Source organism: Notothenia rossii (assembly GCF_949606895.1).
Source record: "Notothenia rossii genome assembly, chromosome: 7".
NCBI lineage: Eukaryota > Metazoa > Chordata > Actinopteri > Perciformes > Nototheniidae > Notothenia > Notothenia rossii.
In genome coordinates, this window is record NC_136905.1 from 82,875,017 (window position 1) to 82,947,105 (window position 72,089).

Sequence of the window (72,089 nt, forward strand, 5' to 3'; positions counted from 1 at the left end):
TTTAGTTACTTTATCCAGCACTGATTTTGAGTCATTAGGTCACATGAAGGTATTAAAGAAATATGCTAATTTCCCCATAAAACATATTAATAAAACTTATTTAAATTATTAAAATGCAATAAAAAGAGGTGTGTTCAACAAATGTATGTTGTCCAGGGTGTGCCACATCCTGGACAACAGCATTAAACCCGGTGTGGTCCGTTTGCATTAGTCAACAATACACAGAAGGATTGTGGGCACTTTTGTTTCACCCGGTTATTTTCCAGTACCTCTTCAATCAAATAACACACAAAGGAAAAACCCAAGAAGTTTGACTTTCTTTTGAAAATGAGGATCAATCAACCAAAGGTTTTTGTTTGAATCATTTACATTGTTTTTGTTTCCCAACAAAAACCAAGAATCATTCATTTTATATGAATTGCATTGAAATCTGAGACGCAGGTGATGATAAACATGTCTGTAACCATGCTGCCACTTTTTGAGTTTCACGCCATGTCTGCCTGAATATACTCGGTAACACTTTATGGTAAGGGTACATGGATCATCATGAATTCATTTATGTAGTACTTCATGAACTATCAGTAATGCACAAGGATTAATAGTATCTCATGCATGACTTAATGCAGGAACAATACCTTAATTAAAGCATCAACTAAGGTATCTCAATCATCATGACTTCTGAGTTATTAACGATGTTCATGTCTTCTTCATATAGATCTGCAGTTAAAGTGACAGGCCAACAAACTGACACAGCAATTCCAAGTGTTGTAATGATGAGTAACTAAGCATCATTTTGTCATTACTTCCTGTTTGTGCCCCTTCAAATAAAGTGGTGACCCGGTCCGTCGGTCACAGCAGTGCATGTGTTCTGTTGAATTCAAAGTGTTGTAATCATGATTAACTACAAATCAATAATTTGGCGGCTTAGGGGAAACCGAAGAGAGAAACTTTTGAAAGAACATCTCGCAGTTCTAGAATGGACGGCTAGGAAACAGACACAAGAAAGGACCTCTCGGTCGATGACTGAAGGACATTCGGGTCATGTTTCTCTGATTGAACCACCAAGAGCTCACTGACTTCAGATATGAAGAAGATGGACGTTTCAAGATAGCCCCTGTTCGTGCCTCACATCTATTATCATTACATATGAGTCAGGAGGTTTTCTCTGAAATATAAATCCCTGATGATCTATACACAAGTCATTTCAGTGCATTTGATCTGTTGTGGTCGAGTTCAAATCACAAATAATTCAACAATATAAACATGGTATGATTTACTATTAACTTACTATTGCCATGTATCTTGTGTCTTTGCCCAAAAACCTTATTGCTTTCTTATGTGACATGTGTGAAAATGTGATCTTGTTGGCTTTGGATTATAAATTAAAGTGTGTTAATATTATGAATGAGTTATCTGAAATGGTTTGTGAGCTTTAAGGTAAGACTCTATGACACATAAAAAAAAGTCTTAACTAAATCATTGATAATTGAAATTAAGTCCAAAATGATGATCTAATTTGAATTTGTAATATTGCCAAATACATGATGCCTAAATAGACATAAGGGCTGACATTATTTGAGGGATCACAAAGATGGCTGATGTATGAGCACCAAATGGTTAATAAAGGTGATTTCACACAGGCCATTAATCACATGTTATTTATCAGTGTAGACGACGGAACAGCCGGGTCACCACTTTATTTGAAGGGGCACAAACATGAAGTAATGACAAAATGATGCTTAGTTACTCATCATTACAACACTTGGAATTGCTGTGACTGGTCAGTTTGTTGGCCTGTCACTTTAACTGCAGATCTATATGAAGAAGACATGAACATCGTTAATAACTCAGAAGTCATGATGATTGAGATACCTTAGTTGATGCTTTAATTAAGGTATTGTTCCTGCAGTCATGCAGATACTATTAATCCTTGTGCATTACTGATAGTTCATGAAGTACTACATGAATGACTTCACACTTTTTTATGCATTAAGTCATGCATGAATTCATGATGATCCATGTACCCTTACCATAAAGTGTTACCTGTACGTTTACGTCCATGTGAAAGAGAAACATGAGAAGTAGTGTCCCTCTCCATTAAACACTAGTTGTTCCCATAACCAGAAAAAGAGTGATGGTACTTTTCCCAATAAAGTCAAGTCACTAGAGGCCAAGACTACGCTCATCACTTTGAAGCATTCCTAAATCAAATCTGTGCAAAAGTGAATTGAACAAAATAACAAACAATAACCAAAGCAGGACTATAGGGTCAACAGGAAAGAGCAGGTTCAGCCCGTTGGTCATCCACACACCAGGTGCCGTAAATACCTGACCACATCCATGTGATCATTGAATGATATTCAACTGTGTGTGGTTCAAACAAATAAGTAGAATACCAGGAATAATACGCAACGACTCAAATCTGTGGATCAAAATGTAACTAGAGAATGCAATTCCTGAAGAAATTGCTAGTGGGAATGCTTTATGCTGAAAAGCTGACGCTAAACTGCTATGCTGAAATGTAATGTGTAAGAAGAAAGTGAAGCATTTAGATTGAAATGATACATGAACACTGGGGGCTTGAATACGTGATGAGAAAAGAAAAGAAAGTAAAAAGGCTTGGAAAAGCAGCAGAATATTTGAACTGTAAACTTCTGAACTAACTTGATGGCGAATGATCTGTCGCCATGGCAACGCATTTGATGACACACCATAATACGCTTAGATGCGTTGATGGCTGCATCGTTACCAAACCTGTCAAGTTTTGGGGCGTTTGGAGCATTTTCACTGAATTTATGAGAAAACCGTGTTTCATGGCGAGCATTGTGTTGCCATGGCAACGGCATTTGAACAAATCTCAAAACTGTCCCGTAGATGTCTTCACGGCTGGACTGTTGGCACACATGTGAAGTTTTAGCACTTTTTGACAATTTTCATGAGTTATATAGCAACATCATGTTTTATGGTGAGGGATGCGTTTCAATGGCATAGGTGAGATCTCAGATTTGACGTAGAGCTGTTGAGGCATGGACCGGTGATATACAAGTGAAGATTGGGGGACGATTGGACCCTGTCGATTGGACTTACAGCCACATCGTGTTTCATGGCGAGTGGTCTGTCGCCATGGCAATGGCATTTGATGACACCTCATACTACGCTTAGATGCGTTGATGGCTGCATCGTTACCAAACCTGTGAAGTTCAGGGCTGTGTGGAGTACTATTTTCACTGAAGTTATGAGAAAACCGTGTTTCAAGGCGAGCATTGTGTTGCCATGGCAACGGCATTTGAAGAAATCTCAAAACAGTCCCGTAGATGTCTTCACGGCTGGACTGTTAGCACACTGCTATCTGAAGTCTGCTGCTCTGAGCATGTCAGTTTGAGCGATGACATCATCGTGTTCCATTACACAGGTGTTTATAGTTGAGCTAACGAGGTATAAAGAGATCACAGGTTTCCATTGTTCTGAATGAGAGATAAACCTCTTACATGTGAACGTTTTGTGGAAGAAGCGTAACAGATATCTGTGAAATTTCAAAACGTGAAGCATGTCAAGGAAGTTGATGAATGATGGGATGTATCTCTGGAATTATGAAAGTTATGCATGAGAAAAGTAATAGCCATCGATTCCCGACAGAGCTGAACGTTTTGATGTTTGAACGGAGTGTCTGCGATGTTCAATGGAGGAGGAGGAGAGGTGCAAAATTCCGGCGGAATAATACACTTTTCGTAAAACAACATTTAGTGACAACATTTAAATAAAGCATCCTCAATATTATTTACTAAATGTATTGATATTTTTAAAAAGGTGTAGAAATAATTCCTTTGATTAACCCCTGGAGCGACCAGTGTGGATATGTAAAATTCATGAAAATAAAGGTTAGACAAAAGGACTTCTGTTCACACACATATACAAGTGTACATCTGTGTCTTTATTGTTGTCATGTTAACAAAACAGGTGAACACGTAACATCTCTGCTGCTAAGGACAAGTTGTGCGAGATGCACAAACTGAGGGATAAGTTCTTGAACATGGCCCATCATTCCACTTCCCCCTCCAGTTGTTGTGTACACAGTCTTCACCTCGTCCGCTGTTGTTTGGTTCTCCTCTATACCAAAATAAATACTTGGCTGCACACCCATCAGACCACATCCATCTTCTTTCTTTGGCCATGTCATGGAGTCCGATCCATGTTACTCCCTCAGCAGGGTCAGAGCTTTTGATCAGGAATTTGACAAAATCCTCTTCCTCTGTGCTGTGGATAGACACCAGGTTGCCTCCCTGGGACACACAGTAGAGCTCTGCATCAGCCCAGGTCCTCTCTGTGTTGAAGTACTTGTAGCAGCGGCCGTTGAAGGAGAACCAGAAGGAGGGACAGGTGTCTTGTTGTAGCTCCATTGGAGGGTCATCTGAAGAAGACACAGCACCCAGAGCCAGGCCCAACAGGAAGAGGAAAACCAGCATGATGATGTCTCTGTCTGTTAAAGTTGCACTGAACCGTTGGAAAGGGGGGATGGCGATTGTGAAGCTTCAAGTGACGGGCTGCTTCTTTATATATGTGTGGGAATGTGACGTCATTGTCACGTGACGTGATCACATGACTGGTGATCGGTAGAATGTAAGTTATAGGCAGTTTATTGGCAGTTTCAGAAAACCTTTCTCTTTGCTACACGCGCACCGTTATCTCCCTCAAGGTAGGACTCGCGGGTTTAAGGTGGTTTTATGGTCTTTTCAATGAGCCTATGGAAGTGTCTCAGTTCAGTTTGGATTAGATACGTTTTTCCATCATGGAGGGAAACTCTTCAGACATTCAAATCACGAGACCAGGTCTGTTACAAGCAATGTGTTTTTAATATGGTGTTTTACTCAAAGTTGTTATCGTTTTTAAGCAGCTTGTACGTGTTTTGCAGAGTGTAGAAGTGCTCATAACCAGCCGAGCAACCCGGGAAACTGGCTATGGACATTTGTTAACTTTCTTCTATCTTTTATTATTATTTATAACATCTGTTTTTGTGTTTAATCCATAGAGCTGAGTATGAGCGTTTCCCCTCCTGGATGGAGCCAGGAGGATCTATTACTCTGTCAAAGAAAGCCTGGTTTTTAACCTTCTTTTAATGTTATATCGAATTGGTGTTTGAGCTGGCAACTATTATGTTGCGGTTTTTTTCAAAAATACACGTTTAAAACTTTTTTCTGTATTTGGATTTTATTTACATGTATATGAAAAGGAACACATTTGTGTGTGCATTGAAAAACACAAGTGTGGATCCTTCTGTGTGCATGTGTGTCTTATGAGACTGTTCTGAGCCCATAATGCTTTTGTACTTTTACTTTTAACAGAGTATTTTTACCCCGTAGTATTTCTACTTTTGCTTTAGTAGAATATCTGAGTACTTCTTACATCACTGCTACCATGAGTGTGGAGCTGTGTGCTACGAAAGCCTGAATTTAAAACAAATACTTTGCAGCTGAAGACTGTTTTCAAATGTAGAGCAAGTTGTAAGCGAGGCTCCGTTTGTAAATGAGGAAACAGTTCAGAGTGTCCGCTCGTCCTCCTGGAACGAGTCAGAGTTTGATGAGCCCTCCCTCTTCTTCCTGCTCAGACACAGCCAGCTCCACTCTGTATTTCCTGGCTCCTCCCCTTCAGATCCACACCGAGGAGGAGGGGTGTGTAACCAACACGTGGGTAAAGCACAAGAGCTGATAGGCCACATTCACTGCTCACAAACACACACATGCTGTTCAGATCACAGCTCACATAGTTTCAGTTCTCAGGAAGTGAAACTCAGACACTCCCTGCTACTGAGAGGAGAAATGGCGCAGAAAGGAGTTCAGCTGGACCGGGAAACCTTCTCTTGTTCCATCTGTCTGGATCTACTGAAGGATCCGGTGGCTATTCCCTGTGGACACAGCTACTGCATGAAGTGTATTAAAGGCTTCTGGGACGGAGAGGATGAGAAGGAGATCCACAGCTGCCCTCAGTGCAGGCAGAGCTTCACACCGAGGCCTGTCCTGCTGAAGAACACCATGTTAGCAGCTTTAGTGGAGCAGCTGAAGAAGACTGGACTCCAAGCTGCTCCTGCTGATCTCTGCTATGCTGGAGCTGGAGACGTGACCTGTGATGTCTGCACTGGGAGGAAGCTGAGAGCCTGTAAGTCCTGCCTCGTGTGTCTTATATCTTACTGTGACCAACACCTCCAGCCTCATTATGAATCACCTGCCTTTGAGAAACACAAGCTAGTGGAGCCCTCCAAGAAGCTCCAGGAGAACATCTGCTCTCGTCACGACGAGGTGATGAAGCTGTTCTGCCGCACTGATCAGCAGAGTATCTGTTATATCTGCTCTGTGGACGAACACAAAGGACACGACACGGTGTCTGCTGCAGCAGAGAGGACTGAGAGGCAGAGAGAGCTGGAGGGGAGTCGACTAAACATCCAGCAGAGAATCCAGGACGGAGAGAAGGAGGTGAAGCTGCTTCAGCAGGAGGTGGAGGCCGTCAATGGCTCTGCTGAGAAAGCAGTGGAGGACAGTGAGAAGATGTTCACTGAGCTGATCCGTCTCATGGAGAAAAGAAGCTCTGATGTGAAGCAGCAGCTCAGATCCCAGCAGGAGAGAGAAGTGAGTGGAGTCAGAGAGCTCCAGGAGAAGCTGGAGCAGGAGATCTCTGAGCTGAAGAGGAGAGACGCTGAGCTGAAGCTGCTGTCTCACACAGAGGATCACAACCACTTTCTGCTCAGCTACCCCTCCTCACTGCCAGCCCTCAGTGAAGCTACACACTCCTCCAGCATCAACATCCGTCCTCTGAGATACTTTGAGGACGTGACGGAGGCCCTGTCAGCAGTCAGAGACAAACTACAGGACGTCCTGAGAGAGGAATGGACAAACGTCTCACCGACTGAAGTGGATGTTTTACTGCCAGCAGCAGAGCCCACCACCAGAGCTGGGTTCTTCACATATTCACAGGAGATCACTCTGGATCCAAACACAGCACACACACAGCTGGTATTATCTGAGGGGGGCAGAAAAGCAACACGCATGGGACAACATCAGTCTCATTCCAGTCATCCAGACAGATTCACTAATTATCCTCAGGTCCTGAGTAGAGAGAGTCTGACTGGACGTTGTTACTGGGAGGTGGAGTGGAGCGGGAGAACAGTTCGTGTTGCAGTCGCATACAAGAATATCAGCAGAACAGGGAGTGGGACAGAATGTGCATTTGGATACAATGACAAATCTTGGTCCTTAGAGTGTAAACAAAGCAGTTATTCATTTTGTTACAACAGAATCATCACTCCCGTCTCAGGTCCTCCGTCCTCCAGAGTAGGAGTGTACCTGGATCACAGAGCAGGTGTTCTGTCCTTCTACAGCATCGTCTCTGAAACCATGACTCTCCTCCACAGAGTGCAGACCACATTCACTCAGCCGCTACATGCTGGAGTTTGGCTTTATTATCCTCATGGAGACACAGCTGAGTTTTGTAAACTGAAATAGCCTGAAGTCATTTGAGGAAATGTTCCACTTCTTAAACTCACTGTGTGTCCATCAGAGCTGATTGTTCATGTCTTCACTGCACAGAGATCAGCTGTCAATCAAACATTATGGGATGTGCTTTAACATCTTCTCACGAGTTGTTCTGTAGATGTTGGAGTTTCTTGAGGCGGCGCTCCTTCCCGTGTCGGTTTAGCCATGGAGGCTAATTGAAGAAGGAAATAAAACACATTCAAAGAAAAGTGATAAAAAAAGAAAAGCTAACGGGTTGAGTTTGTCATAAATGATGTTTCTATTTTCAAGATGTGAGACGAGTGCCACATTAACACATGTCTGTACAAAATAATATGTTGGGGTTTTACTTAATAAAGAAATAAGAGGACAAAAGTGAAAATCTCAGTCTTTTGTTTTTTAATTATAAAAATATCTCTTGTACATTTAAAACTTAAACATCGAATGTAAAGTAATAAAAGGTCAAATATATGTTCTTCTTGTTCTTCAGAGAGTGATGAAAACTGCTGCAACACTTTGTAGACCGTAAAACCGGGAGGATGTTGAAACCAGAGCTGAAAAAGGTGTACTTGAACAAGATGAAAAAGGCATCTCTTGCTAAGATGTAGCAGAAAAGGAATTGAAAGTATTAAAATGCAACAAAAAGAGGTGTGTCCTATGCAGCAAGTTTAGTTATTTTATCCAGCACTGATTTTGAGTCATTAGGTCACATGAAGGTATTAAAGAAATATGCTAATTTCCCCATAAAACATATTAATAAAACTTATTTAAATTATTAAAATGCAATAAAAAGAGGTGTGTTCAACAAATGTATGTTAAACCCGGTGTGATCCGTTTGCATTAGTCAACAATACACAGAAGGATTGTGGGCACTTTTGTTTCACCCGGTTATTTTCCAGTACCTCTTCAATCAAATAACACACAAAGGAAAAACCCAAGAAGTTTGACTTTCTTTTGAAAATGATGATCAATCAACCAAAGGTTTATGTTTGAATCATTTACATTGTTTTTGTTTCCCAACAAAAACCAAGAATCATTCATTTTATAGGAATTGCATTGAAATCTGAGACGCAGGTGATGATAAACATGTCTGTAACCATGCTGCCACTTTTTGAGTTTCACGCCATGTCTGCCTGAATATACTCGGTAACACTTTATGGTAAGGGTACATGGATCATCATGAATTCATTCGTGTAGTACTTCATGAACTATCAGCAATGCACAAGGATTAGTAGTATCTCATGCATGACTTAATGCAGGAACAATACCTTAATTAAAGCATCAACTAAGGTATCTCAATCATCATGACTTCTGAGTTATTAATGATGTTCATGTCTTCTTCATATAGATCTGCAGTTAAAGTGACAGGCCAACAAACTGACACAGCAACTCCAAGTGTTGTAATGATGAGTAACTAAGCATCATTTTGTCATTACTTCCTGTTTGTGCCCCTTCAAATAAAGTGGTGACCCGGTCTGTCGGTCACAGCAGTGCATGTATTCTGTTGAATTCAAAGTGTTGTAATCATGATTAATAACTACAAATCAATAATGTGGCGGCTTAGGGGAAACCGAAGAGAGAAACTTTTGAAAGAACATCTCGCAGTTCTAGAATGGACGGCTAGGAAACAGACACAAGAAAGGACCTTTCGGTCGTTGACTGAAGGACATTCGGGTCATGTTTCTCTGATTGAACCACCAAGAGCTCACTGACTTCAGATATGAAGAAGATGGACGTTTCAAGATAGCCCCTGTTCGTGCCTCACATCTATTATCATTACATATGAGTCAGGAGGTTTTCTCTGAAAGATAAATCCCTGATGATCTATACACAAGTCATTTCAGTGCATTTGATCTGTTGTGGTCGAGTTCAAATCACAAATAATTCAACAATATAAACATGGTATGATTTACTATTAACTTACGATTGCCATGTATCTTGTGTCTTTGCCCAAAAACCTTATTGCTTTCTTATGTGACATGTGTGAAAATGTGATCTTGTTGGCTTTGGATTATAAATTAAAGTGTGTTAATATTATGAATGAGTTATCTGAAATGGTTTGTGAGCTTTAAGGTAATACTCTATGATACAAAAAAAAAAGTCTTAACTAAATCATTGATAATTGAAATTAAGTCCAAAATGATAATCTAATTTGAATTTGTAATATTGCCAAATACATGATGCCTAAATAGACATAAGGGCTGACATTATTTGAGGGATCACAAAGATGGTTGATGTATGAGCACCAAATGGTTAATAAAGGTGATTTCACACAGGCCATTAATCACATGTTATTTATCAGTGTAGACGACGGAACTGCCGGGTCACCACTTTATTTGAAGGGGCACAAACATGAAGTAATGACAAAATGATGCTTAGTTACTCATCATTACAACACTTGGAATTGCTGTGACTGGTCAGTTTGTTGGCCTGTCACTTTAACTGCAGATCTATATGAAGAAGACATGAACATCATTAATAACTCAGAAGTCATGATGATTGAGATACCTTAGTTGATGCTTTAATTAAGGTATTGTTCCTGTAGTCATGCAGATACTATTAATCCTTGTACATTACTGATAGTTCATGAAGTACTACATGAATGAATTCATGCTTTTTCATGCATGAATTCATGATGATCCATGTACCCTTACCATAAAGTGTTACCTGTATGTTTATTACGTTCATGTGAAAGAGAAACATGAGAAATAGTGTCCCTGTCCATTAAACACTGGTTGTTCCCATAACCAGAAACAGAGTGATGGTACTTTTCCCAATAAAGTCAAGTCACTAGAGGCCAAGACTACACTCATCACTTTGAAGCATTCCTAAATCAAATCTGTGCAAAAGTGAATTGAACAAAATAACAAACAATAACCAAAGCAGGACTATAGGGTCAACAGGAAAGAGCAGGTTCAGCCCGTTGGTCATCCACACACCAGGTGCCGTAAATACCTGACCCCATCCATGTGATCATTGAATGATAAACAACTGTGTGTGGTTCAAACAAATAAGTAGAATACCAGGAATAATAAGCAACGGCTCAAATCTTTGGATCCAAATGTAACTAGAGAATGCAATTCCTGAAGAAATTGCTAGTGGGAATGCTTTTTGCTGAAAAGCTGACGCTAAACTGCTATGCTGAAATGTAATGTGTAAGAAGAAAGTGAAGCATTTAGATTGAAATGATACATGAACACTGGGGGCTTGAATATGTGATGAGAGAAGAAAAGAAAGTAAAAAGGCTTGTAAAAGCAGCAGAATATTTGAACTGTAACCTTCTGAACTAACTTGATGGCGAATGATCTGTCGCCATGGCAACGGCATTTTATGACACACCATAATACGCTTCGATGCGTTGATGGCTGCATCGTTACCAAACCTGTCAAGTTTTGGGGCGTTTGGAGCATTTTCACTGAAGTTATGAGAAAACCTTGTTTCATGGCAAGCATTGTGTTGCCATGGCAACGGCATTTGAAGAAATCTCAAAACTGTCCCGTAGATGTCTTCACGCCTGGACTGTTGGCACACATGTGAAGTTTTAGAACTTTTTGACAATTTTCATAGGAGTTATATAGCAACATCATGTTTTATGGCGAGGGATGCGTTTCCATGGAAACGGCATATGGTGAGATCTCAGATTTGACGTAGAGCTGTTGAGGCATGGACCGGTGATATACAAGTGAAGATTGGGGGACGATTGGACCCTGTCGATTGGACTTACAGCCACATCGTGTTTCATGGCGAGTCGTCTGTCGCCATGGCAACGGCATTTGATGACACCTCATACTACGCTTAGATGCGTTGATGGCTGCATCGTTACCAAACCTGTGAAGTTCTGGGCTGTTCGGAGTATTTTCACTGAAGTTATGAGAAAACCGTGTTTCAAGGCGAGCATTGTGTTGCCATGGCAACAGCATTTGAAGAAATCTCAAAACTGTCCCGTAGATGTCTTCACGGCTGGACTGTTTGCACACTGCTATCTGAAGTCTGCTGCTCTGAGCATGTCAGTTGGAGCGATGACATCATCGTGTTCCATTACACAGGTGTTTATAGTTGAGCTAACGAGGTATGCAGAGATCACAGGTTTCCACTGTTCTGAACGAGAGATAAACCTCTTACATGTGAACGTTTTGTGGAAGAACCGTAACAGATATCTGTGAAATTTCAAAACGTGAAGAATGTCAAGGAAGTTGAGTATCTGAAGAGTAATTTTTGTGTACTTTCGGGTTAATAATGTGGCCTGTTTGGCAGTTTAACTAAAGGTGTGCGGCTGCTACCGTGAGGAAATATCAGCCTGAAATTACAATGAGCTTTAATGGAGGAATGTTGGACGTTTTTGTCACTTCATTCCCTCAAGTGGCATTTTGTTTAATGTTATTTTTCAAGCTACGAGATGTTTTCCTACGTTTGTCATGAAAAATTAGGTCACAGGAATGTAGGGTTTGGGAATTATGTCTGTTTTAAAAGAAAATATGAATGCGAATTTCAACCTGTCCTCCACTCTAGCTGTGACATCACACACTCTAGTTAATGTTAAAATCTGAAGAAAACCTCTTTAACAAGGTCTGAACAATGCTTAATATCTCTAAAAGTAAGAATCAGATTTAAAAGTTGTTTTACACGAATAATGTCAGAAAGATGTTTAACATTTTAAAGTTGGAATGAGGTTTGAGTGAAAGTATGAAGGAACAGTTAGCGTTTGAAGTCGCATGAAGATTTTGAAGATTTTTTAAGTCTGAAGAGTTTCTCCATTGACTTCAATGTTACAAATGTGATGAATTATGGGATGTATCTCTGGAATTATGAAAGTTATGAATGAGAAAAGTAATAGCCATCGATTCACGACCGAGCTGAACGTTTTGATGTTTGAACGGAGTGTCTGCGATGTTCAATGGAGGAGGAGAGGTGCAAAATTCCGGCGGAATAATAAACTTTTCGTAAAACAACATTTAGTGGGAATGTTGTTATCAGTATTCCCACTAAATAATGCATCATCAATATTATTTACTAAATGTATTGATATTTTTAAAAAGGTGTAGAAATAATTCCTTTGATTAACCCCTGGAGCGACCAGTGTGGATATGTAACATTCATGAAAATAAAGGTTAAACAAAAGGACTTCTGTTCACACACATACACAAGTGTACATCTGTGTCTTTATTGTTGTCATGTTAACAAAACAGGTGAACACGTAACATCTCTGCTGCTAAGGACAAGTTGTGCGAGATGCACAAACTGAGGGATAAGTTCTTGAACATGGCCCATCATTCCACTTCCCCCTCCAGTTGTTGTGTACACAGTCTTCACCTCGTCCGCTGTTGTTTGGTTCTCCTCTATACCAAAAGAAATACTTGGCTGCACACCCATCAGACCACATCCATCTTCTTTCTTTGGCCATGTCATGGAGTCCGATCCATGTTACTCCCTCAGCAGGGTCAGAGCTTTTGATCAGGAATTTGACAAAATCCTCTTCCTCTGTGCTGTGGATAGACACCAGGTTGCCTCCCTGGGACACACAGTAGAGCTCTGCATCAGCCCAGGTCCTCTCTGTGTTGAAGTACTTGTAGCAGCGGCCGTTGAAGGAGAACCAGAAGGAGGGACAGGTGTCTTGTTGTAGCTCCATTGGAGGGTCATCTGAAGAAGACACAGCACCCAGAGCCAGGCCCAACAGGAAGAGGAAAACCAGCATGATGATGGCTCTGTCTGTTAAAGTTGCACTGAACCGTTGGAAAGGGGGGATGGCGATTGTGAATCTTCAAGTGACGGGCTGCTTCTTTATATATGTGTGGGAATGTGACGTCATTGTCACGTGACGTGATCACATGACCGTTGACCGGTAGAATGTAACTTATAAAAGTTGGCAGTTTCAGAAAACCTTTCTCTTTGCTACACGCGCACCTTTATCTCCCTCAAGGTAGGATTCGCGGGTTTAAGGTGGTTTTATGGTCTTTTCAATGAGCCTATTGAAGTGTCTCAGTTCCGTTTGGATTAGATACGTTTTTCCATCATGGAGGGAAACTCTTCAGACATTCAAATCACGAGACCAGGGGCCGTATTCACAAAGCATTTTATCTTACCGCTAGGAGTGCTCCTAACTCGCGCTAAAACATTTTACGTAGGAGCTTTTTCTTAAAAGTTATTCACAAAGCCGCTGAGACCTACTCATACTAAGGATAAATCACTAAGAGTGAACTAAGAGTGACGCGCCGTTGCTATGGATTACGTCGATTCTGGTGCATGAGTTTAGAAGCGGTCAGTACGGTGATTGGTTGTTCAGAGCAGGCGGTCTCGCTGAAACTCATCCGCAACATCCCACAAACAAGCCCACTAAAACAAGGAAATAGCCGAGGCTAGAAATGTATTCCTATCAAATAGTTATGGACAGTGCAGTAAGCAGAATACACGCATGATGACACGTTTGTGCAGACAACGATAATGACGTTGTATATGCACGTTAAAGAGAGAGAGCAAACAATAAAAATACGTAAATTGCATTAAATCAAGGAGGCAATTAAAAGCACCCTACAAACTATTTTCCAATGAGCATATTTCCAGCACTTAAACACTTTCAATAACAGCCCATACCGCCGTTCAAGCTAATGATGAATGAAAACAATCTGCGTGTTGATGGAATGTACTTTCTTTCTATTGACGAACACGTCCTCATCTTTTGATGGCGCAATTATTTTTATGTGCGTCCCGTCAATAGCACCGACCGCACCGGGCATACCTGCAATTGCCATGAAGTTGGCTGTGATCCTGTGTAGTTGTTGATTGTCCAAAGGAAACCGGATAAACTGTTGGATGATATGTGGTCTAGAGAGCGCGTTGATGGTTTGGTTTATGGCACTGCTGACTGATGGTGGCGATATTCCTAAATCGTCGGCATTGCAAAGTTGCATTTTCCCTGTTGCTAAATATCGTAGTGTTGCCAAACATTTTATTTCCGGACTAATCGGGTTATTCCTGTTAGTCGGGGATGTTATTGCATCCCGCACTAATTCCACAATAAGTTTGATACCCTCACGATTTAGCCTATATCTCTTGATCAATTCACAGTCTTCCATTGTCTCCAAAACATTTCGTCTCGCAGCCATTTTCTGATTCTTTGTGAATAGGTCTTACTGAGTTAGGAGTCCTCTCGAGGACTTTTAAGCTCTCCTAAATTTAGGTGCTACTTTTAGGCCTAAAATACTTTGTGAATTGCTCTTAGTGAATACAATTAGGAGTCCTAAATTTAAGACTGACACGTCCATTATGTTTAGGAGTTTCTCCTAAATTCGCCAGTTAGGAGCTACTTTTAGCCCTAAAATCCTTTGTGAATACGGCCCCAGGTCTGTTACAAGCAATGTGTTTTTAATATGGTGTTTTACTCTAAGTTGTTATCGTTTTTAAGCAGCTTGTACGTGTTTTGCAGAGTGTAGAAGTGCTCATAACCAGCCGAGCAACCCGGGAAACTGGCTATGGACATTTTTTTACTTTCTTCTATCTTTTATTATTATTTATAACATCTGTTTTGTGTTTAATCCATAGAGCTGAGTATAAGCGTTTTCCCACCTGGATGGAGCCAGGAGGATCTATTACTCTGTCAAAGAAAGCCTGGTTTTTAACCGTCTTTTAATGTTATATCGAATTGGTGTTTGAGCTGGCAACTATTATGTTGCGGTTTTTTTCAAAAATACACATTTAAAACTTTTTTCTGTATTTGGATTTTATTTACATGTATATGAAACGGAACACATTTGTGTGTGCATTGAAAAACACAAGTGTGGATCCTTCTGTGTGCATGTGTGTCTTATGAGACTGTTCTGAGCCCATAATGCTTTTGTACTTTTACTTTTAACAGAGTATTTTTACCCCGTAGTATTTCTACTTTTGCTTTAGTAGAATATCTGAGTACTTCTTACACCACTGCTACCATGAGTGTGGAGCTGTGTGCTACGAAAGCCTGAATTTAAAACAAATACTTTACAGCTGAAGACTGTTTTCAAATGTAGAGCAAGTTGTAAGCGAGGCTCCGTTTGTAAATGAGGAAACAGTTCAGAGTGTCCGCTCGTCCTCCTGGAACGAGTCAGAGTTTGATGAGCCCTCCCTCTTCTTCCTGCTCAGACACAGCCAGCTCCACTCTGTATTTCCTGGCTCCGCCCCTTCAGATCCACACCGAGGAGGAGGGGTGTGTAACCAACACGTGGGTAAAGCACAAGAGCTGATAGGCCACATTCACTGCTCACACACACATGCTGTTCAGATCACAGCTCACAAAGTTTCAGTTCTCAGGAAGTGAAACTCAGACACTCCCTGCTACTGAGAGGAGAAATGGCGCAGAAAGGAGTTCAGCTGGACCGGGAAACCTTCTCTTGTTCCATCTGTCTGGATCTACTGAAGGATCCGGTGGCTACTCCCTGTGGACACAGCTACTGCATGAAGTGCATTAAAGGCTTCTGGGACGGAGAGGATGAGAAGGAGATCCACAGCTGCCCTCAGTGCAGGCAGAGCTTCACACCGAGGCCTGTCCTGCTGAAGAACACCATGTTAGCAGCTTTAGTGGAGGAGCTGAAGAAGACTGGACTCCAAGCTGCTCCTGCTGATCTCTGCTATGCTGGAGCTGGAGACGTGACCTGTGATGTCTGCACTGGGAGGAAGCTGAGAGCCTGTAAGTCCTGCCTCGTGTGTCTCGTATCTTACTGTGACCAACACCTCCAGCCTCATTATGAATCACCTGCCTTTGAGAAACACAAGCTGGTGGAGCCCTCCAAGAAGCTCCAGGAGAACATCTGCTCTCGTCACGACGAGGTGATGAAGCTGTTCTGCCGCACTGATCAGCAGAGTATCTGTTATATCTGCTCCGTGGACGAACACAAAGGACACGACACGGTGTCAGCTGCAGCAGAGAGGACTGAGAGGCAGAGAGAGCTGGAGGGGAGTCGACTAAACATCCAGCAGAGAATCCAGGACGGAGAGAAGGAGGTGAAGCTGCTTCAGCAGGAGGTGGAGGCCGTCAATGGCTCTGCTGAGAAAGCAGTGGAGGACAGTGAGAAGATGTTCACTGAGCTGATCCGTCTCATGGAGAAAAGAAGCTCTGATGTGAAGCAGCAGCTCAGATCCCAGCAGGAGAGAGAAGTGAGTGGAGTCAGAGAGCTCCAAGAGAAGCTGGAGCAGGAGATCTCTGAGCTGAAGAGGAGAGACGCTGAGCTGAAGCTGCTGTCTCACACAGAGGACCACAACCACTTTCTGCTCAGCTACCCCTCCTCACTGCCAGCCCTCAGTGAAGCTACACACTCCTCCAGCATCAACATCCGTCCTCTGAGATACTTTGAGGACGTGACGGAGGCCCTGTCAGCAGTCAGAGACAAACTACAGGACGTCCTGAGAGAGGAATGGACAAACGTCTCACCGACTGAAGTGGATGTTTTACTGCCAGCAGCAGAGCCCACCACCAGAGCTGGGTTCTTAACATATTCACAGGAGATCACTCTGGATCCAAACACAGCAAACACACAGCTGGTATTATCTGAGGGGGGCAGAAAAGCAACACTCATGACACAAACACAGTCTTATTCCAGTCACCCAGACAGATTCACTCATTATTATCAGGTCCTGAGTAGAGAGAGTCTGACTGGACGTTGTTACTGGGAGGTGGAGCGGAGCGGGGGAACAGTTCGTGTTGCAGTCGCATACAAGAATATCAGCAGAGCAGGGTTGGGGAATGAATGTGTATTTGGATACAATGACAAATCTTGGTCCTTAGATTGTGATCAAAGCAGTTATTCATTTTGTTACAACAGAATCATCACTCCCGTCTCAGGTCCTCTGTCCTCCAGAGTAGGAGTGTACCTGGATCACAGAGCAGGTGTTCTGTCCTTCTACAGCATCGTCTCTGAAACCATGACTCTCCTCCACAGAGTGCAGACCACATTCACTCAGCCGCTATATGCTGGAGTTCGGCTTTATGGTTGTCATGGAGACACAGCTGAGTTTTGTAACCTGAAATAGCCTGAAGTCATTTGAGGAAATGTTCCACTTCTTAAACTCACTGTGTCCATCAGAGCTGATTGTTCATGTCTTCACTGCACAGAGATCAGCTGTCAATCAAACATTATGGGATGTGCTTTAACATCTTCTCACGAGTTGTTCTGTAGATGTTGGAGTTTCTTGAGGCGGCGCTCCTTCCCGTGTCGGTTTAGCCATGGAGGCTAATTGAAGAAGGAAATAAAACACATTCAAAGAAAAGTGATAAAAAAAAAGAAAAGCTAACGGGTTGAGTTTGTCATAAATGATGTTTCTATTTTCAAGATGTGAGACGAGTGCCACATTAACACGTCTGTACAAAATAATATGTTGGGGTTTTACTTAATAAAGAAATAAGAGGACAAAAGTGAAAATCTCAGTCTTTTGTTTTTTAATTATAAAAATATCTCTTGTACATTTAAAACTTAAACATCGAATGTAAAGTAATAAAAGGTCAAATATATGTTCTGCTTGTTCTTCAGAGAGTGATGAAAACTGCTGCAACACTTTTTAGACCGTAAAACCGGGAGGATGTTGAAACCAGAGCTGAAAAAGGTGTACTTGAACAAGATGAAAAAGGCATCTCTTGCTAAGATGTAGCAGGAAAGGAATTTAAAATATTAAAATGCAACAAAAAGAGGTGTGTCCTATGCAGCAAGTTTAGTTACTTTATCCAGCACTGATTTTGAGTCATTAGGTCACATGATCTAGAAGGTATTAAAGAAATATGCTAATTTCCCCATAAACATATTAATAAAACTTATTTAAAATATTAAAATGCAATAAAAAGAGGTGTGTTCAACAAATGTATGTTAAACCCGTTGTGGTCCGTTTGCATTAGTCAACAATACACAGTTACCTCCATCCCCTCAACAGGAGTTGGTGTTGTCAGCTATTTAAAGGGGACCCCAGCCACAGTTACCACATATGCATCAGAGAGGGTGTTTTCACTGTTGGCCTAATATATGATTGGTCAACTGAACTCGGCAACACTAAACACAACCACACCTTAACATAAGCAGAAGCAGACTACCTGCTCACCTGGAGATGTCGCACTAAACCTTCTCTACATTTTTGACAAGGAGTAAATGATGTCAAATCAAATGTTGGCAGTGCTAAACATTGCCAGACCAAAACAAATGTTCTTTACAATATCCAGAAGACGTCGGTCGGTCGGGATAATGGTCTGTTTTTAAAACGCTTTCTAGCACGTGAAGACCAAGCTGCCCATCACACTAAAGCTTTGTAAACATTTCATTGAGACACCACATTACCACAAATAATTCCCAGCTTGTGCAAAATGAAGATGAACATTAGACAAAACAGACCATAAGCTTGTGTGGATACATCGTATAAAACATAATGTATTCATTTCAGGCAGGGAGACTTGTTGCTTTGTGTCTCATGTTTCTTTTCATTCACAACTGATTGTCGCACTGACTTGCTCCTCTGCTGCCCTCCAGTGGCCACAAGGCACAACAAGTACTTTTACATTACAGCATGTAGCTCCGAAGCACACAAGTATTTCCTTCTGAAAATGCACTTTACTAAAGCTCTAAACATGGCACTTGAACACAAATATAAACTATATATATATATATATACAATAAAATCAGGAAGATAGTACAATACGAATGCTCTGATAACAGTGAGCAGAGATGTGTTTTGATGTGTGGGCATAACGTACAGGGGAATAGTCAAATGACTGCCTCAAGGCCTTTCTATGAAACTGAATAGGAACAGACCACAGCTCTGATTTAGGAGATCTTGCTGACCAACAATTGCTGAATAGGTTTTACAAAAATAATCTTTAAAAAAAGATTATGTTTCTCAGAATAAAGAGAAATGATGTGCCTCGTGTAAAAAACCTCTGCAATCCAGACTGACTCTTTTGAATTTCTTAATGTTGCTCCAGCAAAGCCTTGTACCCAGATGCTAAATGACTACTAAGCTACATTTGAAACATTCAGCACTTTTCTATAGAGGCTGCACTGTCTGCTGTTCAGCAACAGTTTAGGAGACTAGCTTCAAAGGGGATATGTAGCCTACTGTCAAAGTGTATGAATAATGCATTGTTTCCTTGTTAACAAAGTGAATGTTGCATAAACACACACATACAGATACACACACACGATTTAAACGCAGACTTTTGTTCCTCCATGTTTCGTTGTTATTGTTTCACTGAGCGGACCCGCGAATTTTTTTCAAACGCTCCCTTTTTTGGTCCATCTGCGGCGGTAATAGGTTCTGTGCGCTGTGATGATTCGGCTGTACCTTTAGTAATGAATATTACATTTTGTGAGGAAATCTTTCCACCAATAATTACAATAAGTAATCCAAAATGTATTCCCTTCAGGTTTACGAAAGTAACTATAATCGGATTACTCGTTTTTCAAATGTAACGCGAGCTGAATACAGTTAGGCTAACTGTATTCAGCTCGCGTTACATTTGAAAAACGAGTAGCCTAGTACGATTATAGTTAAAAATCAAGTAGGCTATCTGAGTTAGCCTACTTGATTTTTGTATTCTGATTACGTTACGCCATTACATTTATTCCGTTACAACCCAACCAATGCTTATGAGTGAGTGTTTTTAGCAGAGCCATTATGTCCTTATGAATCTGTTGATTATTACCTTTCTGTATTATGTTGCAGCTCAGCTGATTTTGGATTGATGGCAAAGGGAGAGGGACTTAAGTGAGAGTGAAAACACAAGGTAAGTTTAAAATAGGTCACCAATTTCCCATCCTATAGGTTGCTAGATGTATCTAACCCTTTCTCCTGTCTTTATCTCCCTCTTTCAGCACAAGAACCCCAGGGGGATTCAATGGAGCCTGAAGACCTGCAATGAGACCCTCACCCTGAGCCTGATTCTCACCTCCCAGAGTTTTGCAAGCCTCTCCCTGTTCCTTATTTTTTATTAAACATGACATTACGCTTCCCAATGGTGTGCTCTTCGTTTTGTGAAAAATATGATTACCTCACATGTTTTGTTGCTGTCTTTTGTGATAGTTAAATTGCTCCTGCTGATTGAGCCAGCCATTCTTTCCTCCTCTCTGTGTCAGTGGGGAAACCGTACTGTCATACTCCTTTCTCTGAGCGACTGGAGCATCCCTCGGCAGCACAGCAAACCATGGGGGAGACTATATGCCAACACAACACAGAGGAAAAGGCACAGACAAACATGATATGCTATTCAATGTTTATTGAATTCCATTTATTTACAATGGATGTTCCTAAAACAACACATTTAACATCATTTATTGGAAACATTTTATTCCTCAGTTTATACTGTTTTGTTTCAATGAATGTATCATTTAGTATGTGATATATCTGAACAACAAAGTGGTCAAAAATAATTGTATTCATTTATTGGAAACATTTTCATGATCGCATTTTTCGTTTTCATTTATTGTCATTTCCATTCAGTCATTAAGTACTATTTAAAATGTTTGTGCCAAATATCCACACAAACAAAGTGTGCAATCAAATGAATGTTAATCTAACTGGGTTTTGATAGATAACATATCTCTTTTTCTTCTCTCAATTATTTTATTTATTTTCTGCACTCTAATCATATTAATCTAACTATTGTTCGTTTATACATTTCAAGAATGGCGTTTATCTTTTTTTCGAGAATGAGTTCTTATTTGTATGTAATGTATTTGGGGTCTACAACAGATGATACACATGTTTATGTCAGTGTACTAACAGAAGCGGGGGTGTTTGTGAAAACAACGGGGACAGAGCCGGCTGCTGTCAGACGATCAGCTGTGCGGCGTCATCACAAACGGACTCGCTTCACGTGACGCTCCGGAGGAAAGGACGTCCCATTGCTCTTAAAACTCATTCCCCCAGTGTATCCTCGATTATAGCTCCTCCCAAGATTAGAGCCTCCTCGATGCTCGGGTTGCACACTCTGCAGCTGCTTTAAGATAGTCACAGGAGGTGAATGTTTAAAGAGGGTTCACTCAAACTAAAGGGCGGTTTTGGCGCAGTAGTTAGAGCGTTGGTGAACTCCAGTTCGAATCCCACCTCGGCCGCCACTGCGTCAGGCCGTTGTGTCCTTTACCCGCATTTGCTCCTGTGGGTAATGACTCTTACATGTCTAATATGTGTAATGTGTATTTGTAAAGCGCTCTAATAAAAAATGTAATCCATTATTATTATTATAAAAACAATCCAATTCATAAAACATTGCAAAAAGTGAAATGAAAAAACCCTGATCCTGATTTAGAAAGAAACAGCAGGCCAACACATGGACAATAATGAAAACCTTAAGCGTTGTATATTTGTTGCTTATTTTATTCCATTGTATTTCAAATGTCTGATTATATCAACCACATTAGGTCAACCACGAAAAACACTTTATAACGTTATTCAATGTTTAAGACATCAGGAGACCCAAAGAGTTTGTTTCTGTATTTATGACACACACACACAAAGAAACAAAGAACTTGTAAAACATGCAAAAAACACAAAAGAGATGAACAAGTTAGAGAATAGGTCAAGAAAAGAAGTTCAAAAAAGGAAGACCAGTAACTAAACATAAGGGAACAAATGATAATGACTGTAATAAAGTGATCAATCATAATTCAAACTGAAGTCCTACACAGCTTCACACATTTACCCTGGAAATAAGAAGAGATAGAAAACAAGCAAACAGTGGGAATCTAACCCGGAACAACCATCATTACAAAAAGCACCACAAGTATCTTCAAAACAAGAAAACAGAGAAGATATTCAGCAATTAACAAAACGGGTTTAAGTGTTGATTCAATCTATCGTACCAGAGATAGATGTTGAAGGCAAGAGCAGGTTCACGTTCAAAGTAAGCCGTTTTGAATGCTACCTGCAGGTGAAATAACACGACACATGATATGAGTGTTACGTCTCTGCTTGGGCTGGATATGAACGAGCTCCATCGGGGGGGAAAGGAGACCTGGAGCCAAGTCTATAAATGCATATCATCGAGAGCTTCCTCCTCTAGCTCTCCATGGGGAGGAGGTGCACATGGTGGCTGATGACCTGCTCCATGGAGCTCTTGAAGGCCTGGTATGAGGAGGAGACGGGCAGCAGGAGGTGTTTGGAGGCGGGTTGGCTCTGAGGGAAAAGCCCCTCGTCTCTGCACACCTCCTTCCTTTTTCTCAGCCTGGAGCTCTGAGCTGGAGGGTGGAGGAAGGAGATGGAGGGAGGAGGGAGGAGGACAGATACTGGGAGGTCCTCAGATCCTGTGGAGAAACGAAGGAGGTCCTGCAGGGAGATGGAGGTCTTTCCATCTGAGAGAGGAGAGGAGATGAGAGGAGAGGAGAGGAAATGAGAGGAGAGGAGATGAGGAGATTAGATCACCTTTTGTTTGTTATTAATGAACATTTATGAAAGAATAAAAGTAACATGTCCCCGAGGCAGAGAGCACGGGGATTTGAGCCTCTGCAGACCATTGACATGCAACCCAACGGGACACACTCCAGGAGAGGGACACAGACCTTCACAGTCCTGCAGGAAGTTTCTCCAGAAGGCGACCACGGCCTTCTCTCGGCTCAGCCTCTCCTCCTGCTCAGAGAAGTTCACGGTGAAGATCAGATCCACCGTTTGAGCCGTGAGTGGAACCACTGTGTCGCAGAAAACACCGAGGAACACCGCCGGGAAGAGCTGCACCTGGAGAGGAACAACGGAGGGTTCGCTGTGAGTAGCTATATTCCACTATACTGGAATACTGCTGGGAACATACTGAGTGTCCTCCTCCAACATGAGAGCAACATGCTAACTAAGGTATCAACTGTAGCTTCATGACAGGATGTGTGATTACCTAGAAGAGCATCAGGACTGTTTGAGGCATATGATAGCTATGTGATTAACATGATGATTCAGCCTCTATGGAGAGAGACATATGACAAGCATGATCATTTCTGACGTGGAGCTAATCTGAAGTAAACATTGAATACTGCTTTCTATTCCTCCATCTTGAGACTGTGGAACTCCCTCTCTTGGATATCAGCATGTGAAGGACACTGTTCAGGAACTACTTGATGCTCTGTATGTGATGACTCCTTCCATTCTGGAGAGGATCACAGATACATGGATCCTGAGATTCAAGCTCAAGCCGGGGACCAGGGATTATTAACAATTTTAAGTATTTAGAAAAAGTCAGAATTTTGAGAGAAAGGCAGAATTTTGAGGAAAAAGTAAGAATTTTTAGGAAAAAGTAAGAATTTTGAGATTTTGAGGGGAAAAGTAAGAATTTTGAGAGAAATACAGAATTTTGAGTTTTTTTGAAAAAAGTAAGATTTTTTCAGATAAAGTAAGAATTTTGAGAAAAAGTCAGAATTTCGAGAAAAAACTCAGAATTTTGAGATTTTTAGAAAAAGTAAGAATTTTGAGAGAAAAAATTCAGAATTTTGAGAAAAAAGTCAGAATTTCGAGAAAAAAGTCAGAATTTTGAGAAAAAAGTAAGAATTTTGAGATTTTGAGAAAAAGTAAGAATTTTGAGAAAAAAGTCAGAATTTCGAAAAAAAAGTCAGAATTTTGAGGGGGAAAATTAGAATTTTAAGAAAGAATTGAAAATGAATTCAAGATTTTTCGAAAAAGTCAGAATTTTGTATGTGATGACTACTTCAATTCTTGAGATGATCAGAAATACATGGATCCTGAGATTGAAGCTCAAGCCGGGGACGAGTGATATTTTCCTAACATACTGTCTCATGTATGATATAACAGCGTTCACACTTTAAAATCACCTGATCAAAGACACCCAAAGTCTGCAGACCCTCCCGAAACCTGCAGGACAGAAACACCAAAAGTTATTACTTATTAACCTTGGGATACACGGAATCACTGAGATGTTCACTAGAGAACCGTATAAAGAAATAAGAGAACAAGTCATAAGCTTAATATTTAAATGGGACCTACTATAACATCTCAGATGCTGACTACTTTAAAATTCTTACATGCATTTTTGTTGAAAAGATACTGTTCATCTGTGTGTTGGTTTGCTGCAGACAGATTATCTTTTCTCAAAAAGACTGGGAATAGATTGATACAGCTTGCTTATTTCCATATATGTCCCCTTTAATATCAGTTAATATCCCATTACCTGTTTCATTAATATCAACCATGAAGTCACTGATATGTGGCACATGCAAGTACATCCATAAGTGACATTTTATAAGTAGACATTTTGGACAGAGGTTTTTTTATTTGCACTAAAAGCATGGATGAACACAGTGAGGTCTGTACCTCTGCAGGGGAAGCTGCAACCTGGTGATCATCATGAAGCTGACCAGATCCTCCACCAGAGCCTCTCTCTCCTGCAGGCTGCTGATTGGTCGGTTACAGCCGGCTAACTCCATGAACTCCCAGCTCTCCTCCATGACGTCTTTCACATCGTCTAAAGTCTCTGCATCTGCGATCTGAAATAAAACAATACGTTGATGATAGAGTGGTGCACTGATGACATAAAGGAATAAAGGAACTACAGCACGGCTATAAAGGAACTACAGCACGGTCACATGACTTCACGCCACCACCGCTAAGCTAAAGGTGGCTAATGTTGGGCTATAAAGGAACTACAGCACGGTCACATGACTTCACGCCACCACCGCTAAGCTAAAGGAGGCTAATGTTGAGCTATAAAGGAACTACAGCACGGTCACATGACTTCACGCCACCACCGCTAAGCTAAAGGTGGCTAACGTTGGGCTATAAAGGAACTACAGCACGGTCACATGACTTCACGTCACCACCGCTAAGCTAAAGGTGGCTAACGTTGGGCTATAAAGGAACTACAGCACGGTCACATGACTTCAAGTCACCACCGCTAAGCTAAAGGTGGCTAACGTTGGGCTATAAAGGAACTACAGCACGGTCACATGACTTCACGCCACCACCGCTAAGCTAAAGGTGGCTAACGTTGGGCTATAAAGGAACTACAGCACGGTCACATGACTTCACGTCACCACCGCTAAGCTAAAGGTGGCTAATGTTTGGCTATAAAGGAACTACAGCACGGTCACATGACTTCACGTGACCGCCGCTAAGCTAAAGGTGGCTAATGTTGGGCTATAAAGGAACTACAGCACGGTCACATGACTTCACGTCACCACCGCTAAGCTAAAGGTGGCTAATGTTGGGCTATAAAGGAACTACAGCACAGTCACATGACTTCACTTCACCACCGCTAAGCTAAAGGCGGCTAATGTTGGGCTATAAAGGAACTACAGCACGGTCGGTCACATGACTTCACGTCACCACCGCTAAGCTAACGGCGGCTAATGTTGGGCTATAAAGGAACTACAGCACGGTCACATGACTTCACGTCACCACCGCTAAGCTAAAGGTGGCTAATGTTGGGCTATAAAGGAACTACAGCACGGTCACATGACTTCACGTCACCACCGCTAAGCTAAAGGTGGCTAATGTTGGGCTATAAAGGAACTAGAGCACGGTCACATGACTTCACGCCACCACCGCTAAGCTAAAGGTGGCTAATGTTTGGCTATAAAGGAACTACAGCACGGTCACATGACTTCACGTCACCACCGCTAAGCTAAAGGTGGCTAATGTTGGGCTATAAAGGAACTACAGCACGGTCACATGACTTCACCTCACCACCGCTAAGCTAAAGGTGGCTAATGTTTGGCTATAAAGGAACTACAGCACGGTCACATGACTTCACGTCACCACCGCTAAGCTAAAGGTGGCTAATGTTGGGCTATAAAGGAACTACAGCACGGTCACATGACTTCACGTCACCACCGCTAAGCTAAAGGTGGCTAATGTTTGGCTATAAAGGAACTACAGCACGGTCACATGACTTCACGTGACCGCCGCTAAGCTAAAGGTGGCTAATGTTGGGCTATAAAGGAACTACAGCACGGTCACATGACTTCACGTCACCACCGCTAAGCTAAAGGTGGCTAATGTTGGGCTATAAAGGAACTACAGCACAGTCACATGACTTCACTTCACCACCGCTAAGCTAAAGGCGGCTAATGTTGGGCTATAAAGGAACTACAGCACGGTCGGTCACATGACTTCACGTCACCACCGCTAAGCTAACGGCGGCTAATGTTGGGCTATAAAGGAACTACAGCACTGCCGGTCACATGACTTCACGTCACCACCGCTAAGCTAAAGGTGGCTAATGTTGGGCTATAAAGGAACTACAGCACGGTCACATGACTTCACGCCACCACCGCTAAGCTAAAGGTGGCTAATGTTGGGCTATAAAGGAACTACAGCACGGTCACATGACTTCAAGTCACCACCGCTAAGCTAAAGGTGGCTAATGTTGGGCTATAAAGGAACTACAGCACGGTCACATGACTTCACGTCACCACCGCTAAGCTAAAGGTGGCTAACGTTGGGCTATAAAGGAACTACAGCACGGTCACATGACTTCACGTCACCACCGCTAAGCTAAAGGTGGCTAACGTTGGGCTATAAAGGAACTACAGCACGGTCGTTCACATGACTTCACGTCATCACCGCTAAGCTAAGGGCGGCTAATGTTGTCGTCTCATTTCGACAAATGTTAGCAACCAACGTTTTTAAATCCACCAGTGTTTTATGTTGTAGAACAGAACATTAAACTCTCTTCAGCTTGTGTTAACAACAGATCTTTTTTCAGGCAAACAACCAAAGATTTTAAGACGAGGGAAAGGGAACAGGAAGTAGTAAAATGCTGACTAATTTTCGGGTTTTAGGACTGTCCTAAAACTGTCATACTTACCCTGCTGACCTGGCAGGTGAAGTGTGTGTAGGGCGTCATGTGTTTGACGGACAGTGGTTGGTTGGGCGGGTAGTTGAACAGACACTGGAACAGAGCGCGGGAGAAGAATCCGACGGGAGAACCGTGAGCCAGAGAGAGAGCGAGCAGGCAGCCAGCGTCAAAGTACAGGTCGTTACGCAGAGCTGCAAACACACACACAGAGATGAGGTTAGCTGCAGGCTAAAGGACACTTCATCTGCACGATTAATCAGACGTTTATCAAAATCACAATATGGACAAGTGCATAAATCATATCGCAGGAAAGATAATATTTGATAAATGGACTGTACTTATATAGCGCTTTATCCAGTCTTTAAGACCGCCCAATGCGCTTTACAAGGAACTAACATTCATACACATTCACACACCGTTGACCATGCTATCGGGAGCAACTCAGGGTTCGGTATCTTGCCCAAGGACACATCAACATGTCGAACCCATAACCTTCTGGATGAAAGACGATCGCACTCTCTCGCAGCCACAGTCGCCCAAATATGTGTTAGATTAGGATTTTAAAGGATGTACTATGGAGCTGCAGAGATAAATAACTTCCATGCCATGTGACCCCAATCAATGCAGCAATCAAGCACTGCACCGGGCAAGAAGGACATTTTTTTTGTGGATTTTAGTCCTCTTTTTTGTGTTTTTTTATATTTTAGTCTAAATTGTATTATTATTGTTAAGAAAATGTTGCATTTAATAAAAACATTTTCAATAGCTTCCATATCATGTGAGCTTATGACTTCAAATTAATCCAGGATTTTACACTGGAAGTAGATTTAGGGGCTCTACCGATATTTTATATTAATATTGTTGTGAAGAAATCTGAAGTTTTTGTATTACTCTTGGATTTGTTAAAATAGCTTCCATATCATCTGCTCTTATGGGTCCTTATTACTACACTTGACAAGTAGGGCACACGTACTTCTATTTAATATGAAGGATTAGGGCAGGGGTGTCTAACTCAAATACACAGTGTGCCAACATTAATAAATGGGTACTAGTGGAGGGCCGGACTGGTTCAATGTTTATAGCAGAACTTATAGAAATGAACTTATTGCACATATTAAACCTGGAACTAACAAAGCTTAAATGATTGCCTATAAAAACAACATTAAACATTAAAGAATCAGTTCATTCATTTCTTATGGCTCTATCTGCAGCTTCTCCAGAGTCATTTCTTATGATCACATTTTCCCACAGGCCAACAACAGCTTCAACAAAACTATTTCCCTCAAAGAGAAACCAAACATGCCCTGTTGTCGTGAGAGAGAAAGAGCAGAAGGAAACATCCATTAAACTCAGTGTGCTGCTCTGTGATGCTAGCTCAGATACTTGGCATCTCATCTTGGGGGCAAGGTCATCAATGTTTGGGCTCAGGCTCTGAGCTGAGGAGACCCTCAGGATGGAGTGTAGGTGTGCGTGCAATATACCGGAGGGCCAGATCTAATAGTAATTAGAAATTATCCTGCGGACCGAAATTAAATCCACCAAGGGCCTGATTTGGCCCCCGAGCCTCGAGTTTGACAATTGTGGCTTAGGGTTTTATATGAACATGTATATTTATATATCCCATACCCTTGGAGTCCAGCGCCAGGTTTTTGGATCCCTCAGGACCCTCGAACACTTCAGAGTCCTGGATCTGCTGAACCAGCAGCTTCAGGAAGTGCTCCTTCGCCATCTCACTGTCCTGGAGGCTGCTGGGAAATGTAGTCTGAAGGGAGTCTTTGAACCTGGACGTTGATGATGAGAAAAACCCAAATGAAAATGTTAGAGGTCAACATGTTGATCATAGTTGGATTTTTAGCGACAAACAGGAGACAGACATCAGACACCCCTTGCATGGCCACGTAGCACCCCCACGCAGGCTCCGATCCAGAGCCAGTTTTCTGCAGACAGTACGGCCCCTCCAGACAACCAAACAAGCAGCAAGGACCAACATCTGGGAAGATGAATGGCAAACAAATGACACACGAGCTCTTGAATGGCTGGACAGAGGAATCACACCAACGGAAAGCCTCGCTAGTGGCCACGACCTTGGCTGGACAACCTGGAAGTCACTTAATAGACTGCGTGTGGAACAGGGGAGGTGCAAAGCACTGATGAAAGTGTGGAACTACACCACAGAAGACACGTGCAGCTGTGGATCAGTGCAGACAATGTCCCACCTACTGGAATGTGCCAATGCCCCCCGGTGCAGTCCAGAAGACCTGGCAGAACCTACCCCATCAGCTGTGGCCTGTGCCCGATACTGGCAGAACGACATCTGAGATTGCTACGGACTCGAAGAAGGAGCGACAAATAGTAACTAAACAATGAAAACAAACCTCCTAAATTAAGAATTAACTTTGTTAAGAGGGTAAAAGATGATCGAATGGCTAATAGCAAACAGAACACGACGTCCTTCACAGTAGTCCTATCAAATATTACTAATAAAGCAACAGGACTTACTAATCAGGAATAAGATACCCCTAAACCAGTGTCATACCAAGGACCACTTAACCAATAAGAAAACACTCGCGGACCACCTAACTGCAAATATCAGAAACAATAAGCCTGCTTACCACTCCAACAGTTTATAACAAATTACAGCCTAATAATGACAGCTTAACCTTCTCTACATCGCCTCGTCCACACATTAAATCAACAAAACAAATACAGATTATATAAACATTTTGTTCAAATGCTGGCTACTGAGAGAAATGCAAAATACCCACAAACCTCCGCTGTGGATTTTCAAAGCAAAATACAGTAAACCGATGGTCGCAGGCCCAAGTTTAACTCTCTGAGGTCTAAGCCATGTTTCACATGTTAGGCTCGTCTGGGCTTCTTTTTGTAAAAATGCTATTAAAACATGAACCTTGGTGACCATCGGGCTGGCCTGCATGGTCTGCCCCAACAACAGCCTCTGATCATCAACAGACTTCATGCATTGCTTCATTGGATGCATATATCAGATAATAATCTCTATCTCACTCCTAACACATCTAAATCTACTTCCAGCATGGGTAAATGTTCATAAGATACATCCATTGTTTGTTCTATGCGCTTCTTGAAATAAAATAAAAGACAGTTTTTCTAGAACAGATTACAAATCGCCTGAAAATGGTACAAGGTGTTGCGCTGGGCTATATCATGCAATCAAAAGTTAAGCTAGCTCCATTGCGGAGATATTCCTGCGAGGGTGCGGAAAACTTAAATAAATAAATTCATTTCAAATGTTACCAATATACTCACGGACCACTAGGGGGCGCTCACGGACCACACTTTGAGAAGCACTGTTCTAAACTAAAGTATGCTTAAATTGTCAGACTTCTTTGAGCCAGTGCTATGACCTGGCTCAAAAGGCCACAACAAAGAGGAGACACACCATATCCACGTTTAACAAAAGATGTTTATGCAAAACATTCAAATCAACCAAAGTAATTAAGTACAAAACATGTAAAGTATGAGGTGTGGATGTCAGTGGTATCCGTAGTGTAAATGCAGGGTGAGGATTGTATGGACATGTATGTGTGTGAGAGTGTTGAAGTGCACAAAGTGAAGCAACTCAAGAAACTCCTAGCATAATCAACAGGTGGCTGCAGGGAGAAGCAGAGAGAGAGGAGCAGAGGCTTTAAATAGCTGCAGGGCACCAGACCCAGGTGCCCTGAGTTACTGCGATCAAGGAGGCTGGATGCAGCACAGCCACACCCTCTCCAGACGAACCCACAGCCAGTTTAGCATTATTATTAGAGTTGAACAAATGTAAAAAACACAGTGAAGAGTGTTGGACTGAACCCCAGAGCGTTAGCCGCCAGCTCTACAAAGTGAGCTACATAGAGAGATGGATACCACTTATGGAGGTAATAGGAGAACATCATGGTATATCATTGAAGCATAAAAGTCTTAAGAGAGAAACTGGACTAAAAGGGGACGTGTTCACTTGCCATCAGAATCAGAATACCTGTATTAGTCCCACAGAGAGGACATTTACATTGTTACAGCAGAAAAGAGCCAAAGACAGCTTAGTGTTACCTCAGAAGCATGCATAATGGTTTTTTGAAAGATAATAAATATAATAAAAGTTACACAATTTACAAAATACACATCCTGTAACAGTTCTGAGGATTTAGCAGCCAGGTATATATAGCAAAGTTATTAACGGCATATATTGCACATAGTTAGTAAAAAATAATCCTAATTGTTGGGAAAACACTGAATGTCCTCTTCCAACATGAGAGCAAAGGTATCCCAACTGTAGCTGTGAACATGACAGGATGTGTGATTACCTAGAAGAGCATCAGGACTGTTTGAGGCATATGATAGCTATGTGATTAACATGATGATTCAGCCTCTATGGAGAGAGACATATGACAAGCATGATCATTTCTGACGTGGAGCTAATCTGAAGTAAACATTGAATACTGCTTTCTATTCCTCCATCTTGGGACTGTGGAACTCCCTCTCTTGGATATCAGCATGTGAAGGACACTGTTCAGGAACTAGTTGATGCTCTGTATGTGATGACTCCTTCCAGATTTTGAGAAAAAGTCAGAATTTTGAGAAAAAGTCAGAATTTTGAGGAAAGACAGAATTTTGAAGAAAAAGACAGAATTTTGAGGAAAGACAGAATTTTGAGATTTTGAGGGAAAAAGTCAAAATGTTGAGAAAAAGTCTAAATGTTTTGATTTTGAGGGAAAAAGTCAGAATTTTAAGAAAGTCAAAAGGTTTAGAAAATTCAGAATTTTGAGGAAGAAGTCCAACATTTGAGATAGTCATAATTTTGAGAAAAAGCAAGAATTTTGAGCAAAAGTCATAATTTTGAGGGAAAGTTCTAATTTTGAGATTTTGAGAAAAAGTCCGAATTTTGAGATTTTGAGAAAAAGTCAGGATTTTGTACATGACCGGATGATTACCTAGCTGCATATTGTGACTGTAACTCCCTCTCTTGTATATCAGCATGTGAAGGACACTGTTCAGGAACTAGTTGATGCTCTGTATACTTCCGTTCTTGAGAGGATATTAAATACATCCTGATATCGAAGCCGGTGACCAGTGATATTTTTCTAACACTAATTATAAAAGTCTTTCGTCTCACCTGACAGACAGAGTGTGTGTGGGGTCGAAGTCGGGCTTCCTCACCAGCTCCAGCCCCGCAGACAGAGCCTGATCTCCCTCCACCTCCAGCGTCACACCGAGGGGCCGCAGCTGAGGGCCCAACGCCTGCAGAATCTGCTCCGGGGACCCTCCAGGCAGCAAGCGGCTGAGAGAGAGAAGGAGGTGCGTGATTGGAAGGTTGAAATTGTCACATCATTTAAATACTTTTTTTCGAAGACCACCTCAAAACGAGTGTATTGTGAAGCGGGGTCAACGGAGAATTCACCTTCTTCGCAAACTGAACTCTTTCCCAGTTGTTTTTACCAAGCATTCATTGAGAGCCTTATTCGTTTTTCTTTGATCTACTGGTTCCATAGCCTTACACTGAAAGACAGGAACAGCCTGAACGACCTGCTCTAAGGTCATCGGAGTGAAACAGAGAGACTCAAATCAAATCAAGTCTTATTTATATAGCACATTTTTAAAACGATTTTTGGTCGAGCCAAAGTGCTGAACATATAATAATGACCTTACAGTAAGGACACTATACAGTAAATACAACATCACAGTTTGTGCAGAATATCAGTATGAGAAACGACACCCTCTGACCTTAGACCCTCACATCGTACAAGGAAAAACTTCCAGAAGTAAAACAAAAAAAATACTTAAACTCCTTTTGCAACCAGCAGAGACTGGCCTCTCCAGGTCATGTTCAGATGAATTTACCATTTAGATATGGTCTACCTGCTCTTAAGACAAATCGCTTTTCAAAATCATTCATCCCCTCTGCACTCAAACTTTTAAATTCTTGATAGGTGTTTTAACTCGATTATTTATTTACTTATTTATTTATTGTGATGCTATGAACTATTTATGGTGTAAATTGGAATGACCCACATCCAGGTGTGTTTTCCTCCTGTATGTTCCTGCCTGTGTTCATGACATAAGCTGCTCTTAACCAATTGCCCCTTGCAGGATGAATAAAGTTGTTGATTGATTGTTAGCTTTGTTTACCTTTTAGAGCTGATGGGGGTCAGTTGGCGTTTGGACAGCTGACTCTTCCTCTGACGTCCCTGAGGCGTCGTAGCCAGGGAGGCTGAAGAACACGAGCACATTGTTAAACATAAAAATAAATGATTGACCAATCACAACAGAGGTGGCCAGCTAACCAATCAGAGCTCTGGTTTCAGACAGAGGGTGAAACAGGCAGTATGAGAAAAAAAAAGAGCTTTTTGAACATTAAAGCACGGAGACATGTCCCAGTAGAGACACTACATACTGATATACACCTGAACATCAGCAGGAGAGGACTCTTTAAAGTAGAGACACTACATACTGATATACACCTGGACATCAGCAGGAAAGGACTCTTTAAAGTAGAGACACTACATACTGATATACACCTGAACATCAGCAGGAGAGGACTCTTTAAAGTAGAGACACTACATACTGATATACACCTGGACATCAGCAGGAAAGGACTCTTTAAAGTAGAGACACTACATACTGATATACACCTGAACATCAGCAGGAGAGGACTCTTTAAAGTAGAGACACTACATATTGATATACACCTGAACATCAGCAGGAGAGGACTCTTTAAAGTAGAGACACTACATACTGATATACACCTGAACATCAGCAGGAGAGGACTCTTTAAAGTAGAGACACTACATACTGATATACACCTGAACATCAGCAGGAGAGGACTCTTTAAAGTAGAGACACTACATACTGATATACACCTGAACATCAGCAGGAGAGGACTCTTTAAAGTAGAGACACTACATATTGATATACACCTGAACATCAGCAGGAGAGGACTCTTTAAAGTAGAGACACTACATACTGATATACACCTGAACATCAGCAGGAGAGGACTCTTTAAAGAAGAGACACTACATACTGATATACACCTGAACATCAGCAGGAGAGGACTCTTTAAAGTAGAGACACTACATACTGATATACCCCTGCACATCAGCAGGAGAGGACTCTTTAAAGTAGAGACACTACATACTGATATACATCTGAACATCAGCAGGAGAGGACTCTTTAAAGTAGAGACACTACATACTGATATACACCTGAACATCAGCAGGAGAGGACTCTTTAAAGTAGAGACACTACATACTGATATACCCCTGCACATCAGCAGGAGAGGACTCTTTAAAGTAGAGACACTACATACTGATATACACCTGAACATCAGCAGGAGAGGACTCTTTAAAGTAGAGACACTACATACTGATATACACCTGAACATCAGCAGGAGAGGACTCTTTAAAGTAGAGACACTACATACTGATATACACCTGAACATCAGCAGGAGAGGACTCTTTAAAGTAGAGACACTACATACTGATATACACCTGAAAGTTAGCAGAATAGGGCCCCTTTAAACAAAGATCTTGACCGGATCCTTTTCACACCAAACACAAACAGAGAACATAAACATCCCATCAGGGGGGTCCCTCAGACACAGACCTCTCCCGTCGGTGGCCTGAGTGCAGCCGCTGCAGGCCCAGTCTGTGGCGTCCACCTTTAGCCCCGAACACTTCCTGTGAGTCCCTGTGGAGCCACACAGCCGGCAGCGGATCACCTCAAACCAACTGAAAGAAACAACAACAACAACAACAATGTGGGGTTTGTTTCTCTACTCGTAAGACTAGGAGGTAACACTGTCAAGCCAAAAAGGGGACCTATGGAGCAAGTACAGCTGGGTTTCCCTTTTCTCTGCACAGTCAAATAAATGGATGAATGGGAAAATAAGACTGGATTTGGCTTTAAGTGCATTTTCTAATTTTCTTGATTTGATCCCATTGTATTATAAGTTTAACTCAAATGCAATGCCCTTGTGAACATGCTACCATTACAAAATCCTTTCTCAATTTGGGATTGATAAATGATATCTATTTTAATCTGACCTGTCACAAAGTACATTTGATTTGATCTATATATATGATCATTGCTAAATTAAGTGTATATCGTTCAATCCGATATGCTTTAATGGCATGAATTAAACAAAGAAGATATTGCTAAACAAGATACCTTACATACCAGTGCTTTAAAAAAGACAGACCAAGTGAATAAACTGAAGAGACAGAAATAATAATTAGACAGTTTTACGGACTGTTGTTATTCATGATTTCCAGAACTGAAGTGTGTAGTTTTGGTGGTACTTCTAATGATAGTGTAACAGTATAGACTATTTAAATGTACTAAAGGTCACCTATCATGCTATTTTTAGGCAATAGCATAGGTCTCAGATATATATGAGCTCATGCGGGACCCGGCAGCTACTGTCTAAACTAAATGCTGCCGTGATGAAACGTCATATCATGGATTATCAAGGATTCTCTCTGAAACAGTATGGAGCTCAAAGGCTTTCTCTCTTGCCGGTTATACCGCAAGGTGAGTTCCTTTTTACTTCCTGCTTCTTCACACACATGCTCTCCAGTACAGGTTAGCTCTGAGTGTTAGCCATGCTAATGTAAACACCGACCATATTACGTCCAAAACAGTCGGGCATTGTTTCTGATAGCAACGTTTCTGATTGGGCCGTGGGTCCACATTTCAGATATTACGTCATATCGGACGCAAATCTGGATCAGCTCCGTTGTTCCCCCGTTTTTAGAGATTTGGGTACGGAGGAAAAGAAAGAGGGTTTTATTTTCTGACGCTGTGTGAGTTCCCCGACACACCGGGGACACATAGTGATGTATAAAAGACATCAAAAAGTGCATTTTGCATGATAGGTCCCCTTTAATATTGTTATAAATCACTAATGCTAACAGTTAAACCTTGTGTTTGTCTAAAATAACATCCTGAATGAAACACATTAGAATATAAATACCCGCTCTTATAGGAGTGCGTCCGCCCGTCGTTGCAGAGGCAGGTTGAAGCGTCACAGTGCTCGTAAACCTCCAGCAGGTCTGAGTATGCGTTTTTCTCCAACTCCCATGATGCATCTCTGCAGAAGAGAATATGGTGAGTAAGAAAAGAGACTTGTGTTCTGTGGTTGTTTCTTGTTGTTGTAGGGATCGTGTAACCTCTCTGGGATGTATATTCCCATCCTCAGCATCTCCAGCTGGAAGTCCTCCTTGTTGCTACACAGAGTGCATCTGAAGAAGAATAGGCCGGCACTGTGCGCCTGATGCTGGAACACAAACACACACTCAATAAAGAACTATTGTTTGGTACACATCCTCTAAAGAATAAATAATAAAGAACATTATAGAAAATGTCCCCGTGTAACCGATCCTGCTCTGTTAAAAATGTCACTCATTGTGTAAAATGCTTTTATTTATTTGTATTTGCTTTACTATTATTAATGTATTTGTTATAATTATCTTATTTATTTCCTTGTTTTAAAGGTACAGGATGTGATTATTTCAGTATTTTTCCCATCATCGGCATACATTTGTACATTCAAATCAGGACGTACATTAGGCAAGTCATTAATGTACAGAGAAAACAGTAATGGTCCAAGAATGGAACCTTGTGGAACCCCAGGGTGGACAAGGTAGGGGGATTTGGCATCGTTGACCAAAACACACTGTTTCCTGTTTGATAAGTAAGACTCAACCCACTGTATTGAATCTGCCGAAAAATGTAAATGAGTCAGCTTTGTAAGGAGCACTTGGTGGTCAACAGTGTCAAAAGCCTTCCTGAGATCAAGGAAGACAGCACCTACACCTGGGCTCGTGTCCAACATACATTTAACCTTTTCCACAAAGACACAGTTAGCTGTCTCAGTGGAGTGGTGAGCACGAAAACCAAACTGCATAGGGTGGAGTGGAGCGAAACATTTATCTAAATGTTTGGTGATTAGTTTTGACACTCATTTCTCAGCTACCTTAGAGACACAGGGGAGGATGCTGATTGGTCTGTAATTGGACATTATAAGGGTCATAATTCTGTTTAACTTTGAAATGTTTGACAGGAAGTGCTTTTCATTTGAAGTGCAAGGAAGTCTCGTGCTCTGTGTTTTTCCAGGTGTCCGGTGCCTTGCTCAAGGGCACCACAGCAGGGCAGGAGGTGAACTGGGACCTCTCCAAGTAACAGTCCACACTCCATATTTAGGTCTGGTCGGGGACTTGAACCGGCAACCCTACGGCTCACAGTTCAAGCCCCTGCTGACTGAGCCACTGCCGGACACACGACATAATATTGCCAATCATATTGCATTTGCAGAAAAATACCAGTCAAAATATTCACATTTAGTTTATTTTTCTTCAAATCATGCAGCCCTATAATTGGGGGAAAATAGATTTATGAAAGTAAAGCAGTGTCACTACCTGCACACAGTCCCGGTGGAACCAGCTGTTGTGGCAGGACGGACACTTGAGGACAGAGTATCCGAGGATCGGCTCGATGGAGTCCAGACAGACGGAGCAGGACTGAGGCAGGCTGAGGTCTGCACTCACACACGATGTCTGAGAGGGGCTGTGGTCCGGGCAGTACGACCTGCACACACCCAGGGAGAATTTCAGGAGTAAATATTAAAGGTCACCTATTATGCAAAATCCACTCCAAAAAAATGAAAATGAGCTGATCAGATTTTGGCCACTTTATGATGTCATAACGATTTTTTTTTTTGTCTTGTGTAACCATTAGCCAATCAGCAACCAAGGTAACCCCCCCCCCCCCCCCCCCCCCCACCTTATCACCTGAATCTCCTCTAGAGCACCATTGAGTTCTTTTTAACCAAATGTCTCTCAGAGGGGCGTGGGGAGGGTCTCCTTATTTTCATCTAAAGTAACAGACAGAGAATCAGCACTTGGAAACAGGGCTGAAACAGAGGGGATTATGGGTAATGCTGCAATGATCTGTTTGGTGTTTCAGCCAATCAGAGACAGGCTCTGGATATATCTAAGACCTGGGATATATTGATGTAAAACTATTTAATAGGAGACCTTTTAAAGTACTTTCAAGTTACATAAACCGAAAACAGCTAATCTGCGAGTTTCACATTATCAGACTACTGAACTATATCTAGTGTTACAATATATTTTAAACCATTACATGATCGTGAGTATACATGTCTGACGTTGTTCTCATTTCTGCTCACCATTAAACCACTGAGTGTTGATTTTGTAGGGAATAGTAAGTAAGATTAAGATAACTTACCCTAACCCTTTTAAACACACTCTGAACGGGACTTCTATATGAGACACAATGACTCTCACCTTAATCCATTTTACTAATAAAATAAGAATGTTTATTGTGTTGACTCACGGGAAGCTTTCAGTGAACTGAGAGATGAAGTTGAGTTTCCTCCCGCAGGGGTAATGCGCCTTCTTCCTGCAGCTGCTGACGCTACAGCCCACACATGCTCCCTTCCTCTTACACAGGCTGCACGACTGTAACACACACATGGTAAACACACGCGTTATACACCCACACACACATGGTAACCACACGCATTATACACACACACGGTAACCACACGCATTATACACACACGGTAACCACACGCATTATACACACACACGGTAACCACACGCATTATACACACACACGGTAACCACACGCATTATACACACACACGGTAACCACACGCATTATACACACACACGGTAACCACACGCATTATATACACACACGGTAACCAAACGCATTATACACACACGGTAACCACACGCATTATACACACACACATTATACACACACACGGTAACCACACGCATTATACACACACACGGTAACCACACGCATTATACACACACACACACACGGTAACCACACGCATTATACACACACACACGGTAACCACACGCATTATACACACACACACACGGTAACCACACGCATTATACACACACACGGTAACCACACACATTATACACAGACACGGTAACCACACGCATTATACACACACACGGTAACCACACGCATTATACACACGCACACACGGTAACCACACGCATTATACACACACACGGTAACCACACGCATTATACACACACACGGTAACCACACGCATTATACACACGCACACACGGTAACCACACGCATTATACACACACACGGTAACCACACGCATTATACACACACACACACGGTAACCACACGCATTATACACACACACGGTAACCACACGCATTATACACACAGACACGGTAACCACACGCATTATACACACACAAGGTAACCACACGCATTATACACACACACACATGGTAACCAGACGCATTATACACACACACGGTAACCACACGCATTATACACACACACGGTAACCACACGCATTATACACACACATGGTAACCACACGCATTATACACACACACACGGTAACCACACACATTATACACACACACGGTAACCACACGCATTATACACACACACGGTAACCACACACATTATACACACACACGGTAACCACACACATTATACACACACGGTAACCACACGCATTATACATACACACACACACGGTAACCACACGCATTATACACACACACACGGTAACCACACGCATTATACACACGCATTATACACACACACGGTAACCACACGCATTATACACAAACACGGTAACCACACGCATTATACACACACACACGGTAACCACACACATTATACACACACACGGTAACCACACGCATTATACGCACACACGGTAACCACACACATTATACGCACACACGGTAACCACACACATTATACACACACACACACACACGGTAACCACACACATTATACACACACACGGTAACTACACGCATTATACACACACACACACGGTAACCACACGCATTATACACACACACACACACACACACGGTAACCACACACATTATACACACACACGGTAACTACACGCATTATACACACACACACACGGTAACCACACGCATTATACACACACACACACATGGTAACCACACCCATTATCCACACACACACATGGTAACCACACACGTTATATACTCACACACAGACAAACACCCAACAGACACTTTATACACACACACACTCCCTTCTTCTTACACACGCAGCACACCTGTAACACACTTTAAACACACACGGTAAACACAAATTAATACAGTTAATAAACAGGAAACACAGAGTAAAACATGCAGCAATCCCACTTTAAATGCTCAGTTAATTGAAATGAAACACACACACACACACACACACACACACACACACACACACACACACACACACACACACACACACACACACACACACACACACACACACACACACACACACACACACACACACACACACACACACACACACACACACACACACACACACACAGACACACACACACACACAGTAAAACAGATTGAAAGCTCTCTCTCAGTCCCTCACCAGTCGACTTGAGCGGCGGACTTCCTTATAGATGTCCTTCACCAGGAAGCCAAAGACACCCTCGTCCTCCTCTCCTTCCTGGTGAACTCCACAGGCCGTCAGCTGAGACACACAAAAAACACTGATGATATGTACGATAATACAATATCATAACTCCAGACGCTACATCTGACAGGAAGTCCATCAAAACCTGTAAAGACACAAACACACTCTTTCAGAGAGACTTACCAAACAGAAGTAGTGAACAGAGAGCTTTGGTCCCTTCAGTGTGACTTTTTCTCCAAACAGTGCCGGGTCGTCATCGCTCTGTTTGCAGAGAACACAGCCTGCACAGACAGACAGAACCGCACACCCAGCTTCATCACACTGCCTATTGTATATCTCATATCCAAGGACAATGAGAACTTGATATGTGGACCTTTCCTTCAGATAAAGAAAGGATCATGGATATTTCTAGGGATCATTTTTCTTGTGTGTGTGTGTGTGTGTGTGTGTGTGTGTGTGTGTGTGTGTGTGTGTGTGTGTGTGTGTGTGTGTGTGTGTGTGTGTGTGTGTGTGTGTGTGTGTGTGTGTGTGTGTGTGTGTGTGTTAGGGATAATCGATTATGGCAAAAATCATAATCTCGATTATTTGGGCTAATAATTGATATCACGATTAGTAAAAACGATTATCCAATTACTTTGAAAACATCAATTTATTGGAGAAAAAACATTTAACAGTTGATTACCCTGAACTTTAAGTATAACTCAACTGAAAAACCCCAAAAAGTGAAAAAAAAAATAATAAGAAAAAAATAATCGTTTTATTTCGATTACGTTGTTTTTGTAATCGTTGCAAACCATAATCGTAATTGCGATTAAAATACGATAAATTGAGCAGCCCTAGTGTGTGTGTGTGTGTGTGTGTGTGTGTGTGTGTGTGTGTGTGTGTGTGTGTGTGTGTGTGTGTGTGTGTGTGTGTGTGTGTGTGTGTGTGTGTGTGTGTGTGTGTGTGTGTGTGTGTGTGTGTGTGTGTGTGTTAGGGATAATCGATTATGGCAAAAATCATAATCTCGATTATTTGGGCTAATAATTGATATCACGATTAGTAAAAACGATTATCCAATTACTTTGAAAACATCAATTTATTGGAGAAAAAACATTTAACAGTTGATTACCCTGAACTTTAAGTATAACTCAACTGAAAAACTCAAAAAAGTGAAAAAAAAGTAATAATAAAAAAATAATCTTTTTATTTCGATTACGTTGTTTTCGTAATCGTTGCAAGCCATAATCGTAATTGCGATTAAAATACGATAAATTGAGCAGCCCTAGTGTGTGTGTGTGTGTGTGTGTGTGTGTGTGTGTGTGTGTGTGTGTGTGTGTGTGTGTGTGTGTGTGTGTGTGTGTGTGTGTGTCTCACTTACACTCCTCCTGGTTGATGCCCTCCACTTTGCGGCGCGACATCCTTGCTTTCTTCATGGCGTTGGTGGGAAGCATCTCTGCAGAGACACAGGCAGAGCACCAAGGGTCAGAGGTCAGACATACTGAGCTTTCCCAAACAGATTTATCATCACAAAAAGAAAGTGAAGAAACCCAGAAGGCTCAATCTGAAAATGATTTTGTACGTCCATCTTTCTGTGTGGGGAAACAATCACAAACTGTGGGACAGTCAGAAAAAATGGGGCGAAGCCTGCGAGCTAGTTCAGGCAGTCAACCGGAGCACCAATCAGACATTAACAAGTGACGCACCTCGTCCCTCTAACAACCAACCAATCGGGTTCTCCTAAACATGCCACTCTATTTAAACTGCAAGGTCTTCCTGCCTCTGCCTCGCTATGCTGCTGCTGTGTTGCTGCTGCTCGCCTGCCCCAGCTTCCGCCCCAGCTTCCACCCAGCTTCCACCCAGCTTCCACCCCAGCTTCCACCCCAGCTTCCACCCCAGCTTCCACCCCAGCTTCCACCCCAGCTTCCACCCCAGCTCCACCTGTAGGCTTGGGGGTTAGTTATCTAATCATCACTCAATGTTCTTTGTAAATCTGTGGAGTAATGAGGCCCGAGCCTAGACGCGAAACTCAAACTATATGCTGCTTCTAATAAACATATTAAGAAACACGTGAGTTGTCTGACTGTGTTTTAAAAAGTGTGTATGTAACACATGTAATATTTGTATATGAATAACTGTTTTGGTGTTTATCAGTACTTAATATAGCTCTTAGTTTAAGATTCCTCCTTTCGTTATATTGTTTTGTTTGTTTGTTTAAACCAGCACCCATTTGGCCCTTTGTTTTGTGTTTATTAGACAACTGCTGTTTGTATGCCTTCTAATTTGAGTCTTTCATTAAAATACTTTTCATTTCACACACACACACACACACACACACACACACACACACACACACACACACACACACACACACACACACACACACACACACACACACACACACACACACACACACACACACACACACACACACACACACACACACACACACACACACACACACACACACACACACACACACACCAAAAAGAATACTTGCATTAATGTGAATTCATGTTCTGTGGATTGAGATTTTTTTAATATATATATATATATATATATATATATATTATTAACTAGTACTTATTACTATAGACTTTAGACTATTATTTAGTCTTATACCCCGTTTATCTAGGCCCAGGGTATCTTGTTTTACTGTGGGACTGCGAGAAACGGTATTAAAGAGTTCTGTGTGTATAACACATGGAGACATTTTGACAATAAAGCTGACTTTGACTAAAACAGAACTAAAAAGTTAAATATACAAATCTGTAGACTGTGTGACTAATAAACACTATGAAGGATATGATATATGCATGTACACGTAGACAATAAATATTGTTGAATATCAAAACCTGATGATATGTAATGAATAAAAGGCAATAAAGGAACGAGTTTCGACAACAACACTAACCTTAGCTAACATACAACTGTCTGAAACTCTTTCGTTAAATATCGGTCACCATATCACATATTCACGAAGAGTATTAAATGAATACAAACATACTGGGTGAGAATGTCAAATTGAGGCCATCTTCGTGCAGTTTAATGACGATTTATTCCAGTTCTGTTTCTGATTATCCGTCCAATTTTTAAATTTCCCTCTTTCAAAACAATACAAGTCATTTCCGCCTCCAGTGTTTCTTCTTCGGTGCTTTGAGTTCTCTTTGGTCGGCGCCCCCTGGTGGACGGTCGGTTAATAACAGGTGAATCATTTTGAGGTTTGGGGTTTTATGATATATTATGTGTTAATATTATGATTGTTGACACTTTAATGGAGTTTATCTTATCAGTAAGTATCAGTCCATAAATAATAACAAAGTATTTTATTGACAGACCTTTGAATGCCAGTTTCAAGATCTGGGGAGGGGAAAAAAATACCGTTGGTGCTCACAGGGCTGTCCCTGGCCAACTTGGGGCCCCAAGCGACATTATGAGATTTCTTTGGAAACAAAGTACTTTGGAAATACAATTCCTGTTTATTATTATTATCAACACAGTTATTTTTTTATACAGTGAGGTAAATGGTAAATGTGCATGTATGTCATTCAGTATGCGTTTACAGGTGAATACGTCTGCATTTCCTGCCAAATACTAGCATCAAAAAGATTAAAATATAATTAATACAAATAAACGACTTCTACTGATAATAATAATAATCATAATCACAATCAATTCAATAATATGAATCAGTAATATAGTCAAGACAAAACATGCTTATTACATGCTCAAAAACTGATATTTCTTAAATCTGTATTAAAATGTAGTTTCCTCTGTCAACAATGTGTCAACAACTACACACACATTTCTATCAGTATTTCTCTGTGTTGTGGTTGACATGATGATGACTGTTAGGAGTTAAGGGGAGAGGCTGAGCATCACTATGAAATGTGCAAATTGACATAAAAATGAATAAAAGGGGAAAAAATGCTCCATGTTTTTTAGGCTGTAAACTTTATAAGCCAATAAGCCAACTAGACAGACGGTTTATCACTCTTCCTCCTGTACATTAGCAGATCAAATGCATAACATACTTGAATGAATGTTAAATAAAGAATGCTGCAAATAACTGCATCTCCATTAGCCTCTATGCTATGCAGAGACTGCCTTCTTCATGTGGTGAATTGCAGCTGATGTTTTAATATCGCAATTCGCAAAAGTTTGACATTTGACTTATACAACATTCGCAAGTTGTACATTTGACTCATACAATAACCCACCTTCGAGTGATGCTCTAGTTTCTTCATGTTTTTTTTTTTCTCCCTCTTGCTTGCGCCGGACTGAAACTGTCTTTTCACCGATATCTCTTCGCCTGCACTAGTGGCCGTATCAAAGCCGTGATTTGTCAGATGTCAATTCATTGCAACGGTGTCGGGTTAAAGACGTGCTCCCCTTAGCCGCGTTCACACCGGAGTACTTTCCCCCGTACTTTTCCAGTTTAGTTCCGTTACTGCCAGTGCCCGTTGCGTTCACACCAAAAAGTGCACTTGGTTCGGGGCACTTTTAGCCCCATGTTTAGTGCCTGCTAGAGAGGTGGTACTCTCCTGGGGGAAAAAAACAACGCCCCATAAAACTCTGAAATGTTTTGTAGAGACACCATTTTATTATCCTCGCATTAGCGTTATTAGCATTAGCATTAGCCCAGCGCACAAGTGCAGAGAGACTAATTTATGGCAGCACAAAAGAAAATATGGGAGAGGTGGAGATTAGGAGGTGTCGGCGTTCTGGCGATTTACTCGGAGGCTTCAGTAGAAGCTGCTGGGACTCCCGGCAGCTTCTACTGAAGCCATTCCTCAACTCCGAGGACTTCCGGCCGGGGACTTCCGGTCTGGGACTTCGGGTGGCAGTATACGCCGTGAAGTGGTTTGCGGCCTGCCAGTAAACCTAAAGCAGAAGACGAAGAAGTGACGTCAGCGGCTTCATTTGCGTAGTCTTCCCTCAGGGAAGTACTCCGGTGTGAACGCGATCTGTACTCAGTGCCCCATGGGCCTCAGGTTAGCTAACAGTTAAAGGCGAGTACGGCAAATTAAAGTTTTAACAAGCAGCAGTGCTGAGCAAAGTGCCTAGAAGGCAACCACACACTTGTAAAAAAAAAACCACTCTTTATAAAGTCAGGCAACACTAACCAGGCTTCTTGTGATTCTGTTTATTTGCACCTTACTTTGACCATCCGTTCACTGTTATTGATCATTGTGGAGAGAGGCAGACGTTTTGTTTTGTATTATGCAGCTATCGGATGGAATCAATACATGGGCTGAACAGGTTGTCATGTCCGACTATCACAAGTAGAATCATAATGAAAAATACGCCGGTAAAATTTGCCTGTAGAAAACGGCTTATGGCACAATAGGATAGCAACAACAAGTAGTCAAGTTATAGTCAGTTTAGCTTCGGTTGCTATGCTAACATCACCCATTTTAAACCAGAGAAACCGCTGAAACACATTAATAAACAATGAACCTAGGCACTCTGGAGAAAAGTATAAGGTTGGAGAAGTCGTTATTTAATTTAATCTGGCTTCGTATGATTAAAGCAACACGATCATCGACCCGATGCAGTCCCCCGTTGTTGTTGTTGTAGTTTGCGCCATTGGGGAGAAAATCAGCGACGTAAATGGTGACGTCATGACGCAGCAGCGGCAGCACCAGTCGGGCTCTGAGCGGTGTGAACAAAACGGGAGCTGAAAAGAAAAAACGGTTCTGAACCAGAAAAGCTCCAGCACGGAGCCAGAACTGGAAAAGCGCTGTGATCAAAGTGATCTGAATCTTAATCTTGAAGGAGTCTTTTATTTTATTGCACTGAACACATTTCTTTAAAAGAGTTCATGTTCCATAACGTCATGGTTTGATAAATGCCCGGAATATCATTCAGCTTTGGTGGGGACAGTTTCCTAGAGTTAAATGGGTTCACATTTTTAAACAGATGTCCCAGCTAGAAACTTTTGGTTCTAAAAACATTCTGAGAATGTTACATTCATTGTTCCAGGAATGTTTTCAGCGGGAAGTTTTCTTTTGGTTCCCAGAACGTTCTTTTGAAAGGTAGGATAACGTTCTCTAAAAACATTCTTAAAATGTTTGGTGATAACATTGTTAGAACATTATGCCCTCCTATTCTTAAAAAATGTTCAGCTGGACATTTTATTTTGGTTCCCAGAATGTTCTTCTGAAAGGTAGGATGACGTTCTCTAAAAACGTTCTTAAAATGCTTGGTAATAACCTTCTTGAAATGTTTTTGATAACATTGTTAGAACATTATGCCCTACTATTCTTAAAACGTTTTCAGCTGCAAGTTAGACTTTTTTAATAGAATGTTATTATTTTAGAGTATGACAACGTGCTTTATCGTTTTGATTTATCAAAAGTCTTTTCTTTTTTTTATATATGCGACCAGCAGCTAGTACAAGTCACTGTCGGTGTCAGATGTACTGGAGGGGACCCAGAATCAGACTCAGCTGGTGAAAGTAACATTTGTTTATTAGAAAAGGGGAGCTGGGAGTGGAGGTTGGATATGGCGGCAGTGGGAAACAGTTGTTCCAGGGTGGGTAGAGAGGCCTGGCTGGTCTTGGGAGTGTGGAAGGCCTCGGATTCCTCCTGGGAGAGACACAAAAATGAGTGTGAGGGAAAAGCAGGCAAAGTTGTCAAAGAATATGCTGGTAAAAAGCTAGAGCGGCACGCAACAAACCGTTCACGGCAACAATCCGGCAGGGAATGAGTGCAGGCTGCAGGCTTTCATAGTGTGGCTGACGAGAAGGTTGCAGGTGTGGTTGATTGGAGATTGCTCCCAGCCGTGTAGAGCAGACCAGCAGGCAGAGAGAGAGACACACAGTAGAAAGAAACACATACAAACACTGACAGGGGTTTCAGGGACGGGCAGTGACAGTTGGTCCGTTCTTCTATATGTCTGTTGGTCTCAAATCTGAAGGGTGCATTAACGATTTGTATCCAAAACAGTTAGAACCTACATACGAGACACGACCTTTATAGTCAGAAAAAAGTGTGATTATTTTTGGATATTTTACACAAATGATATTATGAATACTGTGGGCCTACATACCTTAGTGTGATTATAAGTTTTTATACGTCCTATTCATTGTCTCAATGCGCTCATACATCTTAAGAATGTTATCACCAAAAATGTTAAGAATGTTTTTAGAGAACATTATCCTACCTTTCAGAAGAACATTCTAGGAACCAAAATCAAACTTCCCGCTGAAAACGTTTTAAGAATAGTAGGGCATAATGTTCTAACAATGTTATCAACCACATCTTAAGAAGGTTATCAAAAACATCTTAAGAAGGTTATCACCAAACATTTCAAGAATGTTTTTAAAGAATGTTATCCTACCTTTCAGAAGAACATTCTGGGAACCAAAATAAAATGTCCCGCTGAAAACATTCCGAGAACAACGAATGGTAACAAACATTTCTAGCTGGGAACTCACACATGCCACGCAAACATGCAATATCTGCTTACAGCTCATCATGAATTAAGTGCTTGTTTGTTTTTTTCAAAAGGAAAATGTGGTGACATCAGATTTTTTTTAAAACATCCTTTTCAAACAAACGCAACAAGTTTGTTTTTTAAAGCGCTTTAGAAATAAATCTGACGATGACCATGACCGTGTTAATATTTGCCATCACAGGAACGTTTTATAAAAAAAGAATAACCTCCTGAAAACATTTTCAGAATGTTTCTTGGAGAATGTTCTTCATTTGTTATCATGTAACATTGAGGGAACGTTTTATAAAGAACATCTTTAATGTGTTACCCAACAACGTCCAAAACACGTCCTTAGAATGTTGCATGCAAAACGTTCCACCTTTGTTAACACATCACATGAAAGGAACATTTTATAAAAAACTTTCTGTCATCTCAGACCTTAATAACATCCTCAAAAGATCCTCTGAATGTTGCAGTTAAAACGTTATGTCTTGCCTTAAACCTTATGGGAACATTATTTGAAAAAATAAACATCCTAAAAAGGTTCTTTGAACATCCGATTAAAACGTTTCTTTAAAACATTATTAGAACCTGTAGGTAATGTTAGCCAAAGTTGTGAGAACGTTCCCCGCTAGCTGGGGTGCCACATACTTATAACTCCTCCATTACAACCTTTATACCATGAATCAGCCCTTTGGACTGAGACACTCCCTGAGTTACATGAGAGGAAACAGAGTTCAGCAGAGGATGTCAGACAGAGCTCCTCACTCACTGACTCACTGAGAAGTGAAACCAGGAAACAGTTTGTTCTTCTTCCTCACTGCAGAGAGACAGACGGACTGAAAAACTGACGATCAGATTCACCTTCAGACCAAACTAACAGCTTCCTCTGAGTTCAGCTACAGGAGAGAAAAGTGGAAACTACAAGACTGCTGCGTCAACCTGCGGACCCTCCACCCCCTGAAGGTGAGTCTCCAAACATCACTCAAAGTGAATTTCAGTGAAGTCAGTAGAGGAGGGGGAGGGGAGCCGTGACTGACTGAACTTCCTGCCTCGTGTGTTTCAGCTTCACTCAGAGACAACATGGCTTCCAGGTTAGAGGAAGATCTCTGCTGTCCGGTCTGTCAGGACGTCTTTAGAGATCCTGTCATCCTGTCCTGCTGCCACAGCTTCTGTAAAGCCTGTCTGCAGGCCTGGTGGGCGGGGAAAGAAGTAAAGGATTGTCCAGTTTGTAGGACACAATCTTCAAGTAGAAATCCCCCTCGTAATCTGTCTTTAAAGAACCTGTGTGAGACCTTCTCACTGGAGAGAGGTCAGACACCTCCAGAGGCTGTCTGCAGCTTGCACTCTGAGAAGCTCAGACTCTTCTGTCTGGACCATCAGCAGCCAGTGTGTGTCGTCTGCAGAGATTCAAAAACACACAAAAAACACAGATTCAGACCCATTGATGAAGCTGCCAAGGATCTCAGAGAGAAGCTCCGGAAATCACTGCAGCCCTTAAAGAAGAAACTGAAGCTCTTTGAAGAAGTTAAAGTGAAGTTTGCTCAAACAGCAGGACACATGAAGGTCCAGGCTCAACACACAGAGACGCAGATTAAGGAGCAGTTTAAGAAGCTTCACCAGTTTCTAGAAGAGGAAGAGGAGGCCAGGATGGCTGTACTGAGGAAGGAAGAGTGGCAGAAGAGGAGGATGATGGAGGAGAAGATGGTGGCTGTGAGCAGAGAGATAGCAGCTCTTTCACACACAGTCAGAGCCACAGAGGAGGAGCTGAGAGCTAAAGACGTCTCCTTCCTGCACAGCTACAAGGCTGCAGTGGAGAGGCTGCAGCGCCCCCTGCTGGAGGCTCCACAGCTGCCCTCAGGAGCTCTGATAGACCAGGCCAAACACCTGGGCAACCTCAGCTTCAATATCTGGAGCAAGATGAAGGACATGGTGTCCTACTCTCCTCTCATCCTGGACCCAAACACTGCTAATCCAAGAATCTTCCTGTCTCAAGATCTGACCAGTGTGACACGGGGAGGATGGAGACTTCCTGATAATCCAGAGAGGTTTGATAAATACCCCTCTGTCCTGGGCTCTGAGGGCTTTAACTCAGGGACTCACAGCTGGGATGTCCAGGTTACAGGCAGTACATTCTGGTTTCTGGGTGTGTTAGCAGAGTCTGTCCAGAGGAAGGGAGTCATACTTTCTGGATTATGGAGAATATGTTTCTGTAAAGGTAAATACTCAGCATGGTCACCATCAGTTCCAGAAACTGCTCTCCGCCTGAAGAAGAAGCTCCAGAGGGTCAGAGTGAGTCTGGACTGGAACAGAGGAAAGTTGTCGTTCTCTGATCCTGACACTAACACACACATACACACCTTCACACACACTTTCACTGATAGGATGTTTCCATACATTGGCACTGTGGGTGTAGTGCATATATTACCACTGAAGTTGTGTGTGACAGTGGATCAGAAAAGGTAGAGATAAACAGGATCATTATACCTATGATGTAAAGCAGGCGTGTGCAAACTTTTTTCAAAGAGGGCCGGATCTCTGTATCTTTCTGGTTCTGTATAAGGATCAGCTCCTTCCTACATCCAGGCCTCGGTTAAACCATATTCTCCATCACGTTCACTTCTCTCGACGTCAGCCAATCAAATTGCTGCTCCCTCACTGAGAGTGGGATCCAGGTACCCCCCCAAAACACACCTAGCGGTGGTGAGGTGAAATCATGGTTAATGTATGTTAATCTTATAATTATTACATTTAATTCATACCCAGCTAGAAATGTTTGGTTCTAAAAACATTCTGAGAATGTTACCATTCACTCTTCTAGGAATGTTTTCAGCGGGAAGTTTTCTTTTGGTTCCCAGAATGTTCTTCTGAAAGGTAGGATAACGTTCTCTAAAAACATTCCTAAAATGTTTGGTGTAACTTTGTTAAGATGTTTTTGATAACATTGTTTGAACATTATGCCCTACTGTTCTTAAAACGTTTTCAGCTGGACGTTTTATTTTTGTTCCCAGAATGCTCTTCTGAAAGGTAGGATAACGTTCTCAAAAAACATTTTAAAAATATTTTGTGATGACCTTCTTCAGATGTTTTTGATAATATTGTTCGAACATTATGCCCTACTATTCTTAAAAGGTTTAAAGCATCTTGTGCTGCATTCACTTGCACTCGGACATTAGGGATTTTCTCTCATAAATGTCAGATGAGCCACAACTTTTATTGCAAAACAAAGCTGCCAACTGGGGTGCCAACTGGGGTGCCAACTGGGGGGCCAACTGGGGTGGCAAGGCTGTTTTTTAGGGTGGCAGTTGCCACCCCATGCCACCCCGGTAAATCCGCCCCTGACTTAATTTCTTTGAAGTTATGAAGAAAATGCTTTGGGTTTATAAAAAATAGCATTTATTCGTTTTTTTATGTTATTGTTACAATTAGTTTTGATAGTCTTTTCTTTTGCTAATTTTGAATAAAAAAATTATTTAGTAATCACATTAATTTGTATCACCTTCTTGTGTTTTATATATATATATTTGTATGTGTTATTTCTTTTTTTCTTTATTTTAAATTGCTATTATATATTCTTTTTCAAGTTTGTTTTTATTATGTTATTGTATTATAAAAAAATACATTAAAATGTATAAAAAAGTGTATTTTTATTATTTAATTTTTCTAGTATATTTTATAATTGTTTTAATGTACATTTAATTTTGACAATAAATATTAAATGATTAACATCTGTGTGTACGTTTTCTTTGTGCGCTTGCTTTATTGTGATGCGTGGCTGCCGTGTTTTAAAACTGATCTAAAAGAAGAAAATAACACACAATACCTTTGTTTAATTACTTTCAAACTTAACTGGTCTATTTCAATTTGAGTTAGAAAATACTTTACCATTATTACTCTGATTATTATTTGTAGGTCATGTAGAGCAGAGGGTCCTTTTTCTGTAGGTGAGTAAACCTGGGTGCATCAGAACAATCAGACTGTATGAACACGACACACACACACACAGATACAAACATACTGTGTTATGATATTCTTTAATAGTTACTGGTGATATTATGCAGCATTCATACAAATAAGTACAACATATTATATATATTGGAAAAAGAAAGTCTGGTTCAGAAGTATCCCAGCTACAGAGGAACGTTCTCACAACTTTGGCTAACATTACCTACAGGTTCTAATAATGTTTTAAAGAAACGTTTTAATCTGATGTTCAAATAACCTTTTTAGGATGTTTATTATTTAGTGGGAATGCTGTTAACAGCATTCCCACTAAATGTTCTTTTACGCACGAAAAGTTTATTATTCCGCCGACTTATTTTGCCGCGCTTCTTCTCCCGCATTGAACATCGCAGAAACTCCGTTCAAACATCAAAACGTTCAGCTCGGTCGCGAATCGATGGCTATTACTTTTCTCATTCATAACTTTCATAATTCCAGAGATACATCCCATAAGTCATCACATTTTTAACATTTGAACTTTAACATTGCGCAGCTCGTTAAGGCAGAGTGCGTGATGTCAGAGTTAGAGTGGAGGACAGTTTGAAATTTGACTTCATATATATTTTTTAAACTGCCATAATTCCCAAACCCTACATTCCTGAGACATAATTTTTCATGACAAACGTAGGAAAACATCCCGTAGCTTGAAAAATGACAAATAATTAAGCAAAAAATAATTAAACAAAATGCCTCTTGAGGGCATGAAGTGACAAACGTTCAACATGTTTCAATTAAAGCCCATTGTAATTTCAGGCAGATATTTCCTCACAGCAGCAGCCGCACACCTTTAGTTAAACTGCCAAAAAGGCCACATTATTAACCCGAAACTACACAAAAATTACACTTCAGATACTCAACTTCCTTGACATGCTTCACGTTTTGAAATTTCACAGATATCTGTTACGGTTCTTCCACAAAACGTTCACATGTAAGAGGTTTATCTCTCATTCAGAACAATGAAGCCTTTGATCTCTACAGAGCTCGTTAGCTCAACTATAAAAACCTGTGTAATGGAACACGATGATGTCATCACTCCAACTGACATGCTCAGAGCAGCAGACTTCAGATAGCAGTGTGCTAACAGTCCAGCCGTGAAGACATCTACGGGACTGTTTTGAGATATCTTCAAATGCCGTTGCCATGGCAACACAATGCTCGCCTTGAAACACGGTTTTCTCATAACTTCAGTGAAAATACTCCAAACAGCCTAGAACTTCACAGGTTTGGTAACGATGCAGCCATCAACGCATCTAAGCGTAGTATGGGGTGTCATCAAATGCCGTTGCCATGGCGACAGACAACTCGCCATGAAACAGGATGTCGCTGTAAGTCCAATCGACACAGTCCAATCGTCCCCCAATCTTCACTTGTATATCACCGGTCCATGCCTCAACAGCTCTACGTCAAATCTGAGATCTCACCATATGCCGTTTCCATGGAAACGCATCCCTCGCCATAAAACATGATGTCACTATAAGTCCAATGGACACGGTCCAATCGTCCCCCAATCTTCACTGGTATATCACCGGTCCGTGCTTCAACAGCTCTACGCCAAATCTGAGACCTCACCATATGCCGTTTCCATGGAAACGCATCCCTCGCCATAAAACATGATGTCGCTATAACTCCTATAAAAATGTTCAAAAAGTGCTCAAACTTCACATGTGTGCTAACAGTCCAGCCGTGAAGACATCTACGGGACAGTTATGAGATGTCTTCAAATGCCATTGCCATGGCAACACAATGCTCGCCTTGAAACACGGTTTTCTCATAACTTCAGTGAAACTGCTCCAAACGCCCCAAAACTTCACAGGTTTGGTAACGATGCATCCATCAACGCATCTAAGCGTATTATGGGGTGTCATCAAGTGCCTTTGCCATGGCGACAGATCATTCGCCATCAAGTTAGTTCAGAAGTTTGCAGTTCAAATATTCTGCTGCTTTTCCAAGCCTTTTTAATTTCTTTTCTTCTCTCATCACACATTCAAGCCCCCAGTGTTCATGATGTATAATTTCAATCTAAATGCTTCAGTTTCTTCTTACACATTACATTTCAGCATAGCAGTTTAGCGTCAGCTTTTCAGCAAAAAGCCTTCCCACTAGCGATTTCTTCAGGAATTGCATTCTCTAGTTTCAAATAATGTTCCTATAAGGTTTAAGGTTAACTAAGACATAACGTTTTAACCGCAACATTCTAAGGACGTGTTTTGGACGTTGTTGGGTAACACATTAAAGATGTTCTTTATAAAACGTTCCCTCAATGTTACATGATAACAAATAAAGAACATTCTCCAAACAACATTCTGAAAATGTTTTCAGGAGGTTATTGAGGCCTGAGATGACAAAGTGTTTTTTTATAAAGTGTTCCTTTAATGTGATAAGTCAACAAAGGTGGAACGTTTTGCCTCCAACATTCTAAGGATGTGTTTTGGACGTTGTTGGGGTAACACATTAAAGATGTTCTTTTATAGAACATTCCCTCAATGTTACATGATAACCAAAGAAGAACATTTTGAAAGCAACATTTGGATAATGTTTTCAGGAGGTTATTCTTTTTTTATCAAATGTTCCTGTGATGCGAAATATTAACAGGGTCATGGTCAACGTCAGATTTATTTGTAGTGCGCTTTAAAAAACAAAGTTGTTGCATTTGTTTGAAAAGGATGTTTAAAATAAATCTGATGTCACCATATTTTCCTTTTTAGAAAAAAACAAGCAGGTAATTCATGATATTGCGTGTTTGCGTAGACATGTCTGAGTTCCCAGCTAGACATTGTTGGTTCTAAAAACATTTTGAGAATGTTACCATTCATTGTTCTAGGAATGGTTTCATCGACAAGTTTTATTTTGGTTCCTAGAATGTACTTCTGAAAGGTAGGATAACGTTCTCTAAGAACCTTCTTAAAATGTTTGGTGATAACATTGTTCAAACATTATACCCCAAGTGTTTTTGTTGTTTATGCACATATCTCTATTGTCATATGGATCGAATAACACTTAGAAAACCAAAGACAGACATATAGAAGAACGGACCGACTATCACTGCCCGTCCCTGAAACCCCTGTCAGTGTTTGTATGTGTTTGTTTCTACTGTGTGTCTCTCTCTCTGCCTGCTGGTCTGCTCTACACAGCTGGGAGCAATCTCCAATCAACCACACCTGCAACCTGCTCGTCAGCCACACTATGAAAGCCTGCAGCCTGCACTCATTCCCTGCCGGATTCTTGCCGTGAACGGTTTGTTGCGTGCCGCTCTAGCTTTTTACCAGCATATTCTTTGACAACTTTGCCTGCTTTTCCCTCACACTCATTTTTGTGTCTCTCCCAGGAGGAATCCGAGGCCTTCCACACTCCCAAGACCAGCCAGGCCTCTCCACCCACCCTGGAACAACTGTTTCCCACTGCCGCCATAACCAACCTCCACTCCCAGCTCCCCTTTTCTAATAAACAAATGTTACTTTCACCAGCTGATTCCGAGTCATCCATTTACATGTGTTAATAGTCAAATTCCAATAGTTGAGTAAACTATCATAATCATCCTATTGACCTCAGTGGTCAGTCCACTTACCCAGGAATTTTGAGTTGAACAATTACAGGAGTATTATGTCTTTATGTTCAAATAATGTAAACATATTTTAGTAAATTGTTACCATAGAACATTTGCACAATTTCTTTAACATAAACCATGTTATCCTTCTCTAAAATAATAACATTCTGGCAACATAACAAATCTAACTTGCGGCTGAAAACGTTTTAAGAACAGTAGGGCATAATGTTCTAACAATGTTATCAAAAACATTTTAAGAATGTTTTTAGAGAACGTTATCCTACCTTTCAGAAGAACATTCTGGGAACCAAAATACAGTAGGGCATAATGTTCTAACAATGTTATCAAAAACATTTTAAGAATGTTTTTAGAGAACGTTATTCTACCTTTCAGAAGAACGTTCTGGGAACCAAACAAAAACTTTCCGCTGAAAACCTTCCTAGAACAATGACTGTGACGTTCTCAGAATGTTTTTAGAACCAAACATTTCTAGCTGGGCTCTCCTGCCAGACTGAGAGGCTGATAACTACAGCTCAGTGAGGTAAAGGACTCTGAGTGTTTAGATAGTTCACTTTAGTCTAAGTTATCTCAGTGGGTCTCAAACGGTTTGGTCACAATTTATGTAAACACATATTTCCAAGGCACTCCTTTATAATTATTAGGATGAACAAGTTTGAAATCATTCCAATGTATACTATAGGACAGTAACCGAAAACATCCTTTAAAACTGGAGAGATAAAAAAAAATGCATAAATAAATAAATGTTAACTATGTAAAATAAGATGAACAACAAAAATAAGTTACATGTATTTGTTATTGGCTATGGTAGGTTATTGGTTATGTTACATTACATTTAGCTGACGCTTTTCTCCAAAGCGACTTACAATAAGTCCGTTCGACCAACAAGATACAAACTTGAAGAAAACAGAATCATATAAGTACATCAGGTTTCATAGAGCCAAACATTTCAAGTGCTACTCAACTGGCTTTAGATAAGCCAGCCCTTTATTAGTATATAAGTGCTTTGTTAGTAATTCTATCTCTGGAAGTGGAGTCCAAAGAGATGAGTTTTCAGTCTGAAGAAGATGTGTAAGCTTTCTGCTGTCCTGATTTCAATGGGGAGCTCATTCCACCATTTTGGAGCCAGGATAGCAAACCCACGTGTTTCTGCTGATGGGAACTTGGGTCCCCCTCGCATTGCGGGTGCAGCGAGCTGTTTGGCTGATGCAGAGCGGAGTGCACGTGCTGGGGTGTACGGTTTAACCATGTCCTGGATGTAGGGAGGGCCAGATCCATTCACAGCATGGTACGCAAGTACCAGTGTCTTGAAGTGGATTCTAGCAGTTACTGGAAGCCAGTGAAGGGAGCGGAGGAGCGGCGTGGTGTGGGAACATTTAGGAAGGTTGAAGACCAGACGAGCCGCTGCATTCTGGATGAGCTGCAGAGGTCGGATGGCACATGCAGGTAGACCAGCCAGGAGGGAGTTGTAGTAGTCTAGGCGTGAGATGACGAGAGCCTGGACCAGAACCTGCGTCTCTTTCTGGGTCAGCTGGGGACGTATCCTCCTGATGTTGTAAAGAGTGTATCTGCAGCAGCGGGTTGTAGCAGAGATGTTTGCAGTAAAGGATAGTTTGTTATCTAGGGTCACACACTTGTTCACATACTTATTTGATTATTAAAATGTAAACCAATCTTTTTCATATGGGTGTTTAGAATTGTACCCCCTAGATCAGTCTCTAGTAATTCTGCTCAAAGTGCACCAGATTGAAGCATTTTATTTAAACATTTTCAAACATTTCTTCCCGGGGGCGCATACCCCCGGACCCCCCTAGAGGATGTGACGTCCACCCCCCATTCTATTGCGTATTCCTTGGATACTCTATTGATCTTTATCTTGTCTATTGTACGATTCTCTGGCTGGGGGGGGGGCGCCAGCTAAAATCTCGCCTAGGGTTGCAAATTGTCTAGAGCCGGCCCTGATCCGCCGGGTAAACTCGACCCGGTGCATGACTCTGCTCTGGGGCTCATCAAAGTAATTTTTTAACAGTACCTGCTTGAAGCACCTCAATACGGACTTCGCGTCGGTCTTTACCCCAGATGACCCTCAACCACGTAAGATGCTCTTTGTTATTGCTTTTAAACACCGTAAGTGTAGCTGAGGACCACTGCTCAGGTGTAACATTAACTTCACTAAAACCACGAGAAATGAAAGACCTGGTGATGAAATCTCTACCTCCTGCTTCTTGCCAGAGGTCTAAAGCTTTCTTTTTCTTGCCTTTTTTGAAGCGCACCATTTTTAGATCAAATTATGTGATCCGGTTTCTAAAATGGCTTCTCTGTCACATGACAGAGAAGCCATTGAAAAAATAAACAGGATTTTCCATACCAATATTAATATTAAACCTTGTATGATGATTCATTATTTATCTAAAGAAAAATTATATGATAAATGATTTGTTCAAACTCACACTCAATGGCCTTGGCTCATTTTCTGCGAAGAACATATATCAGAACACATTTTCAATGACCACCCACTGTACCCCACCTATATATTTATATTACATACAGGGTGTTCGGGGCTAACAAAAGTTTGGAAATTGTGTGTTTGTGTGTGTGTGTGTGTGTGTGTGTGTGTGTGTGTGTGTGTGTGTGTGTGTGTGTGTGTGTGTGTGTGTGTGTGTGTGTGTGTGTGTGTGTTATCACAAATGATCAAGATGGCCAAAAGATTCTCTGCTCTGAGGGCCTTGCAAATGATTTTGGAAGAGAGAGAACCATTTGATGATGAAGGAAGAGGCTTCTGAGAATTCTGAGTCTGACAGTGACTTGAAGAACAGGATTAGATTGCCGACAAGCCACAGGACCAGCCGGTCAGCGGGCAAAACAACAAGTGGCACTTTAATTCATTAATCAATGTTCAAGGTTTTTATTTTGTCATACGAACATAGCTACAGTTTCATTTCATTTCAAACCTTTATTTATGCAGGTGAATCCCAGTGAGATAATTGATCTCTTTTTCAAGGGTGACCTGCTGCAAGTAGGTTCCACATGAATACATATATGCTCTCTATGGAGCACCTGTAGAAGGTCAGGATCCTCTCTATGGAGCACCTGTAGAAGGTCAGGATCCTCTCTATGGAGCACCTGAAGGTCAGGATGCTCTCTATGGAGCACCTGTAGGTCAGGATGCTCTCTATGGAGCACCTGTAGAAGGTCAGGATGCTCTCTATGGAGCACCTGAAGGTCAGGATGCTCTCTATGGAGCACCTGTAGGAGGTCAGGATGCTCTCTATGGAGCACCTGTAGAAGGTCAGGATCCTCTCTATGGAGCACCTGTAGAAGGTCAGGATGCTCTCTATGGAGCACCTGTAGAAGGTCAGGATCCTCTCTATGGAGCACCTGTAGGAGGTCAGGATGCTCTCTATGGAGCACCTGTAGAAGGTCAGGATCCTCTCTATGGAGCACCTGTAGGAGGTCAGGATGCTCTCTATGGAGCACCTGTAGAAGGTCAGGATCCTCTCTATGGAGCACCTGTAGAAGGTCAGGATCCTCTCTATGGAGCACCTGTAGAAGGTCAGGATGCTCTCTATGGAGCACCTGAAGAAGGTCAGGATGCTCTCTATGGAGCACCTGTAGAAGGTCAGGATGCTCTCTATGGAGCACCTGTAGAAGGTCAGGATGCTCTCTATGGAGCACCTGTAGAAGGTCAGGATGCTCTCTATGGAGCACCTGAAGGTCAGGATCCTCTCTATGGAGCACCTGAAGGTCAGGATCCTCTCTATGGAGCACCTGTAGAAGGCCAGGATCCTCTCTATGGAGCACCTGTAGAAGGTCAGGATGCTCTCTATGGAGCACCTGAAGGTCAGGATGCTCTCTATGGAGCACCTGAAGGTCAGGATGCTCTCTATGGAGCACCTGTAGAAGGCCAGGATCCTCTCTATGGAGCACCTGTAGAAGGTCAGGATGCTCTCTATGGAGCACCTGAAGGTCAGGATGCTCTCTATGGAGCACCTGAAGGTCAGGATGCTCTCTATGGAGCACCTGTAGAAGGTCAGGATCCTCTCTATGGAGCACCTGAAGGTCAGGATGCTCTCTATGGAGCACCTGAAGGTCAGGATGCTCTATATGGAGCACCTGTAGAAGGTCAGGATGCTCTCTATGGAGCACCTGTAGGTCAGGATGCTCTCTATGGAGCACCTGTAGGTCAGGATGCTCTCTATGGAGCACCTGAAGGTCAGGATGCTCTCTATGGAGCACCTGAAGGTCAGGATGCTCTCTATGGAGCACCTGTAGGTCAGGATGCTCTCTATGGAGCACCTGTAGAAGGCCAGGATCCTCTCTATGGAGCACCTGTAGAAGGTCAGGATGCTCTCTATGGAGCACCTGAAGGTCAGGATCCTCTCTATGGAGCACCTGTAGGTCAGGATGCTCTCTATGGAGCACCTGTAGGTCAGGATCCTCTCTATGGAGCACCTGTAGAAGGTCAGGATCCTCTCTATGGAGCACCTGTAGGTCAGGATGCTCTCTATGGAGCACCTGTAGAAGGTCAGGATGCTCTCTATGGAGCACCTGAAGGTCAGGATCCTCTCTATGGAGCACCTGTAGAAGGTCAGGATCCTCTCTATGGAGCACCTGTAGAAGGTCAGGATGCTCTCTATGGAGCACCTGAAGGTCAGGATGCTCTCTATGGAGCACCTGAAGGTCAGGATGCTCTCTATGGAGCACCTGTAGAAGGTCAGGATCCTCTCTATGGAGCACCTGAAGGTCAGGATGCTCTCTATGGAGCACCTGTAGGTCAGGATGCTCTCTATGGAGCACCTGAAGGTCAGGATGCTCTCTATGGAGCACCTGTAGGTCAGGATCCTCTCTATGGAGCACCTGAAGGTCAGGATGCTCTCTATGGATCACCTGAAGGTCAGGATGCTCTCTATCACCTGTAGAAGGTCAGGATCCTCTCTATCACCTGTAGAAGGTCAGGATCCTCTCTATCACCTGTAGAAGGTCAGGATGCTCTCTATCACCTGTAGAAGGTCAGGATCCTCTCTATGGTGCGACTGAAGGTCAGGATGCTCTCTATGGTTCACCTGTAGAACGTCAGGATGCACTCTATTACCTCATTCACACCAACGGTGTTTCAGGGCCGGTTCGGAGCTGGAGCTTGAAAAGCACCGGGTTTTCCTCTTCACACCGCAGCGGAGCAGCCTCTTAGCTCCGGAATTCGGTTCATTTCAAGCACCCAAAAATTGTCAGGCCAGAGCAAAAGCACCACATACTTCACGCTTACGTCGAGGCGGGGGCAGGGGCGGGGGCGGGATCAACTCCTGAACAACAAAAAGCCCGCATTTTATCCAGTTTGTACACAACGATGAAGAAACTTAACAAGCAGCAGTGGTCCACTGAAGAGACCAGCTACCTACTGGGGATCTGGTCTTCCAAAGAGGTGCAGAGGAAGCTGGAGCACAATCGGCCATTGTTGTTGTTGTCGGTGTCAGCTGTGAGGGGTTTCCGCGCGGTTTGGCTTTATGAAGCAGGCACGCAAACGGTTACGTCATGACGCAAACGATGACGCAATGACGCAGCACAAGTCGGACTCTGGGCAGTGTGAAAAGTGCCGGAGCTAAACCGAAGAACCGGCTCTGAACGTGAAAAGCTCTAGCACGGAGCTTGAACCGGAGTTGCGTTGGTGTGAATGAGGTAAGAGGGTAACCTGTAGAAGTTCAGGATCCTCTCTATGGAGCACCTGTGGAAGGCCAGGATGCTCTCTATGGAGCACCTGTGGAAGGCCAGGATGCTCTCTATGGAGCACCTGAAGGTCAGGATCCTCTCTATGGAGCACCTGTGGAAGGCCAGGATGCTCTCTCTGGTGCACCTTTAGAAGTCGCAGAGTATCCTGGAGTCCATGTTGAACCTCCTCAGCCTGCGGAGGAAGGAGAGCCGCTGTCAAGCTTTTTTGGTAATGGTGGTGGTGTGAAGAGTCCATGTCAGGTCCTCAGTGAAGAGTCCATGTCAGGTCCTCAGTGATGTGGACACAGAGGAACCTGAAGCTGCTGACTCTCTCCACCGTAGTCCCATCGATGGCGATGGGGGCGTGTCCCTCTCTCTGCTGCTTCCTGTAATCCACAATCAGCTCCTTGGTTTTGCTGATGTTGAGATGGAGGTTGTTATCCTGGCACCAAGATGTCAGGTTTCCGACCTCCTCTCTGTACGACATCTCGTTGCCGTCAGTGATCTGGCCAATGACGGTCGTGTCGTCAGAAAACTTCACGACGGTGTTGGAGCTGTGTGTGGCCACACAGTCGTGAGTGAACAGGGAGTAGAGGAGAGGGCTGAGCACGCAGCCTTGAGGGGGTCCGCTGTTGAGGATCAGGGTGGAGGATATGATGTTTCCCACCCGCACTGCCTGGGGTCTGCCCGTTAGGAAGTTCAGGATCCAGTCACAGGGGGCGCTGTTGAGCCCAAGGTCTCTGAGCTTGATGACCAGCTTGGAGGGCACAATGGTGTTGAATGCTGAACTGTAATCAATGAACAGGATTATCACATGTGTTCCTCTGGTCCAGGTGTGAGAGGGCAGTGTGGATGGTGTGGGCTATGGCATCGTCTGTGGACCTGTTGGCTCTGTAGGCAAACTGCAGGGGGTCCAGAGAGTCAGGGAGAGAGGAGATGATTAAGGTTTTGACTAACCGCTCAAAGCACTTCATAATGATGGAGGTGAGTGCTACTGGGCGGCAGTCGTTGAGGCTGGTGATTTTTGTGTTTAAAACATGTGATCTTACAAATGTAAAATGGCAAATATTAACCATTTATGCTGTTTATATTGCTTGTATTTGGGATGAAGTAAACATCTGTTGAGTATTTTAACATAAGATAGTTTGATTGTGTTGAACTGAAACCCAAAAAGGCAGCGGGTCCACCAGACCCACGAACACTGGCTGAATAACAAAAATATGAACACCACACAAGGGTTAAAGAACTGTGTCTATTGTGTACGGACTAGTATTCAATTCAGAAAGTTATTTGAAGACATTCGGTCACATGACAGAGAGCCATTAAAAAAAGAAACTGAATATTCCATACCAATATTAATATTAAATAGAGGAAACTTGTACTAGAATCCAATATAAAGAGGTGTGTCAATAGAGTGGTGCGGGGATGACGTATTTTTTGAAGGCCGACCCGGATATAAACTGCACATGCGTTCCCTCGACAAAAAAGCAATGGGATTTCTCCATAGGATTTTGGAAATAAGGTCTGAGGAAAACGAAGCTGTTTGATAAATGCATGTTTTGTTCAGCCAGGTAATCTCCACATGTCTACCCTAATTTTATAATCATAAATCTAATGGCCAGAAGCTAAATGCTAACGTTATGCTATAAAGGAACTACAGCCGAGTCCAGCAGCACGACTTCAACGTCACGCCAACTTAAGATCCATATTCAAACATACAGATTCTAAATGGTACGAGTTGAAGCGTTTGCTTGAACAGTTTGCAGGAGGCAGGTACTTGCTTTCAAGCAGAACAGATCAAACAAACTTAGAGGAGTGTTTACGTGTTTGGCGTAATGACGTACAACGTCCTCGACAACTTCTGTAGTCCTATTGAGCCACTTGGTAACAACCATCGTTTTTCAGACAAGTAAACTCTTCAGAAATCACTGCTGATGTATTTAATGTCGTAGAACAAAACGTAATCCGTCTCTTAAATTTGTCTCAACCACAGACCTTATTTCCAGCTATTCTCCAAAATCTTAGGGAGAGATCCCATTGGCTCTGAGACGAGGGAACAGGAAGTGAAGAAATTCTGACTCACTTCCGGGTTATAGGACTCGTCACTGCACCACTCTATAGTGCAAAGACTAGTATTAAATTCAGATAGTGATTTTGAGTGATTACGTGACATAATGCAACAAAAAGAGGTGTGTCATATGCAGCAAGAGTAGTTCTTTGACCCAGCACTGATTTTGAGTGATTAAGCCACATAATCTGGAAGGTATTGAAGCAATATGCTCATTTTCCCATACAAATATTAATATAAAACATATTTAGAGTATTAAAATGCAATAAAAAGAGGTGTGTCCTATGCAGCCAAATGTAGTTATTTGATCCAGCACTGATTTTGAGTCATTATGTCACATGACCTAGCAGTTATTGAAGAAATATGCAAATGTTTCCATCCAAATATTAATAAAACGTATTTAAAGTATTAAAATGCAATAAAAAGAGGTGTGTTCAAGAAATGTATGCTGAGTGAATTTGCTTCACATTCACACGATCGGGACGCTGTCGATTTATTAAAAATATTTGTTTTCTTGTGTAATTGTAAAAGTCATTCGATGATGGTCCCTAAGTGAAAGCCTCGTTTCGCGGAGAAGATCTCCCCGTCGTAATACAGCCAGCAGCAGGGGGAAATGACGCTGCTGGCGGGTCTGCGAATGTCTGTCGAATATCCAGCCCTGATCCAACCTAAAACTTCACCGCGGTACTTATTATAGAATGACTGTAGTAAAGAAACTGAGATTACACTTCCAAAACTCACAGGAAATTATTATATCTCAAATGTATCGGGTAGTAGTGGTGGTCTAATATTGGACAGTGAGGTGCGCTGAAGATCGAAAGGTTGCGGGCTCAAATCCCGACTGGAACACCACCAGTATGCCCTTGAGTAAGGCACTTAGCCCGCAGTTACTCCAGGGAGAATGTCCCTGTATGGTAATTGTAAATCGCTGTGTATAAAGGCGTCAGCTAAATGCAATGTCATCTTGTAATGTAGCCTATGCCTAAGCATCAACACAATCAAATTGATGCCAAAAATATCCAAAACTATGGTGTTGTCTATATATTTTGGATTTCCTCCTTATTGTTTACATGTTAAACTGTTTTATATTCTCAGAATATGCGGCACTACACATTCCCTCGGGGCTAAACACATTTGTATTTTATTAATTTGATCTAAAAGTTGTTTTTAGACCAAAATGTCCACTCGTCTGTCTCTCTCTGTAGCTGTTGCCATGGAGACTGATCTCAAACACACACACCACTGACGGTTGCAGCGTAAATAAAGTCCGACAACTTGATCCCTAAAGTAAGTTTACGTTATTAATTTAACCTATTTTATACAGGCTATGTATTCTACACAAGGTGACGCTATTAAAGCCTGAACAACGTTTTGTCTTGGGCGTTAAATTTACGTCAAAGGGAGACGATAAAGACTGTTTTTACTTTAACTCACCTTGGCTAAATTGGCATTGTTTTAAGGCTAGGCTAACTAATGCTAATGATAAGTACCAAAACAACAGTGGAGATTGTGCATGTCCTGCATTCAAAATATAAGTATATTACCTACTTATGTCCCTTGAAATGTTTTTATGCTCCATGTGTGAAAAAAGGTTTTAACATTTGACCTGAAGTGAATGTATTGTTTTCTGTTTTAATTTGTGATCTGTTCTATGCTGTTGTTGTTGTTGTTGTTGTTGTTGTTGTTGTTGTTGTTGTTGTTGTTGTTATTAGGATCAAAATGTAGGCTACTTAAACTACTAAAACTAAAACTAAAACACCTTATGCAGAAGGCCCATTGCAGAATATCACAAGTCATGTTATTGTATTATAACTGTGTACATTCATGTGTTCATCACTTCAAGGTTGAGTCTTATGTGTTATTGTTTGAAGAATGAGTGACTCACTCATGCCCCTGTTTCACACATAATCCCTTACTGCTGAACCAGAGGAGGAAGAAGAGGAATCATGCCGAAGAAAGCCAAGAAAGGTGGAGCAGGAAAAGCTGTAGGAAAGACGGAGGAGGAGAGGCTGATGTTCCTGCAGCAGAGAGCTCAGGCTGAGGAGGAGATGAACCGGAAGAAGGAGGAGGTCCTCACCCTGTTCCTGAAGGTAACTCTCATTTATATTCCTATTTATTAATCACTCAATGTTCAGAGTTATTAGAATAATCAGAACTCACTTTAGTTCATAAACTCAAAAAGAAGGATTGGAAAATTGATGTAGTGTAACGCAAAATGTCACTTTTTTTGTTGAACATTTTATTTATTCCACAAATATATAACATACATGGAGATGTACATAAAAATCACACCTGCCTCAGTTTACAGTCCACTTGAATCTACACGTTATTGCTCACATACACACACTTTTACCATCCTTGAAAAACACAATTTCTTGAGTTTTGACAATTTTAAGTCTTTTAAAAGTATGTGTTTTTGTATAAAAACCAGAGGAGACTGTGAAGTCCACCGCAGACGGACCACTTTTGGACAAAATGTCCTCTCCGTTAAAGGCAGCTCTTTGTGGAACAGCCTCCCAACTGAGATACGGGATTTTCCCACTCTCAATAGCTTCAAAGGTCAACTCAAAGAATGGTTGAGAAACACACAGACGTGCGATCACCGCTAAATGCACTTAACAAAGGGGTATCTCCTCTTGCACTTTAGGCATCTCTTGGGTCTTCTCTGCACTTTACATGTCGTAGCTGCTATTGTGTATTAACATGTCATAAATACTTGGGTATGCTGCTCTTGCCCTTTTGCACTTTTTGCATATCATGTATTTATTTTTTGCGATGTGTATAATTGTCATGTTCTTAAATGTTTCATGTGAGGGACTGCGGATGGAAATGAGCTGAGAAATGAGGGTCATTTTTGAGATGAAGCTTTTAAACGTGGTATATATATTCACCATTTGTGTTCACCTAACATGCACAAAGCCAGAAAATATGCATTAAAAAAACCCAATAAATCCGTATTTCAGGGAGCAGCTCTTTATCCTTAACTCACTAGGCAAAGTGCTTTACATAAATGAAAGACATCAAGAGCATTAAGACACATATTATGAAATGACATTTAAAAACACTCATTAAAAAGCAACGATATAAAACATGAATAACAAAGGTACATGAATAAAAGTTACAGTGCAGTGTGAGATGTGAATAGTTCATTTAAAAGCAGCGGCAAAAAGAAAAGTCTTCAGCCTGGATTTAAAAGTAGTCAGAGTGGCATCCTTAGAAATCTAAACACCTTGTTTTCTCTCTGGTGATCAGGACAAGCTGCAGAAGGAGGAGAGGAACGCGGCGGTGAACCTCCTGAAGCTGAACGAGGGCTGGAGGTCCGTCCTGCGTCAGACTCGAGCCTCCGAGCTGCGGAAAGACCTGACGGTGCTCAGCCAGACGTTTGAGAGGCAGCTGGACGGCCTGGACAGCGTCGTCAAGGTGAGCCGCCCTACTGATGACCTCACTTCCTGTCAGAGAGGGCAAAAGTACACACGTCCTTTACTCAAGTAGAAGTACAGATACTCGTGTTTAAAAATACTCTGGTGAAAGTAGAAGTACTGACTAAACTTCTTTACTCAAGTCAAAGTAAAGAGGCTTTGAAATGTACTTCAGTAAAAAGTACCCATAACTAGCAGCTGTTTTAAAGAGTACCTGACCTCCCTTTATATTAATAGAACAATAATGTCATTGTTAGCTAATTAATGTTTCCATGCTGAACAACGGCAACATGACAACGTTTTCATTGGTCCCTCTTCTTTAGAAAAGACCAGGAAATGATGGATACACGGATCGTGTTCAAATCAATAGGCACGCAATGACTCTAAATAATAATGATCACGCCACCAAACACACATTCAGACTAAAGGAACCAGCCTGTTTGGGAAATGAGAGAAGTAGAAAGTACAGGTATTTGTGTTCAACATGTGAGAAGTAGAAAGTACAGGTATTTGAGTTCAACATGTAAGAAGTAGAAAGTACAGGTATTTGAGTTCAAAATGTAAGAAGTAGAAAGTACAGGTATTTGAGTTCAACATGTAAGAAGTAGAAAGTACAGGTATTTGAGTTCAACATGTGAGAAGTAGAAAGTACAGGTATTTGAGTTCAAAATGTAAGAAGTAGAAAGTACAGGTATTTGTGTTCAACATGTAAGAAGTAGAAAGTACAGGTATTTGTGTTCAACATGTAAGAAGTAGAAAGTACAGGTATTTGTGTTCAACATGTAAGAAGTAGAAAGTACAGGTATTTGTGTTCAACATGTAAGAAGTAGAAAGTACAGGTATTTGTGTTCAACATGTAAGAAGTAGAAAGTACAGGTATTTGAGTTCAACATGTAAGAAGTAGAAAGTACAGGTATTTGAGTTCAACATGTAAGAAGTAGAAAGTACAGGTATTTGAGTTCAACATGTAAGAAGTAGAAAGTACAGGTATTTGAGTTCAACATGTAAGAAGTAGAAAGTACAGGTATTTGAGTTCAACATGTGAGAAGTAGAAAGTACAGGTATTTGAGTTCAACATGTAAGAAGTAGAAAGTACAGGTATTTGTGTTCAACATGTAAGAAGTAGAAAGTACAGGTATTTGTGTTCAACATGTAAGAAGTAGAAAGTACAGGTATTTGTGTTCAACATGTAAGAAGTAGAAAGTACAGGTATTTGAGTTCAACATGTAAGAAGTAGAAAGTACAGGTATTTGAGTTCAACATGTAAGAAGTAGAAAGTACAGGTATTTGAGTTCAACATGTAAGAAGTAGAAAGTACAGGTATTTGAGTTCAACATGTAAGAAGTAGAAAGTACAGGTATTTGTGTTCAGCATGTAAGAAGTCAAAGTAAAAAGTCGTCAGAAAAATTACCCATAATCCCCTCTGTTTCAGCCCTGTTTTCAAAGTGCTGATTCTCTGTCTGTTACTTTAGATGAAAATAAGGAGCCCCTCCCCACGCCCCTCTGAGAGACAGTTGTTTACAAAGAACTCAATGGTGCTCTAGGAGGTGAGGGGGGGGGGGGGGGCTTGGTTGCTGATTTGCTAATGGTTACTCAAGACAAAACATCGTTATGACATCATAAAGTGGCCAAAATTTGATCAGTTCATTTTCAGACAGGTTTTTATAAAAACACATGTTGATGTAGAACAGACATGAAGAAGAGGGGACACATGTTGATGCACAAGAGACATGAAGAAGAGGGGACACATGTTGATGCACAAGAGACATGAAGAAGAGGGGACACATGTTGATGTAGAAGAGACATGAAGAAGAAGGGACACATGTTGATGTAGAAGAGACATGGAGAAGAGGGGACACATGTTGATGTAGAACAGACATGAAGAAGAGGGGACACATGTTGATGCACAAGAGACATGAAGAAGAGGGGACACATGTTGATGTAGAAGAGACATGAAGAAGAAGGGACACATGTTGATGTAGAAGAGACATGGAGAAGAGGGGACACATGTTGATGTAGAAGAGACATGGAAAAGAGGGGACACATGTTGATGTAGAAGAGACATGACGAAGAGGGGACACATGTTGATGTAGAAGAGACATGGAGAAGAGGGGACACATGTTGATGTAGAAGAGACGAGAAGAAGTGGATTTGACATAATAGGTGACCTTTAAGTACACTAACGAAGTATCTGTACTCCTCTCCTCCCCCCCTCACTTCCTGTCTCTGTCTCTGTGCCTCAGACCCTGGAGCGCGACCTCCAGGCTGCGGAGCGTCAGTCAGCTCAGGTGCGGCGCGTCCACCTGCAGCACCTGGAGCAGCTGTGGGCGCAGCAGCACCAGCAGCTGGAGGTGGAGCAGCAGCAGTGGGAGAGCGTCCTGCAGCAGCTCACCTCCAGGTTCAGCTCCGACAGGTCAGTGTGCCCAGCCTGAGGTTAAAGGTCAACTCTGTGTCTAACGCTTACCCTCCCATTGGTCCTCAGCAGAGGCGTAAGAAGTAAAAAGTGGAGAAATTACATATCCCAAAGACGACCATCTCTTGTTTGGCTGTGCTTCTATACACCGTCTGAATCAGTGGCGGCCGGCCCATAGGGGCGCTAGGGGGGCCGCCCCCCCTCTTCCCACATGTTTGATTGTCATTAAAAATTAAAAATAAATTAAAAAAAATATTTCCAAAATATATATTTTTTATTTTTATTTTTATTTTTAAAGAACAAGGTAAATATGATATAGATGGTATCAGTAAAATGTATAATCTACAACAAAATCTCGTTTAAAATTGTTTTACGATGTCTAAAGTTACTGATAAGTCACATGTTTCCTGCCTGGCCGCAGCGTGTATCATTACCCTCTCTCGTCCGGGCGGTAGAAAGGAGCCCTCAGCCAGAGCAGCTGCAGCCAACAAGCTAACTGTTGCTATCTGTAAACTATGCCGCCGAAACATAATTTCAGCCAATCAGCGTCGTCAGATCTGATGCTCAAAGGGCGCCCTTTCAGCGCCCTGGCCTGTGTGTCTGTGAGTTGTTTGGACTCGTATCCAAGGTGACGCTACAGTAGTTGTCTGCAGGTGGAGACTCCGGTGCTAGTGGATCGCCGGAGCTGTAGATTAACATTTGCATGCTTATTGTAGTAGTAAGGGCAATGCCTGTGGCACCATGGAGCATATGTGTGGGCTGGACCTGTATTTTACAGGAAAGGAGTGATCAGAGGGTCGAGTTGTCGATTCTTGTTCAGTTTTCATCTTCCTCACCCTCTCAGACTTTGAGTTGCGCGCGCTGCTAAAGAGACGCGCTACCATGGAAACCAAACAATGGTGTAGCTGTATTAAAGTCCGAGTGGAAACATTCGTGAGTAAATCTGATTTTGTCAGAAATCGGGAGAAATGCGGGAGTCTCCCGCGAAAATCGGGAGGGTTGGCAAGTATCACACACACACACACACACACACACACACACACACACACACACACACACACACACACACACACACACACACACACACACACACACACACACACACACACACACACACACACACACACACACACACACACACACACACACACACACACACACACACACACACAGTTCGTATTTAGTCTCCTGATTTTAAATGGGAATTAAATCATTTGAGTCTTCCCAAAGCACCAGTGTTCTGCAGTTCCCCCCCCTCCCCTCTAACATCACCAGAAGTGATCATTTAAGGGGTCATTTCTCAAAAAATGATTCCGGGGGACGATCCCCCGGACCGCCCTAGTATGGTTTTGTCACCATTTCCATAGCCCCACCAAAAACATTTTCCACCAGCTGCCACTGGTCTGAATGTTTGTGTGTGTTTGTATGTGCATATATATACGTGTGTATGTATATGTGTTAGGGATGTGCATCTCCATCACTGAGGCCGATGCGATGCGCATCTCGATACGTTGCCACGATACGATACATTAACGATACCTTTGAAACACCAGGCGATGCGATACGATACGATTCACCCCTGTTGCGATACAGTTCGATATGATTTGATTCAACATTATGCGATTCGGGGCGATACGATGCGATTCAACATGATGCAAAAATAATGATACTTCAATATGGTACGACAGAGGATTTTTGTTTTATTCCTTATATGCAGCAAATCATACATTAACAAAAAAGTGCTTTACATATTTGGTAGTGCACATCCCATCATGCCGTTTATTTTTTTACCTTTAAAAGCTCTCCAGAGTACAATTGTATAACACCTCACAGTTAAACAATGTAAGGATGCATTGCTCATGATTAACAATGTGCAAATTACAGCTACCATAGAGCAATGCCCATACAGCTGCCAGCCTGATGTGCTTAACACTCAGAGGCTAACACACCAGTGAGCAGAAAGCAGTGGTTTCTATCTGAACAATAAAGAAAACAAATAACCTTTCACAAACAGGTATTTCATAACTGCTTACAGTAAGGAAGACATTTAAATTATTATTGGCCGTCACAGGCTGCTGTAAGCTAAACACCTCTCTCTGACAGAACACCTCACTGAGTGATTTAACTCATATGTCTCACTTTCAGGTTTCTCTTTTCAGCCGCAGACCCCACGTCGCCTCTTTATGTGCGTCGCTAAGTTCCTCGTACTACTTGTGTACTTTAAAGCGGCTCGGCATCGTTGACAATTTGCGAGTGATTTTTCAAGTTGACCGTCTGTAGTAATAGTGCCGCGCACATATACCATCAGGACGTTACTGATGGGGTGCGGCTGCGGAGTGATACTGTGTGTATGCAAGTCCGCATCTAGGACGGATCTATGTATCATGGCTGTAGACCTGTTAAGTAATAAAGATACCTCATACAAAGGTCTACGGATACCTTATTACTCTCCATGACCTGCGGTCAACTATATAGCATAAATGACTATTACACCGTCTTTCTTGAACAATCCAAAGTGTTGCCAAACGTTTGATTTGTAGGTATTTTTCGCTGCGCTGTGTTTCTCTTTCTCCTCAACCTCCGTGTGTGTTGATAACTGAGACTCTCGTTCTCCGTAGTGGCGAAGCAAATATCAAAGATCGTCTCTGCTGAGCGTTGACAACATGAGGGGATTTTATATGAATGAATCGTTTTTTTACCGATGCAAAGACGCTACGCAATCGATGCATCGCGAGTTCAACCCGGTTCAACCCAAACTGTAGCCGATGT

The 72,089-nt window shown here is 41.9% G+C and overlaps 6 protein-coding genes across 6 annotated transcripts in view; 4 read left to right on the forward strand and 2 right to left on the reverse strand.

The window, feature by feature from the left end:
- Positions 1-7,881, forward strand: part of LOC307046504 (uncharacterized protein) — a 10,803-nt gene extending 2,922 nt beyond the window's left edge. Inside the window, exon 3 of the mRNA XM_079692872.1 lies at positions 5,474-7,881. Within this exon, the coding sequence (XP_079548998.1) occupies positions 5,474-7,490 (2,017 nt within the window). The 3' untranslated portion in view covers positions 7,491-7,881. The remainder of the gene's footprint in view (positions 1-5,473) is intronic.
- Positions 7,882-11,007: 3,126 nt separating this feature from the next.
- Positions 11,008-13,191, reverse strand: LOC307046505 (ladderlectin-like; the record flags this gene model as incomplete). The annotated part of the gene is made up of 2 exons (XM_079692873.1): positions 11,008-11,018; positions 12,810-13,191. 2 exons carry the CDS (start codon positions 13,189-13,191, stop codon positions 11,008-11,010), a joined length of 393 nt encoding a protein of 130 aa, XP_079548999.1.
- A 1,900-nt stretch (positions 13,192-15,091) lies between these two features.
- Positions 15,092-18,164, forward strand: LOC307013709 (tripartite motif-containing protein 16-like). Its single transcript, XM_079641265.1, has one exon. The coding sequence runs from the start codon at positions 15,819-15,821 to the stop codon at positions 17,493-17,495; it is 1,677 nt and encodes a 558-aa protein (XP_079497391.1). The 5' UTR covers positions 15,092-15,818; the 3' UTR covers positions 17,496-18,164.
- Positions 18,165-21,794: 3,630 nt separating this feature from the next.
- g2e3 (G2/M-phase specific E3 ubiquitin protein ligase) lies at positions 21,795-43,865 on the reverse strand. The gene is made up of 17 exons (XM_079694248.1): positions 43,721-43,865; positions 42,095-42,169; positions 40,918-41,015; positions 40,690-40,791; positions 38,599-38,723; positions 37,659-37,827; positions 36,411-36,517; positions 36,215-36,331; positions 34,846-34,970; positions 33,373-33,454; positions 32,360-32,524; positions 28,858-29,012; positions 27,241-27,422; positions 24,747-24,919; positions 24,248-24,287; positions 22,997-23,168; positions 21,795-22,789 (listed from the first exon to the last, which is right to left on the reverse strand). The coding sequence occupies exons 2-17, from the start codon at positions 42,165-42,167 to the stop codon at positions 22,497-22,499; spliced, it is 2,178 nt and encodes a 725-aa protein (XP_079550374.1). The 5' UTR covers positions 42,168-42,169; positions 43,721-43,865; the 3' UTR covers positions 21,795-22,496.
- A 4,280-nt stretch (positions 43,866-48,145) lies between these two features.
- Positions 48,146-51,654, forward strand: LOC307013799 (E3 ubiquitin-protein ligase TRIM35-like). Its single transcript, XM_079641345.1, has 2 exons — positions 48,146-49,119; positions 49,220-51,654. The coding sequence occupies exon 2, from the start codon at positions 49,237-49,239 to the stop codon at positions 50,617-50,619; it is 1,383 nt and encodes a 460-aa protein (XP_079497471.1). The 5' UTR covers positions 48,146-49,119; positions 49,220-49,236; the 3' UTR covers positions 50,620-51,654.
- Positions 51,655-64,067: 12,413 nt separating this feature from the next.
- The window catches only part of drc2 (dynein regulatory complex subunit 2), a 15,015-nt gene continuing 6,993 nt past the window's right edge, over positions 64,068-72,089 (forward strand). Inside the window, exons 1-5 of the mRNA XM_079693628.1 lie at positions 64,068-64,172; positions 64,694-64,775; positions 65,416-65,578; positions 66,741-66,908; positions 69,151-69,320. Coding sequence (XP_079549754.1) covers positions 65,435-65,578; positions 66,741-66,908; positions 69,151-69,320 — 482 coding nt within the window. The 5' untranslated portion in view covers positions 64,068-64,172; positions 64,694-64,775; positions 65,416-65,434. The remainder of the gene's footprint in view (positions 64,173-64,693; positions 64,776-65,415; positions 65,579-66,740; positions 66,909-69,150; positions 69,321-72,089) is intronic.

What these genes read in the sequence shown, in the direction of transcription:
- LOC307013709 (XM_079641265.1), top strand. Translation starts at nt 15,819, where the DNA reads ATGGCGCAGAAAGGAGTTCAGCTGGACCGGGAAACCTTCTCTTGTTCC.
- g2e3 (XM_079694248.1), bottom strand. Translation starts at nt 42,167, where the DNA reads ATGCTTCCCACCAACGCCATGAAGAAAGCAAGGATGTCGCGCCGCAAA. An exon ending in GGGCATCAACCAGGAGGAGT is followed by an intron (nt 41,016 to 42,094) that starts GTAAGTGAGACA and finishes CTGTCTGTGCAG; the next exon opens with GCTGTGTTCTCTGCAAACAG. An exon ending in ACGCACTCCTATAAGAGCGG is followed by an intron (nt 34,971 to 36,214) that starts GTATTTATATTC and finishes TGTTTCTTTCAG; the next exon opens with TTGGTTTGAGGTGATCCGCT.
- LOC307013799 (XM_079641345.1), top strand. Translation starts at nt 49,237, where the DNA reads ATGGCTTCCAGGTTAGAGGAAGATCTCTGCTGTCCGGTCTGTCAGGAC.